The following is a 72,089-nucleotide window of genomic DNA, read 5'->3' as shown; positions in this document are numbered from 1 at the left end:
TCCCAAACAGAATGGTAAAGTTTATACTCCCCCACCACCAACAAACATCAATACATGGCTTGTCCGAAACAACGGGTGCCTCCAACTAACAACAATCCTGGGGGAGTCTTGTTTGCATCCCGGTTACCAGCCATTTTCTCGTGAATGAGGAGCGGAGTCCACTCCTCGTGAGAATAACCCACCTAGCATGGGAGATATAGACATCCCTAGTTGATACATGAGCTATTTGAGCATACAAAACAAAATTTCATTTGAAGGTTTAGAGTTTGGCACATACAAATTTACTTGGAATGGCAGGTAGATACCGCATATAGGAATGTATGGTGGACTCATATGGAATAACTTTTGGGGTTTATGGAAGTGGATGCACAAGTAGTATTCCCGCTTAGTACAAGTGAAGGCTAGAAAGAGACTGGGAAGCGACCAACTAGAGAGCGACAACATTCATGAACATGCATTATAATTAATCAACACTGAGTGCAAGCATGAGTAGGATATAATTCACCATGAACATAAATATCGTGGAGGCTATGTTGATTTTGTTTCAACTATATGCGTGAACATGTGCCAAGTCAAGCCACTCGAATCATTGAAAGGAGGATACCACCCTATCATACCACATCACAACCATTTTAATAGCATGTTGGCACGCAAGGTAAACCATTATGAACTCCTAGCTGATTAAGCATGGCATGAGCAACTATAATCTCTAATTGTCATTGCAAACATGTTTCATTCATAATAGGCTGAATCAGGAATGATGAACTAATCATATTTACAAAAACAAGATAGGTCGAGTTCATACCATCTTCTCTCATCTCAATCAGTCCATCATATATCGTCATTATTGCCTTTCACTTGCACAACCGAATGATGTGGATAATAATAATAGTGCACATGCATTGGACTAAGCTAGAATCTGCAAGCATTCAATACAATGGAGAAGACAAGGTAATATGGGCTCTTTGTTAGATCAACAATAATTTATATGAGAGCCACGCAACATTTTCATCATGGTCTTCTCCTCTCGACCCCCAAAGAAAAGAAACAAAACTATTTACATAGGAAAGCTCCCAACAAGCAAAAGAAGAACGAGAAATCTTTTTGGGTTTTCTTTTAATTATTACTACTACAGGCATGGAAAGTAAACTAGCTAAAAGCTACAACTAATTTTTTTGGTTTTTATTAAGGTTTTTCAAACACACAAGAAGAAGGCTTAAAAAGAAATTAGACTACCATGGATGGTACAATGAAAAATTATGAGCATCGACAACTGGAATGCATGTGTGAACATGAATGTAATGTCGGTGAGAAATACGTACTCCCCCAAGCTTAGGCTTTTGTACTAAGTTGGTCTATGGCCATGGCTCAAAGCTGCCCTCTCCGGTGTACGGAGGAGTGTCCTCTGGGTGCCACTGGCTGGCGATCTCCTCTGGATCCCACTAATAAACAGACTATCAATAAGGGTCAAGGGATGGCTCCGGCTCAGGCTCTAGAGCTAGTGTCAGGCTCCAGTATGCATAAACGGCCTCTGGCAAAACGAGGTACATTCCTGAAAATATGTTAAACAAAGAGGGCGCATGCAAGGTAATAAACTCATAGTAGTTTTTATCAAATATCAATTTATACTTAAGCATCTTCTTCTTATCTTTAATAATAAAATCATGTGCTATCATACTCTTATAATCTAGAAAAATAGGAGGCAGCAACTTTTCCTCTTTCTCATAATGCCTAATAGGTATCCCAAAGTGTGCAGCAAGGCGCGAAGCAAAGATGCCTCCAAAGATGGGGCCCTTTGTACAGTTCAGATTTAATCGTTTAGCAACAGTAGCGCCTAAACTGAAAGTGGTATCACGAAACAAAGCATGGCGCAAAATAACAATATTAGGAGCACTAAGATTTCCACTATTCCAGCGACCAATTAAGCATCTACTAGCAAATATTGCAAAGTAACGTACTCCCTCCTTTCCGGTTTATAGGGCTTATCTCAAAATTTCAGTTTTTCCATTTTATAAGGCTAAATTTGGTTGTTCCCCATCACATGTTCAGACTTCAAGGTGCATTAAATCATTGCATGCAAGTATTAAGAGAAAACTGACTAATGCATGCACTTTATGCATGCATGCATTGCAATTAATGCATTCGTAAATATAATTTTTTGAGAAAAACAAGAGCATTAATTGGGTGCTTTTGCAAACTACAAAAAATATTCCACCACTCATCATCTACCTTGGTTGGTGAGATTTTTGAATTGAGCCTTATAAACCGGAAAGGAGGGAGTAGAACAGGAAAATGTATGCTAGTGATTCTTGCATTGGAAACTTTCCTCGTTTCCCCTACAACAATCTTATCAATAAACCCCTCCACATCATTACGATGTGGTTCCTCTATGCAGCCCGCAAAGGGTATCTTACAGACCCGACAAAAATCATATAGTGACATCTCCTTAACCTCATCATATAAGTGAAATTTCACTGAAGGTGGTGATTTCTTAGCATGAAAGTAAAAAATTTGCACGAAAATATTAGTGAGTAGGAGATACTGTTCGCGCTGGTCATGGAGGAAATCGATGAGGCCTGCATTCTCACCCAAATAATAAAAGTCCTCATAAATCCTGGCTGCTCTCAAGAACTCATCACAAGGCCATTTGCACGGCCGAACCTCCACAATGCGAGGGAGATTGTATTTGGGCTTCTTATTCTCTTCACTTTGCTTATCCTTCGAGCTTCGGCTCGAAGAGCCCCTCAACAATCTTTTCATCATTTTCTTTCTCTAAAATATTTTTGAAATTTTTAGTGATTCAAAATAAAAGTTAACCAAACTTAACAAGATTGATAGCAGCTACTCCCATAAGTGCCTAGAGGCCATATCATGCATTAAAACTACTTTTGACCATATAAATTTGACATGCAAGCTTAAGAACAGGGTCACCTAAGCAGCAAAAATTCGCAACAAATAAAGCACTAGAACAAAAACTAATTGGACCATTGGAGGAGTCACATACTGAAGAACAATCCCCAAAAGCAGTTTTGTGAATGGAGCTTTGAGCAAGGAGATCGAAAATGGCAGCAAGATGAGCTAGAACTCGGGTTTGAGCTGCGGGAGGATTTTTTTCTAGAGGAAGACGAAGTGTGTGAGTGCTGGAATAAGTAGAGGGGGCCCACGAGGCAGGGGGCGCGCCCCAGGGGGGTGGGCGTGCCCTGGACCCTTGTGGCCCCCAGGTGTGTTCTCTGTGCCAATAATTCTTAAATATTCTACAAAAAATCATCTAAAATTTTCAGGGCATTTGGAGAACTTTTATTTTTGGGGTATTTTTTTATTGCAAGGATAATTCAGAAACCAGACAGAAAATACTATTTTTGCTTTATTTAATATAAATAACAGAAAGTAAACGGAGGGTATAGAGAGTTGTGCTTTCTAACTTCATCCATCTCATGCTCATCAAAAGGAATCCACTAACAAGGTTGATCAAGTCTTGTTAACAAACTCTTCTCTAATAACATGAAACCGGAGAATTTTCGAATAACACTAGGTTACCTCAATGGGGATATGCACGTCTCCAACAATAAGAATGTTATATTTCTTCTTGACAGTAGGGAGAGGAAATTCAAAACCTCCAATAGTAATCGTTGAAGTTTTTCCAATAGAATTAATACTGTGGACTTGAGGTTGTTTCCTCGGGAAGTGTACCGTTTGCTCATTACCATTAACATGAAAAGTGACATTGCCTTTGTTGCAATCAATAACAGCCCCTGCAGTATTCAAAAAGGGTCTACCAAGGATAATCGACATACTATCGTCCTCAGGAATATCAAGAATAACAAAGTCCGTGAACATGTGCCAAGTATTAAAAGAGGATATTTCTTCTTGATTTTGTTTCAACTACATGCGTGAACATGTGCCAAGTCAAGCCACTCGAATCGTTCAAAAGAGGATACCACCCTATCATACCACATCACAACCATTTTAATAGCATGTTGGCACGCAAGGTAAACCATTATAAGCTCCTAGCTAATTAAGCATGGCATAAGCAACTATAATCTCTAATTGTCATTGCAAACATGTTTATTCATAATAGGGTGAATCAGGAACGATGAACTAATCATATTTACAAAAACAATAGAGGTCGAGTTCATACCAGCTTTTCTCATCTCAATAAGTTCATCATGTAATCATCATTATTGCCTTTCACTTGCACGACCGAATAGTGTGGATAATAATAATAGTGCACGTGCATTGGACTAAGCTGGAATCTGCAAGCATTCAATTCAAGAGAGAAGACAAGGTAATATGGGCTCTTTGTTAGATCAACAATAATGCATATGAGAGCCACTCAACATTTTCATTATGGTCTTCTCCTCTCGACCCCCAAAGAACAAGAAAAGAAATAAAACTATTTACAAGGGAAAGCTCCCAACAAGCAAGAAGAAGAACAGGAAATATTTTTGGGTTTTCTTTTTAATTACTACTACAAGCATGGAAAGTAAACTAATTAAAAGTTACAAGTAAATTTTTTTGTTCTTCTTAAGGTTTATTAATCACACAAAAAGAAAGCATAAAAAGGAAAGTAAATTAGCATGGATGATACAATGAAAAAGTATGAGCACTGACAACTAGCAATGAGTGTGTGAACATGAATGTAATGTTGGTGAGAAATACGTACTCCCCCAGGCTTAGGCTTTTGGCCTAAGTTGGTCTATGGCCACGGATGGCCTGGCGGATATCCAAAGTTGTAGCTGGGGTCGTACTGAGATGCAGCAACTATTACCTCGTGAGCTGCCGCTTGGAGACAGGCCGTCTCCGTCCTCCTCTTATACTCGCCTGCCTCCTCCCTGGTTATAACATATCTCCCTTTTGCTTGAGAGTCAAAGAAAGCAGGAGCAGGGAGAGCGACGTGATAGGTGCGTCGTCTGTCAAAGATTAGTCGGTACTGGAGGAACTGATCGTTCCTCTCAACAAACTGATGACGAACCATGGCCTCATAATCTAAATAAACAAGAGGCAACTCAATATCATACCCACGTATGGGTATATCAAGAAAATAGCTAGACGGGTTGCATAAATTCCACCAAAGAAATCTCCATGAATACGATTATTATGCAACCTACGTGCAACAATAGCCCCCAAGTTGTATTGTTTATCTCCTTAAACAGCACTTCTGAGAACGCTAAGATCAGGCACACACATGTGACATGCTTCATCTTTACCATTAATGCATCTACCCATGAAGACAGCAAAATAATGTATAGCAGGAAATTGAATGCTCCCTATGATAGATTGTGTTATATCTCTAGATTCCCCCACAGTTATACTAGAAAGAAAATCTCTAAACTCAGATTTGCGAGGCTCACTAGTGCTGCCCCATCGTGGAAGTTTGCAAGGAGTATTAAAATCCTCTAAGTCCATAGTATAAGAATTTTCATAAAGATCAAATAGGAAAGTTTGAGAATTGCGTGATGATGAAAATTCAAACCTCCTCACAAAGGAATCAGTGAGATAGTGATATTGGCGGCACTTGTCTGCCTCGAAGCTCTCAAGATCGGCGTTACGCACATACGCGTTAAATTCTTCCTTGATTCCTGCTCGATCCATAAAGTCCTCTGACGGCCATTCACAACCCCGCACCTGAGCTTCCCTCGGTGGTTCATCATCGGCATCGCGTATTGTGAGCCTGGGTCCTTGCTTCCTTGAAGGACCATCTTGGTACATTTTCCTAAACATATTTCTTCCTCTGAAAAAATTCTGAAATTTTAGTAACTTCAAACAGTTGTAACATCCCAAAATTTTAATTTGGAATGTTATACATTAGATCATCACTGCATATCATATTTTATTTGCTTTTGGGTTTGATCCTAAGAAATTCTATGCAACTCAAGGACCCTCGGAGAGAGTTGGGGATTTCGTTATTTTCATATTTGAGTTTTCTCAAATTTTGAAAATAGTATCATTTGATTTTATTTATTTTATCTTCAATTATTTCTATTATAAAAATATGAGAGAGGGAATAAAATGACTTTCCCAAAATAAAGAAATATTGAGGATTTAATAATAAAATCAAATAAGATTTTATTTTGGAGTTTTGCTATTTTATTTGAATTTAGGAAAAATGCGCGTTTTTCAAAATTGCATTTAGGCCCCAAATAAATGTTCATCTTGTCCTGCTTGATTTTAGAAGTCGGGGATTTTTGGAGTCCGTTTAGTATTTCTTGTATTTGTTTTTCTGCGTGTAATTATTTAAAAAAAAACGCGAACCGACTTTGGGCCGTGTTCGGCCAGGACTCCGTCCGGCCGGGCCTTTATAAGGCGCCACTCCCGAGCCCGTCGGTCTAAGCCGCGCCGCGCAAAAACCCTAACCCTAGCCCCATCCGTCGCCGCCCCCGCCGTCAGACCCCGCCGCCCGCCGTCCCGCCACCCGCCACCGGAGCCGCCGCCGCCCGCCGTCCCGCCACCTGCCACCGGAGCCACCACCACCCCGCCGAGGTTGACCACCGCCCCACCGCCGGCTGTTTTCCTCGAGAAAACCGTTTGGTTTTCCATTTTGTTTTCATCCGGTTTTTTTAGATCCGATTTTTTTATTTAGATCGGTTTATTTCTGATTTAGTTTATTTAGCGAGCGTTCCCTCGTTCATTCATTTTAACGGACGCGTTCACCGTTTAGTTCCAGAAAACGAACTTTCGTTCGTTAGTCTGTTCGTCGTTTTTCTTTTTCTCGGATTTTACGCGATTATTTCTGATCGCGATTTCTGATCCGATTTTTGTTCTAGTATAACTTTTTGCTCGTTTATCGGAATCAGGCGATTCAAGCGCCTGGAGTTTCATCTCGAAACCCTCTTTCCGTTTAACCAACTCAAACAAGATTTTGCTTCTGTAAAATTTGATTTAGGTCCAGATTAGTAAATGGAGTTTGTTTCTTTCACTGTTTGACTTTCGTTGCTTCGTTCGATTTGATTCTTTTTGCAAACCGGAGTTCTTAAGTTGAACTTTCTGGTTAGATCTCTTATTTGAGTTTATCTGTGCATTAGATGAGTACTTATTGTATGATTGTTTGTTTGCGATAGAGTACCCGGAGTGCGCCGCTTGCTACTTTGAATCTCTAGGTTTCGCGGATCATCAGCAAGGCAAGTAACACTTTGATCATATCTCTTTACTACCCAGTTTTTATTGCATTAGATCAATCCTCAAACATTGCATGATTAGGATCTAATTAAATTGTGGGTTTTGGGAAGTAGATGAGGTAATACCTATTTCCTGTTTTATTATCAAACCTTTGGCAGTTACTTCTACTTTTGCTTATTGCCATGCTATGGTAGTAGACATGGATTGGGTGAGTGTATCCATGACAGATGTGAGATTGTTAAATTAATGGTTTATTTAAGGTGGCAACTTAAACACACATATGGGTGGATTGAGGCACCTGTTTTTCTTTATGGACCGCCACCCAGGCTCAAAGGGATCATGAGATTATTCATACTAGAAACTTCCGTGTGCAGCCACAAGCTACTATGGGCTCTAGCATAGTTGACTAAGTCATGCGAACTCTTACAGTGGTATACTAGCAGATGTAGGGGATGTAGGTTGGTACTGTCTACCCGATCGTAAGGTGCTAGCACTTCTGAAAGACTATGTCTCCGTCATCCGTTTCTCAAACATCATGTAGTGCGAGAATCCCAACGGAGGAGATCGAGTCTTATGGGGAAAAGTGCGCAAACCTCTGCGGAGTGTATAAGCTAATCATGGTAGCCGTGTCCCCGGTTATGGACGTCTTGAGTATCTAGTACTTGGATTATCATGTGAATCTCATCATGTTACTTTAATTAATTTGTTGGGTTTTAATGATGATGCTTAATTGGGATTGAGAGGGTGTCTACACTCTCAATGTTTAACAACCACCATGATAGTTAAATAAAATTTATTCCTTTGTAGTAGGGAAAATTTTTCTTTATGCAAAAACTGTAACCACAGAGCTTTCCACCAGCCATATATGCATGTAGTATAGCTTTATTCTTTCATTACTCTCTATGTGTTACATTGCCAGCATATTCCATGTGCTGACCCGTTTTCGGGCTGCAACGTTCATGTTGCAGACTTTTCAGACGACGAGTAAGGTGCCTTTAGGTCGTGGTTCTATACTCAGTGATGCCGTTGGAGTTGATGGACTCGCTTATCTTCCAAGCCTTCCGCTGTCACCGTTGTTAGATGGCCTTAAGCCATATTTACTGTAATAAGTTCCCTTTTGAGACATTTGATGTAATAAGTGTGTGATTGCTACTCTGTTATAAATCCTTCAAGTACTGTGCGTGTCAGCATTACTAATCCAGGGATGACACTGATGCACAGAGATCAGACTGGTTGAGGTCTGGTCGCTACAAAAGTGAACCAAAGTCAACAATATTGATAGCAACTACTCCTACAAGTGCCTAGAGGTAATATCATGCATCAAAACTTCTTTTGACCATATAAATTTGACATGCAAGCTCAAGAACAGGGTCACCTAAGCAGCAAAAATATGCAATGAATAAAGCACTAGAATAAAAACTAATTGGACCATTGGAGGAGTCACATACCAAGGACCAATCCCCCAAAGCAGTTTTTGGATGGAGCTTTGAGCAAGGAGATCAAAAATAGCAGCAAAATGAGCTTGGGCTCGGGTTTGAGCTGGTTAGTGATGTTTGTGGGAGGAAGAAGGGGTGTGTGGTAGCTGGAATAAGTGGAGGGGAGCCACCGTGGGCCCACGAGGCAGGGAGCGCGCCCAGGGGGTAGGGCACACCCTCCACCCTCGTGGCCAGGTGCTTGCTCCCCCTGATGTGTTTTCAGTGCCAGATATTCTCAAATATTCCAGAAAAAAATAATATTTAATTTTCAGGGCATTTGGAGAACTTTTATTTTCGGGGTATTTTTTATTGCATTGATAATCTAGAAAACAGACAGAAAAATACTATTTTTGCTTTATTTAATATAAATAACAGAAAGTAAAAAGAGGGTACAGAGAGTTGTGTTTTCTAAATTCATCCATCTCATGCTGAATCCACTAACAAGGTTGATCAGGTCTTGTTAACAAACTCATTCCGAATAACATGGAACCGGAGAATTTTCGAATAACACTAGGTTACCTCAACGCGGATATGCACATCCCCAACAATAAGAATATCATATTTCTTCTTGAAAGTAGGAAGAGGAAATTCAAAACCTCCTAAAATAATCGATGGAATTTTTCCAATACAGTTGATACTGTGGACTTGAGGTTGTTTCCTCCGAAAGTGTACCGTATGCTCATTGCCATTAACATGAAACGTGACATTGCCTTTGGTGCAATCAATAACAGCCCCTACAATATTCAAAAAGGGCCTTTCAAGAAAAATAGACATACTATCGTCCTCGGGAATATCAAGAATAACAAAGTCCATTAAAATAGTAATGTTTGCAACCACAACAGGCACATCTTCACAAATACCGACAGGTATAGCAGTTGATTTATCTGCCATTTGCAAAGATATTTCAGTAGGTGTCAACTTATTCAAATCAGGTCTACGATATAAAGAGAGAGGCATAATACTAACACCGGCTCCAAGATCACATAAAGTAGTTTTAACATAGTTTCTTTTAATGGAGCATGGTATAGTTGGTACTCCGGGATCTCCTAGTTTCTTAGGTATTCTACCCTTAAAAGTATAATTAGCAAGAATGGTAGAAATTTCTGCTTCTGGTATCTTTCTTTTATTAGTAACAATTTCTTTCATATACTTAGCATAAGGATTCATTTTAAGCATATCAGTCAAACACATATGCAAAAAGATAGACCTAATCATTTCAGCAAAGTGCTCAAAATCCTCATCATCTTTTTTCTTGGATGGTTTAGGAGGAAAAGGCATGGGTTTTTGAACCCATGGTTCTCTTTCTTTACCGTGCTTCCTAGCAACAAAGTCTCTCTTATCATAACGTTGGTTCTTTGATTGTGGGTTATCAAGATCAACAACAGGTTCAATCTATACTTCATTGTCTTTACTAGGTTGAGCATCAACATTAACATCATTATTAACATTATCACCAGGTTCATGCTCATTACTAGATTGTGTTTCAGCATCAGAAATAGAGATATCATTAGGATTCTCAGGTGTGTCAATAACAGGTTCACTAGAAGCATGCAAAGTCCTATCATTTTTCTTTTTCTTCCTCTTAGAAGGACTAGGTGCATCAATATTATTTTTCTGAGAATCTTGCTCAATTCTCTTAGGATGGCCCTCAGGATACAAGGGTTCCTGAGTCATTTTACCACCTCTATTCATAACTCTAACAACATTACCATTTTTCTTACTATTCAATTCATTGAGCAAATCATTCTGAGCTTTAAGTACTTGTTCTACTTGAGTGGTAACCATAAAAGCATGTTTACTAATAAGTTTAAGTTCACCTTTAATATTAGCCATATAATCACCTCCAACATCCCAAAATTTTAATTTGGAATGTTATACATAGATCATACATGCATATCATATTTTACTGCATTTCGTTTCGCGATCCTTGAAATCGTAAGCAACTCAAGGACCCTCGAAGAGAGTTGGAGATTTCCCTATTTTCATATTTGGGTTTTACCAAATATCGAAACGAGGATTTTTGGTTTTAATTATTTTTCTCTCTGAAAATATTTCATGTTAAAATATATGAGAGGAGCTAATATGACTTCTCCAAAATAAATGAGATATTGGAGGGAAAAATATTAAAGTCAAATATTTGGTTTTTATTTGGAATTTATTGATATGTTATTTGAATTAGAAAAATTGCACGTTTTTCAAAGTTGCATTTTAGGGCCAAGAAAATGTTCATCCTGTTCTAAATATTTTATTTAGACGATGAAAATTTGTTTTGGCATTTTTAGATTTTTATTTTTTTCTATGATTTTTTTAGTTCTGCGGAATTATTATAAAAAAAAAGTTCTAGCGCCCGACTGGGCCAAAGCCTAGCCGAGCCAGCCCAAGCCGCCCGCGCCTCGTCTCCGCTCGGGAGACCGAGAGCGCCGCCGCCACCGCGAAGCGGAGTCCGGCCGGGACTCCCGCGCCGCCTTGCCCCCCTCCTTATAAACCGCGCCTCGCCCCCCCCTTGGAGCCAGAGCCGTCCCGCCGCCTGCCCGCGACACCCGCCGTCGCAAGCTGTCGCCCCGCCGCCTCGCGCTGCCGCCGCCGCCGTTTGCCGCTATCGCCGCTTGCCACTGCCGTTGCACCGTGCCGCCCCGCTCACCGGAGCCGCCCGCGCGTCGGAGCTCGCCGGAGGTATAGCGCCATTTGGTTTTTTTATAAAAACTGATTCAGTTTTTGTTAGAAAACCCTAGTTTTTGTTGGATAGATCGGTTCGCCTTTTTTTGGTTTAGTTACTTTGCGGACGTTCGTCCATATGTTCGTTTTAACGAACAGAGTTCACTCGTTAGTCGCAGACAGCGAACGCTCGTTCCTTAGCCTGTTCGTCAGTTTTCTTTTTCTCGGATTTTCTGCAATTATTTTCAATCGCGATTTCTAATCCGATTTTCGTTTTAGTTTATCTTTTCGCTCGTTTGTCGGAATCAGGCGATTCAAGCGCCTAGATCTTCGTCTCGAAGCCCTCTTTCTGTTTAACCAACTTGAACAAGTTTTTGCTACTGTAAAATTTGACCTTAATCCAGATTAGTAAACGGATCTTGTTTCTTTCGCAGTTTGAGTTTCGTTGCTCCGTTTGATTTGATTCTTTTCACAAACCGGAGTTCTTAAGTTGAACTTTCTGGTTAGATCTTCTTATTTGAGATTTACCCATGTTTTCTTTGCTTGATTGCTTAAGTATTCTATTGTTTGTTTGTGATAGAACACCCGGAGGGCGAAGCGTGCTACTACGAGTCCCTAGGTTTTGCGGATCATCAGCAAGGCAAGTAACACTTTGATCATACCCCTTTACCACCCAGTTTTTATGCATTTAGTTCCAATCCTCAATCATTGCATGATTACGATGTGATTAACATATGGGTTGGGAAGTAGTTGATGAGGTAGAACCTATTGCCCTATTATTATCAAACCCTTGGGAGTTACTTCTACGAATTGCTTATATTGCTATGCTATGCTCGCACACGTGGTTTGGGTGAGTGAAATCCATGACAGATGTGAGATTGTTAATTAATGGTTCAACTTAAGGTGGCAACTTGAATACACATCTGGGTGGATTGTTTGTTGGGCACCTGGAGAATCCAGTGTTGTCCTAGGATATCCCGGAGTACCCGTGTGATAATCCTATGGTCCGCCACCCAGGCTCAAAGGGATCTGAGATATTTTCATGCTAGAAACTTCATTGTGCAGCCACAAGCTATTATGGCTCTAGCATAGTTGAGTAAGTTGCGTGAAGCTCCCGAAGAGGTGGATCAGCAGGTAGAGGGATGTAGGTTGGTATGGTCTGCCCGGAGTAAGGGGTTAATGCTTTTGAAAGACTGTGTCTCGGTCATCCGTTTCTCAAACACCATGTAGTGCGAGAAATCCAATGGAGGAGATCGGGTCTTGTGGGGAAAAGTGCGCAAACCTCTGGAGAGTGTTTAAACTAATCATGGTTAGCCGTGTCCCCGGTTATGGACATCTTGAGTATCTAGTACTTGGACTATCATAAGTATCTCATCACTCTAAACTAATATTGTTGGGTTTTTAATTACATTAATTGGGATTGAGTTGGAGGAACCTTCTCAATGATGTTTGAACTACCATGATAGATAAATAAAATCTATTCCTTTGTTGTAGGGAAAAATTGGCTTTTCACAAAACTGTAACCATAGAGCTTTCCACCAGCCAAACATGCATGTAGCGATAGTATTATTCTGTTCTTGCTCTACTGTGTTACTTTGCCAGCATATTCCATGGGCTGACCCGTTTTCGGGCTGCAACGTATTATGTTGCAGACTTTTGAGACGAGGAGTAAGGTTCGTTAGGTCATTGCCGTGCAGTTCAGCTATGCCATTGGAGTTGATGGACTCACTTTATCTTCCAAGCCTTCCGTTGTTATTGTATTAGATGGCCTTAAGCCATATTTATTGTAATAAGTTCTCTTTTGAGACATTCGATGTAATAAGTGTGTGATTGCTTCTTTGTTATAAATCCTCGAGTACTGTGTGTGTCAGCATTACCGATCCAGGGATGACACTGAAGCACAGAGACTTGACCGTTTGAGGTCGAGTCGCTACAAGATGGTATCAAAGCACACGCTGAGTGTAGGGCACGACCACTAAGCTAAAGCCCTAGATCACTATTCTCTTCTCATTTCTGACTCCTCTCCATTTTCTACTCTTTAGGATGGCGGACGCAAGGAACAAGTTTGCATAACCGGATGAAGACGCCCCTTTTGGACGACACTTGAAGGAAGTCACTAGGTACTTGAACATTGGAATACCAAGCTTCACTGGGACTTACAATGCCACTTTACCAGAAGAGGAGCGACAGATGATTCAAGTTCAAATTCCAGGAAGGACATTCATGCCAGTCACTAAACCCATAGAGTTTTCCTTTGATGCACCAACCTGGAGTCTAGGAAAGAGTATGGCAGCTCACATTACCATGGGACACATTGGAGAAGTTTACCATAAGGAGCTTAAGGATACTATCTATCAGATTTGTGGGCGCCGAGATGAGAAATGGGAGATATCAACACCAGGAAGGATAGATCAATTGCAGCTTTCATCCAGGAGTTAAACCAACATATTCGTCGCCAGGAGAACCAGATGTGCGCTGGAATGATAGATCTGAAGAAGGCAATGACTAGGATCATGGAACTGGAGGAAGAACTCAAGGCTACTCATGAAGATTATGAGGAGGAAATCGTTGTACTAGTGGATAAGAATGACGATCTGGAAAGGAAGCTAGGGGTATTCCTGGGAGACCCCGCACTAGGAGGAGAAGACGAAGAACCCAAGGAGATTCGCTCGGAGGAATACATCATCATCGACGACACCGACTCGGACCCCGACAATAGCGATGATGAATATGAAGACGAAGCTGGAGTAGACATCATGGAGTCTTCAAACGAAGAATATTTTTAGTAGACCACCACATCAGTATTAGTATTCCACCATGTAAATAGTATAGTCCGAGCACTTTTGCAACGATAGTTAGATCAATTGTATGCCCTTGCTTGATTGATTGAGTGAAATGTTTGTGTTTGTCTCATGTGCATATGGGTAGTGCTTTCTCATTAGACCTCATTCTATTCTAATCTCTCCCCTCTAAACCCATCAGATGCCTCCAAGACGTGACCCCGGATTTGCTTTCCCACCAGAGCTCACTTAGTTGATCCAACAGCAGAATACCCTGATGCAGTTGTTAGTTCAGAACCAAGGCAACAACAACAACAATAATAATAATCCACCACCACCACGAGTTGATAACTTAGCCCGTTTTCTGTGGTTGCAGCCGCCAGTGTTTTCCAGGAGCACCGAGCCGATAGTGGCAGATGATTGGCTCCGCAGGATTGGAAGGGAGTTAACCACTACAGGATGTACAGATGCTGAGAAGGTGCATTTTGCCGCACATCAGCTGGATGGACTAGCAGCCTCATGGTGGGAGAATTACACTGTCACCTACCCTATAGCCACTGTTACATGGGATCAGTTTCAACAAGCTTTCCGTACATCCCATGTCTCAACTAGAGCTATGAATATGAAGAAGCATGAGTTTCGCAACTTACGCCAGGGGATCCGTACTGTGGCTCAGTACGCGGATGAGTTTAGCAAGTTATCTCGTTATGCCCCTGATGATGTGGCCACAGATGCCGCAAAGCAGGAGAAGTTTATGGAAGGGCTGAATGATGAGATGAGCATGCAGTTGATGGTGGCAACATTCAACAAGTGCCAGGAGTTGGTAGATAAGGCTCTTATGATTGAAGGGAAGCAGCAGCAGATTAAGAGCCGTAAGAGGAAGTATGGACAAGGAAGGTATAATTCAGGAGCTCAGCAGAAGCCTCGCCTAATCCTGAACTCGGGAGGACTTGTTCATAACCATGGAGGCCACACCCATAATAGAGGAAGTAACCATAACCATACTGGCCCAAGGAATGGGAATGGGAATGGAGCAAGCAGCAATCAGAACCGCTCCAATCCAGCCACACCCGCGAAGAGAGACCTAAGCCACGTTACTTGTTTCAAGTGTGGGAAGACTGGACACTATGCCACGGAGTGCCCTGAAGCGAAGAATGGAAATAGAAATGGGAGCGCTGGAAAGAAGCCCAATCCATTCAACAAAGGACAAGTGAACCATGTCAACATGGAGGAGGTTGAAGAGCAGCCAGACGCGGTTATTGGTAAGTTTTTGGTTAAGTCTTTTACTGTCCTTGTTCTTTTTGATACTGGTGCATCGCATTCATACATATCAAGGGAATTTGTGGATAAGTTTAAACTACCAACCCAAACCCTTAGGACCCATCTGTTAGTGAGTTCACATGGAGCAGAGTATATGGCTAGTCGATGGTGCGACCAGATACCCTTAACAATTGGTAGCCATGTTTTTCTGTCCGACCTAATAATCTTGGAGTCACAAGGATTGGACGTGATATTAGGAATGGACTGGATGTCAAAGTATGGAGCAAGCATTGACTGTGTTAGTAAGTCAATTTGTCTCACCACCCCGGATGGAAAAAGGATCAAGTATGTATCTAGGCATGCGCCAAGAAGTAGCCAAGTGAATACCCTCATGGGATTTGTTCAGGAGGAAGTGCCTGTAGTTAAGGATTACCCGGATGTTTTTCCAAAGGAGTTACCAGGCATGCCACCGGATCGAGACATCGAGTTTTTGATAGAGCTATTGCCAGGCACCAGGCCTATATCAAAGAGACCATATCGGATGCCCGCAAATGATCTGGAGGATATTAAGAAACAGATCAAGGAGTTATTGGAGAAAGCTTACATTCGACGGAGCTCATCACCATGGGGAGCCCTAGTGCTTTTTGTCGAGAAGAAGGATAAGTCTCTAAGAAGGGTTGTTGATTATCGAGCATTAAATGAGGTGACGATCAAGAACAAATACCCACTGCCGATGATCAATGATTTATTCGACCAGTTGCAAGGAGCTAAGGTGTTTTCAAAGACCGATTTGCGATCTGGATATCACCAACTGAAGATACGAGAGAAGGACATACCAAAGACAACATTCACCACACGGTACGGGTTGTATGAATATACGGTCATGTCGTTTGGACTGACTAATGCCCCTTTCTACTTCATGAGCATGATGAAAAAAGTGTTCATGGAATATTTGGATAAGTTCGTTGTGGTGTTCATTGATGATATAATGGTATACTCAAAGAACGAGGTGGAGCACGAAGAGCATTTGCACTTAGTTCTCGAGAAACTCAGGGAACATCAGTTGTATGCTAAGTTTAGCAAATGCGAGTTATGGCTGAAGGAAGTTGGATTTCTTGGACATGTTATATCAGGAGAAGGTGTAGCAATAGATCCTACCAAGGTTTAGTCAGTCACTGAATGGTTGGTACCCACTTCAGTTAGCGAGATCCGCAGTTTTCTTGGACTCGCAGGATACTATCGAAGATTCATTGGGAATTTTTCCAAAATTGCGAAGCCAATGACGGAGTTATTGAAGAAGGATAACAAATTTAAATGGACAGAAGAATGTGAAGCAATTTTTCAGGAGTTAAAGAAACGTTTGACTACAGCCCCAGTTCTGATTCTGCCAGATATACGCAAGGAGTTTCAAGTGTATTGCGATGCCTCTCACCTAGGACATGGAAGTGTGCTTATGCAGGACGGAAATGTTGTTTTGTATGCCTCGCGACAACTGAAACCGCATGATTTGAATTATGCCATGCATGATTTGGAGTTGGCTGCCGTAGTGCATGCGTTGAAGACCTGGATGCATTACCTTATTGGAAATCGTTGTGATGTGTACACGGATCATAAGAGTCTGAAGTACATTTTCACGCAGAAGGAGATGAACCTTAGGCAGAGGAGATGGTTGGAGCTTATAAAGGATTATGACATGAAGCTTCACTATCATCCAGGCAAGGCCAATGTCGTAGCAGATGCCTTGAGCCGTAAGAGTTATGTTAATACCCTAGTGAGCACGGGATTGCCGAAGGAGTTAGCAGAGGATCTCAGGGAACTTCGATTGGAGATTGTTCCTAGAGGTTTTGTGGCAACAATGGAGGTACAGTCTACATTGTTAGGAAAGATTCGAGAAGCTCAGAAGGATGACAAATAGATTGCCGAGATAAAAGAAAGAATGAGCAAAGGAAAGGCCAAAGGTTTTCGTGAAGATGAGCACGACACCTTATGGTTTGAGGACCGTGTTTATGTGCCCAATAACACAGAGATCAGGAAGTTAATACTACAAGAGGCTCATGACTCACCATACTCGATACACCCCGGAAACACCAAGATGTATTTGGATTTGAAGGAGCATTTCTGGTGGACTGGTATGAAGAAGGATATTGCCAAGTATGTAGTCATATGTGATGTATGTCAGAGAGTAAAGGCTGAGCATCAAAAGCCAGCAGGATTGTTACAGCCTATGCTGATAGCCGAATGGAAGTGGGATAAACTTGGCATGGATTTTATCACCGGATTACCCAGGACCAAATCAGGATATGATTCTATATGGGTAGTAGTGGATCGCTTGACCAAAGTAGCTCACTTTATCCTAGTGAAAACCACCTATACAAGTGCAAAGTTGGCCAAGATATATATGACAAGGATCGTATGTATGCATGGAGTTCCGAGGACCATCATATCAGATAAAGGGACACAATTTACTTCAAAGTTTTGGCATCAGCTGCACCAAACTTTGGGGACAAGGTTGGAGTTCAATACAACATTTCACCCGCAGACCGATGGACAGATCAAGAGAGTCAACCAGATTCTGGAGGATATGTTGAGAGCCTGTGCTCTAGATTATGGATCTAGTTGGGATGACAATTTGCCCTACGCGGAGTTCTCATACAACAATAGCTACCAAGCCAGTTTGAAAATGCCACCGTTCGAAGCCCTGTATGGACGAAGGTGCAGAACACCGTTGATGTGGGATGAAGTCGGAGACCGACAGTTGTTCGGACCAGATTTGATTAAAGAGTCTGAAGAGAAAGTTAAGTTGATCAGAGATAGACTGAAGATAGCTCAGTCCAGGCAGAAGAGTTATGCAGATTCGAAACACAAGGAAATAACCTACGAAATTGGAGATAGAGCATATCTGCGAGTGTCACCCCTATGAGGAGTGAAACGTTTTGGAGTTAAGGGAAAGTTAGCCCCGAGATTTGTAGGACCGTATTGAATTATGGAACGTATGGGAGAAGTTTCCTACAAGTTGGAGTTACCTGAAGTACTGTCAGGAGTTCATGATGTATTTCATGTTTCACAGCTGAAGAAGTGTCATGCTGAGATGGCCGATATACCGTTAAGAGATACAGTACCCTTGGAGGCGATTCAGTTGGACAGTGATTTGACCTATGAGGAGAAGCCAGTCAGGATTCTCGAATTTGCCAGCCGAGTCACCCGCAGCAAGGTTATTAAGTTTTGCAAAGTTCAGTGGAGCCACCATACCGAGGATGAAGCCACCTGGGAACGAGAGGATGATCTTCGCAAAGACCACCCACACCTATTCTCTAGCCAACCCGAATCTTGAGGGCGAGATTCATCTTAAGGGGGGTAGGTTTGTAACATCCCAAATTTTCAATTTGGAATATTATACATAGAGCATCCATGCATATCATATTTTACTGCATTTCGTTTTGCGATCCTCGAAATCGTAAGCAACTCAAGGACCCTCGAAGAGAGTTGGAGATTTCCCTATTTTCATATTTGGGTTTTACCAAATATCGAAACGAGGATTTTTGGTTTTAATTATTTTTCTCTCTGAAAATATTTCATGTTAAAATATATGAGAGGAGCTAATATGACTTCTCCAAAATAAATGAGATATTGGAGGGAAAAATATTAAAGTCAAATATTTGGTTTTTATTTGGAGTTTATTGATATTTTATTTGAATTAGAAAAATTGCACGTTTTTCAAAGTTGCATTTTAGGGCCAAGAAAATGTTCATCCTGTTCTAAATATTTTATTTAGACGATGAAAATTTGTTTTGGCATTTTTAGATTTTTATTTTTTTCTATGATTTTTTTAGTTCTGCGGAATTATTATAAAAAAAAGTTCTAGCGCCCGACTGGGCCAAAGCCTAGCCGAGCCAGCTTAAGCCGCCCGCGCCTCGTCTCTGCTCGGGAGACCGAGAGCGCCGCCGCCGCCGTGAAGCGGAGTCCGGCCGGGACTCCCGCGCCGCCTTGCCCCTTCCCCAAGTCCCCGCCCCCCTCCGTATAAGCCACGCCTCGCCCCCCCCCCCTTGGAGCCCGAGCCGCCCCGCCGCCTGCCCGCACCACCCGCCGCCACAAGCCGCCACCCCGCCGCCGTTTGCCGCTGCCGCCGCCACTGCCGTGCGCCGCCGTTGCATCGCGCCGCCCCGCCCCGCCCCGTTCAATTTTATAAAATCCGATTCAGTTTTTGTTAGAAAACCCTAGTTTTTTTGGATAGATCGGTTCGCCGGTTTTTTTGGTTTAGTTACTTTGCGGACGTTCGTCCGTACGTTTGTTTTAACGAACAGAGTTCACTCGTTAGCCGCAGACAGCGAACGCTCGTTCGTTAGCCTGTTAGTCACATTTCTTTTTCTCAGATTTCCGCGATTATTTTCAATCATGATTTCTGATCTGATTTTTGTTTTAGTTTATCTTTTTGCTCGTTTGTCGGAATCAAGCGATTCAAGCGCCTAGATCTTCGTCTCAAAGCCCTCTTTCCGTTTAACCAACTTGAACAAGTTTTTGCTACTGTAAAATTTGACCGTAGTCCAGATTAGTAAACGGATCTTGTTTCTTTCGTAGTTTGAGTTTCGTTGCTCTGTTTGATTTGATTCTCTTCGCAAACCGGAGTTCTTAAGTTGAACTTTCTGGTTAGATCTTCTTATTTGAGATTTACCCGTGTTTTCTTTGCTTGATTGCTTATGTATGCTATTGTTTGTTTGCGATAGAACACCCAAAGTGCGAAGCGTGCTACTACGAGTCCCTAGGTTTTGCGGATCATCAGCAAGGCAAGTAACACTTTGATCATACCCCTTTACCACCCAATTTTTATGCATTTAGATCCAATCCTCAAACATTGCATGATTAGGATGTTATTAACATGTGGGTTGGGAAGTAGTTGATGAGGTAGAACCTATTGCCCTGTTATTATCAAACCCTTGGGAGTTACTTCTACGAATTGCTTATATTGCTATGCTATGCTCGTAGACGTGGTTTGGGTGAGTGAAATCCATGACAGATGTGAGATTGTTAATTAATGGTTCAACTTAAGGTGGAAACTTGAATACACATCTAGGTGGATTGTTTGTTGGGCACCTGGAGAATCCAGTGTTGTCCTAGGATATCCTGGAGTACCCGTGTGATAATCCTATGGTCCACCACCCAGGCTCAAAGGGATCTGAGATATTTTCATGCTAGAAACTTCCGTGTGCAGCCACAAGCTATTATGGGCACTAACATAGTTGAGTAAGTTGCGTGAAGCTCCCGAAGAGGTGGATCAGCAGGTAGAGGGATGTAGGTTGGTATGGTCTGCCCGGAGTAAGGGGTTAATGCTTCTGAAAGACTGTGTCTCGGTCGTCCGTTTCTCAAACACCATGTAGTGCGAGAAATCCAACGGAGGAGATCGGTTCTTGTGGGGAAAAGTGCGCAAACCTCTGCAGAGTGTTTAAACTAATCATGGTTAGCCGTGTCCCCGGTTATGGACATCTTGAGTATCTAGTACTTGGACTATCATAAGTATCTCATCACTCTAAACTAATATTGTTGGGTTGTTAATTACATTAATTGGGATTGAGTTGGAGGAACCTTCTCAATGATGTTTCAACTACCATGATAGATAAATAAAATCTATTCCTTTGTTGTAGGGAAAAATTGGCTTTTCGCAAAACTGTAACCATAGAGCTTTCCACCAGCCAAACATGCATGTAGCGATAGTATTATTCTGTTCTTGCTCCACTGTGTTACTTTGCCAGCATATTCCATGTGCTGACCCGTTTTCGGGCTGCAACGTATTATGTTGCAGACTTTTCAAACGAGGAGTAAGGTTCGTTAGGTCGTTGCCGTGCAGCTCAGCTATGCCGTTGGAGTTGATGGAATCACTTTATCTTCCAAGCCTTCCGCTGTTATCGTACTAGATGTCCTTAAACCATATTTATTGTAATAAGTTCTATTTTGAGACATTCGATGTAATAAGTGTGTGATTGCTACTCTGTTATAAATCCTCGAGTACGGTGTGTGTCAGCATTACCAATCTAGGGATGACACTGAAGCACAGAGACTTGACCATTTGAGGTCGGGTTGCTACATCACCCAAGTGTTCAAGCATATTTGCATTGCGTTTTAATTCCCTACCAAAATAAGCATTTAAGTTTTCTTGTTTGACCATAAAGTCATCAAACTCATCCAAGCATGGGCTAGCAAACTTAGTAAATGGGATTTCAGCTTTATCATATCTATGGAGATAATTTACCTTTACTATCGGTGTCGGGTTATCAAGACCATGCACTTCTTCAATAGGCGGTAAATTAAGACCATGTATTTCTTCAATAGGAGGTAAATTCTTAACATCTTTAGCTTTAATACATTTTTATTTCATAGATTTCTTTGCCTCTTGCATATCTTCAGGACTGATAAATAGAATACCCCTCTTCTTCGGAGTTGGCCTAGGAGTGGGTTCAAGAATTGGATCAGGGAGTGTCCAATTATTTTCATTGGTCAACATATTATTCAATAGAATTTCAGCTTCATCTGGTGTTCTTTCCCTGAAAACAGAACCAGCACAACTATCCAGGTGGTCTCTGGAAGCATCGGTTAGTCCATTATAAAAGATATCAAGTATTTCATTTTTCTTAATAGGATGATCAGGCAAAGCATTAAGTAATTGGAGAAGCCTGCTCCAAGCTTGTGGGAGACTCTCTTCTTCAATTTGCACAAAATTATATATTTCCCTTAAAGCAGCTTGTTTCTTATGAGCGGGGAAATATTTAGCAGAGAAGTAATAAATCTTATCCCGGGGACTGCGCACACAACCAGGATCAAGAGAATTAAACCATATCTTAGCATGACCCTTTAATGAGAACAGAAATATCTTAAGGATATAATAGTAGTGAGTTTTCTCATTTAGTGAACAGGGTGGCTATATCATTTAATTTAGTAAGATGTGCCACAACAGTTTCAGATTCATAGCCATAGAAAGGATCAGATTCAACTAAAGTAATTATATCAGGGTCGACAGAGAATTCATAATCCTTATCAGTAACAAAGATAGGTGAAGTATCATAAGCAGGATCATATTTCATTCTAGCATTCAAGGTTTTTTGTTTCAGCTTAGCTAATAATTTCTTAAGATCACTCCAATCATTGCAAGCAAGAAAATCCCTAGCAGTTTCTTCATCCATAACATAGGCCTCAGGCACAATAGGTAATTCATATCTAGGGGGAGAGTCTTCATCATCACTTTCATCAATATTATCAGTTTCAATAATTTCATTCTCTCTAGCCCTAGCAAGTTGTTCATCAAGAAATTTACCAAGTGGCACAATAGTATCAAGCATAGAAGTAGTTTCATCATAAGTATCATGCATAGCAGAAGTGGCATCATCAATGACACGTGACATATCAGAATTAATAGTAGAAGCAGGTTTAGGTGTCACAAGCTTACTCAAAACAGAAGGTGAATCAAGTGCAGAGCTAGATGGCAGTTCCTTACCTCCCCTCGTAGTTGAGGGATAAATCTTTGTTCTTGGATCTTTCAAGTTCTTCATAATGATAAGAAGATATAAATCCCAAGTGACTCAAAGAATAGAGCTATGCTCCCCGGCAACGGCGCTAGAAAATAGTCTTGATAACCCACAAGTATAGGGGATCGCAATAGTTTTCGAGGGTAGAGTATTCAAACCAAATTTATTGATTCGACACAAGGGGAGCCAAAGAATATTCTCATGTATTAGCAGCTGAGTTGTCAATTCAACCACACCTGGAAACTTAATATCTGCAGCAAGGTATTTAGTAGCAAAGTAATATGATAGTAGTGGTAACAGTAGCAAAAGTAATATTTTTGGTGTTCTGTAGTGATGATAATAATAGCAACGGAAAAGTAAATAAGCGAAGAACAATATATGGAAAGCTCGTAGGCGTTAGATCGGTGATGGAGAATTATGTTGGATGCGGTTCATCATGTAACAGTCATAACCTAGGGTGACACAGAACTAGCTCCAGTTCATTAATGTAATGTAGGCATGTATTCCGAATATAGTCATACGTGCTTATGGAAAAGAACTTGCATGACATCTTTTGTCCTACCCTCCCGTGGCAGCGGGGTCTTATTGGAAACTAAGGGATATTAAGGCCTCCTTTTAATAGAGTACTGGACCAAAGCATTAACACATAGTGAATACATGAACTCCTCAAACTACGGTCAACACCGGGAGTGGTCCCGATTATTGTCACTTCGGGGTTGCCGGATCATAACACATAGTAGGTGACTATAGACTTGCAAGATAGGAACAAGAACTCTCATATATTGATGAAAACATAATAGGTTCAGATCTGAAATCTTGGCACTGGGCCCTAGTGACAAGCATTAAGCATAGCAAAGTCATAGCAACATCAATGTCAGAACATAGTGGATACTAGGGATCAAACCCTAACAAAACTAACTCGATCACATGATAAATCTCATCCGGCCCATCACCGTCCAGCAAGTCTACGATGGAATTACTCACGCACGGCGTGAGCATCATGAAATTGGTGATGGAGGATGGTTGATGATGACGGTGGCGACGGATTCGCTTCTCCGGAGCCCCGAACGGACTCTAGATAAGCCCTCCCGAGAGAGTTTAGGGCTTGGCGGCAGCTTTGTATCGTAAAACGCGATGAATCTTTCTCCCTGTTTTTTTTCTCCCTGAAAGTGAATATATGGAGTCAGGGTTGAGGTCGGTGGAGTGTCAGGGAGCCCATGAGGCAGGGGGCGCACCCAGGGGGGTAGGGCGCGCCCCCACCCTCGTGGATAGGTGGAGGCCCCCTTGACGTGGATCTTCCTTCCATTATTTTTTATATTTTCCAAAATAATCCTCTGTTGATTTTAAGGTCATTCCGAGAACTTTTATTTCTGCACAAAAGTAACAGCATGGCAATTATGCTGAAAACAACGTCAGTCCAGGTTAGTCCCATTCAAATCATGCAAGTTAGAGTCCAAAACAAGGGAAAAAGTGTTTGGAAAAGTAGATACGATGGAGACATATCATTCCACCTTTAAAAGTATAATTAGCAAGCATGGTGGAAATTTCAGCTTCCGGTATCTTTCTTTTATTTGTAACAATATCTTTCATATACTTAGCAGAAGAATTCATTTTAAGCATATCAGTCAAACGCATACGCAAAAAGATAGGTTTAATCATTTCAGCAAAGCGTTCAAAATCCTCATCATCCTTTTTCTTGGGTGGTTTAGGAGGAAAAGGCATGGGTTTCTGAACCCATGGTTCTCATTCTTTACTGTACTTCCTAGCAATGAAGTCTCTCTTATCATAACGTTGATTCTTTGATTGTGGGTTATCAAGATCAACAACAGGTTCAACCTCTACGTCATTGTTATTGCTAGGTTGAGCATCAACATGAACATCATCATTAATATTATCACTAGGTTCATGTTCATTACCACATTGTGTTTCAGCATCAGAAATAGAAATATCATTGGGATTCTCAGGTGTGTCAACAACAGGTTCACTAGAAGCATGCAAAGTCCTATCATTTTTCTTTTTCTTCTTAGAAGAACTAGGTGCATCAACATTAGTTCTCTGAGAATCTTGCTCAACTCTCTTAGGGTGGCCCTCAGGATACAAAGGTTCCTGAGTCATTCTACCCCCTCTAGTCACAACTCTAACAACATTATCATTTTTCTTATTATTTAATTCATTGAGCAAATCATCTTGTGCTTTAAGCACTTGTTCAACTTGAGTGGTAACCATGGAAGCATATTTACTAATAAGTTTAAGCTCACCTTTAACTCTAGACATATAATCACTCAAGTGTTCAATCATATAAGCATTACGTTTCAATTGTCTACCAACCTAAGCATTGAAGTTTTCTTGTTTAACAATAAAATTATCAAACTCATCCAAGCATTGGCTAGCAAACTTAGTAGATGGGATTTCACCCTTATCAAATCTATAGAGAGAATTTACCTTTACTACCTGTGTCGGGTTATCAAGACCATGTATTTCTTCAATAGGTGGTAAATTCTTAACATCTTTAGCTTTAATACCCTTTTCTTTCATAGATTTCTTTGCCTCTTGCATATTTTCAGGACTGAGAAATAGAATACCCCTATTCTTCAGAGTTGGCTTAGGAGTCAGTTCAGGAAGTGTCCAATCATTATCATTACTCAACATATTATTCAATAGCAATTCAGCTTGATCAACAGTTCTTTCCCTGAAAACACAACTAGCACAACTATCAAGGTGGTTTCTACAAGCATCAGTTAGTCCATAATAAAAGATATCAAGTATTTTATTTTTCTTGAGAGGATGATCAGGCAAAGCATTAAGTAATCGGAGAAGCCTCCCCCAAGCTTGTGGGGGACTCTCTTCTTCAATTTGCACAAAATTATATATTTCCTTTAAGGCAGCTTGTTTCTTATGAGCAGGGAAATATTTAGTAGAGAAGTAATAAATCATATCCTAGGGACTACGCACACAACCAGGAGCAAGAGAATTAAACCATGTTTTAGCATCACCCTTTAATGAGAACGGAAATAGCTTAAGGACATAGTAGTAACGAATTTTTTCCTCATTAGTGAACAGGGTGGCTATATCATTTAATTTAGTAAGATGTGCCACAACAGTTTCAAATTCATAGCCATAAAAAGGATCAGATTCAACCAAAGTAATTAACTCAGGATCGACAGAGAAATCATAATCCTTATCAGAGATACAGATAGGTGAAGTAGCAAAAGCAGGGTCATATTTCATTCTAGCATCCAAAGATTTTTCTTTCAGCGTAGCTAACAGTTTCTTAAGAGCATATCTTTCTTTGCAAGCTAAGAAGTCTCTAGTAGTTTCTTCATCCATAACATAACCCTCAGGTACATCAGGCAATTCATATCTAGGGGGAGAATCTTCATCATCACTTTCATCAATATTATCAGTTTCAATAATTTCATTCTCTCTAACCCTAGCAAGTTGTTCATCAATAAATTCAATTAATGGCACAATATTATCAAGCATAGAAGTAGTTTCATCATAAGTATCATGCATAGCAGAAGTGGCATAATCAATAACATGCGACATATCAGAATAAATAGCAGGAGTAGGTGTCGCAAATTTACTCATAACAGAAGGTGAATCAAGTGCAGAGCTAGATGGAAGATTTTTACCTCCCCTCGTAGTTGAGGGATAAATCTTAGTTTTTTCCTATTTCAAGTTCCTCATAGTGATCAACAGATATAAATCCGAAGTGACTCAAAGAATAGAGCTATGCTTCCTGGAAACGGCGCCAGAAAATAGTCTTGATAACCCACAAGTATAGGGGATCACAACCATTTTCAAGGGTAGAGTATTCAACCCAAATTTATTGATTCGACACAAGGGGAGCCAAAGAATTTTCTCAAGTATTAAAAGTTGAGTTATCAATTCAACTGCACCTGAAAGACTTAATATCTGCAGCAAAGTATTTAGTAGCAAGGTAATATGGAAGTAACCGTAACGGTGGCAAAAGTAACAGTATTGGTTTTTGTAGTAATTGTAATAGTAGCAACGGAAAAGTAACTAAGCAAAGATCAATATGTGAAAAGCTCGTAGGCAATGGATCAGTGATGGATAATTATGTCGGATGCGATTCCTCATGCAACAGTTATAACATAGGGTGACACAGAACTAGCTCCAGTTCATCAATGTAATGTAGGCATGTATTCTGAATATAGTCATACATGCTTATGGAAAAGAACTTGCATGACATCTTTTGTCCTACCCTCCCATGGCAGCGGGGTCCTATTGGAAACTAAGGGATATTAAGGCCTCCTTTTAATAGAGTACCGGACCAAAGCATTAACACTTAGTGAATACATGAACTCGTCATACTACGGTCATCACCAAGAGTGGTCCCCATTATTGTCACTTCGGGGTTACCGGATCATAACACGTAGTAGGTGACTATTGAATTGCAAAATAGGATCAAGAACTCACATATATTCATGAAAACATAATAGGTTCAGATCTGAAATCATGGCACTCGAGACCTAGTGACAAGCATTAAGCATAGCAAAGTCATAGCAACATCAATATTAGAACATAATGGATACTAGGATCAAACCCTAACAAAACTAACTCAATTACATGATAAATCTCATCCAACCCATCACTGTCCAACAAGCCTACGATGGAATTACTCACGCACAGCGGTGAGCATCATGAAATTGGTGATGGAGGAAGGTTGATGATGACGACGACGACGGATTCCCCTCTTCGGAGCCCTGAACGGACTCCAGATCAGCCCTCTCGAGAGAGATTAGGGCTTGGCGGCGGCTCCGTATCGTAAAACGCGATGAATCCTTCTCTCTGATTTATTTTCTCCCCGAACGTGAATATATAGAGTTGGAGTTGAGGTCAGTAGAACCTTAGGGGCGCCACGAGATAGGGGTGCCCCTAGGGGGGTGGGCGCGCCCTCCACCCTCGTGGACAGGGTGTGGGCCCCCTGGTGTTGATTCTTTTGCAAATATTTTTTATAAATTCCAAAAATATTCTTTGTGAAGTTTCAGGTCATTCTGAGAACTTTTATTTCTGCACAAAAATAACACCATGGCAATTCTGCTAAAAACAACATCAGTCCAGGTTAGTTCCATCCAAATAATGCAGGTTAGAGTCCAAAACAAGGGCAAAAGTGTTTGGAAAAGTAGATATGTTGGAGACGTATCACCCACCAACCACTCAAGCGCGACCCACATCGTCAATCAGTGCGGTGTCAAGCTGCAAGATGATTAACTGGCATCCGTTCGCCACATGGCAACCATTTCCTACAGAAGAAGCCTATAGATGACACCCGTCCTGCGACGTGTCAAGGGACATGCGTGGAGCTGGCAAGATAGCCTGGGAAGCCTTGTCGGGTGACCAGTGATGTGACACCAAGCGGTGCATTTAATGCACCCTGTCAGCCCGTAGAGTTAGGTATGATATCAGTGGATAATGATTACTTTGCCATCGTGGTGACCCCTTAATCTATAAAAGGAGGCCCATGGCACTCGTAGGAGGGGTTGGAAAGTTGATGAACCCAAGCCACCATCACGCGTAGTCGTTGCGGCCCCGAGGCAAACCCCGCCGGGCAAGTGTACTATGCACCACCACGCTCATTCCACCATCAATCCACCAAAGCAGGAGTAGGGTCTTATGCCTCGTGGCGTCCTGAACCTGGGTACTTGCTTGTGTGCTCTCTATCATGCTGTCGTACGCTGATCTGCTCTTTGTGCAATGCGACGTCCCCCTACCGAACCAGCAAGGGGCCACCCCGTCCCATAGGTGGCCACGGACATCCCGCGACAATCTGGAGGGCGCTTTTGTAGACCCGAAACCCCAAACGCCTGGGAGGGACTCCATCTGGGCACATGGAGGCTATGGGCTGCCCTATGTCGACCTGACCGCCCCTAGAGCCTCATGGATTCGCAACCCTCCATTGCTGAAGAACGACGAATAACGAGAAGAAAGATACAAGGGTAGGGGATATATGAACACGAAAAAGTAGTAGATGTGTTTGTTTGATTGTGTGTTCACCTTTTGTCAATATAAGAGAGGGATGGACTTCCCGTACAAGAAAAGGACTCCAAATCACGTCCAAATCTTTCCAAAATTAAACAAACTCGATTTAGGTAAGTCTGGGACATTAGTTAGATTTCTGACTCTAACAAGCCGCAAACGACCTCGGATGAAGATGTGCCCAAAAGCAAATTTAACAGTTTCGACAAGGCAAACAACTTTCATCTTGAACATTTTTCGGTTTGAGGCCATCTTCAGGGCGAATTGCTCGCGCAAGACAGCCAAGTGGTGGCGCTACCCATCAGACATCATGTCTGGTGGGGCGCGCCATATGTAGCCTCCTGGTAGGGCTGCATTTGAATGGCTCTAACTTTTGCATAAGATCTCGGATTGAGATGATGTTTATATCGAAATCGACCTTTTCAATGAGACGAAGACAATTTGTGTAGAAAGTTTTTCCATTTGACGTCGTCTTGGGGGCTTAATCGGCCAAACTGTACTCTGAATATAAGATCCTAGTACATTGAGCATAGTTTCGGCCTTCGAGATGAAATCGGACGGCGATGGCCCAAACTTCAAAGATGTTCATATCAACAATATGGAACTCTTTCATATAGACCACTTCTCCATTTGAGGCCATGTTAAATATGTTCTTGATCGTGCCAAAATCTAGTGTCAACACATGCCCACCTGTTTTTCGGCAAAACTTGTGTGCTGAAAAATAACTTGCACTTAGCTTGCTCTAAGGACGGTGTCAACACTCCATCGGCCATTTTGCATGTTCTTAGGACGATAAGTTTATATCGGCCATTGCTTGTGTGAATATTTTGATGCAAGCTTGGGTGAAACGTTCTCAACTTCATTAATCCGACTATAAAGTTCCATAGATATGCATGTCAAAACCATCCATCAACCATATTGTCCACCCTTCTGCTAGGATCTTGTAGATAATCAACAATGAACTTCCTCAAATCCTTAATTTCGCCAGCATAAAATTTTCATTAGTAGTCGAAGCAGTGGGTTTTGGTTTGGCCTTACCTACATTGGCAAGAATAAGGATCGGCTATTGATAGATATATGCAATACACCATGATCAACATAGTAACCAGATGCTTGTTGTGCCAACTCATTTGCTCTTCAGTTGTCATGTCTAGATATATGAGCAGTATTAAAGCAAACCAAGGTAAAATTTACATATAGACATACCTCAAGATAAACTATAAGTGATTCGTCAAAACATGGATAACCCTTGGATATTTGTTGCACTACTCATAACGTATCACTAAAAGCCTCAATATGTATAGCACCTATAGCAAATAAAATATTCAGACCGAATAACAATGCATATTTGGGTTTGATTAATCGTGCATAAAAATATTCTAAGTGGCATGAGGCTTCAAAAATAGTACCATCAAGAAATATATAAACAACACCAACACTTTGGCCATTGCTACGAATTGAACCATCAAAACATAATCTCCATAGTACTAGAAAGACAAGGCTAATATCAACATTATGCATGTTATTAATCCGATGTTCAGTAATAAAATCAGCTATGATTTGGCCTCTTATAGATATCAAAGATGCATAAGCCAAATCATATCCAAACAAAGTATAAGCCCACTAGCCAATTCTGCAACAATGAATTGGTCTATGCATCATATATTCAATGACATTGGTCATGATGTCTCAACTTCATTCAATCATAATATAGGCATACATATAAATTTCCATGAGCACGTACCTTGTCTCGCTCTCCAATCGAACTAAGGACGATGTTAGAATACTACACCGGCCATGCATTGACAAACTCTTAGGACGATAGATAAATATCGTCCATTACCATATAAACTTCTTTCAAAGAACATATAGCCGAAAAAACAAATGCAATGACAATTGAAGTATTTCGGCCCTTTGGATCAGTAACAAACTTGTAGCTAATCAAATGTATAGTGATTTGGTAATACCCTTTCATGATATAAGAAATTATATTGCAACCATGGATCATTATAAGCCCATTGAGGGTAACCAATCATACCTGATGACAAATTCCATGGAATAGGCATTAATGGCATAGTTGAAGAATATGGATAATGTGTGGACTGAAGATGTTGAAACCTTTGGCTTGGTCCTTCATACTTTTCACTCTTTTCCTTCTTCACCTTTCCTGCACTTCTTGTGGTGGAAGCTTGCACATAATTCTTATTTTGAGTTGTAACATCCCAAAATTCTAAATGTTGGAATGTAATATTAAATAAATAGTTTTGATTTGTTTGCTTGATTGTGGTGTGGTTGCTTGTGTGAAATTGAGTGAAATTTGAAACCTTTTTGGAAGTTAAATGAGAGGGAACAAAATGACTTTCCCAAACTTTCATTTTCCATTCTGATATCCATGAATTCAAGAGCATTTCATCACAAAACCCAAGAAAGAAGATGATATGACTTATTCCATTTAAATAAATGAATAGGGTTTTGAAAATATTTGAATCTCATTTGAAAATATTTCAAATTCAGAAACTTTATCCAACTCAATGATTTTCAGTAGAGATGATAAAATGAATTCTTCAAATCATATGAAATAGGAGTTGGGAGTTTAAAAGAATCAAATTCAAAGTCCCTTTGAAATTATTTTTCAATTTGGAGTTATTTGGTTTTTATTCAAATTATTTTTCTCCAAAAATAAAATATATGGAAATTAGGGTAAGATTATTCCCTATAGTAGAAAATTGAAGAGAAATAAATTTGAAATCATTTTGGTATTTTTAAAATATTTTTTATGGGGTTTTATTGAACCAGTAGCACTCTTTGCTTTATTTATTTTTTTGTGGATTTTATTTGACGCTAGAAAAATTTTCATGTTGTAGAAAATCTTTTTCTGAAAATTTTGATATATTATATGCCTATAGTATATTTTTTATTGTATTTGGTTTTATTTTATTTTTCTGTAAAATTGTTCAAAAAAAATTGGACCGACCGGATCGGCCCGACCCAGCTCGCCAGGCCATAGCCCAGCCGGCCCATGCCGCTCGCCCGCTCGTCTCCGAGCTCCGCTCGGAGTCAGCCGTCGCTACAGTTGCGCCACCGCCAACCTCGGCGTTCATGTCCGCCCCGGACTCCTTTGGCCCCTTGCGTAAGCCACCGGCCCACCAGGCCTTTAAATAGTGGAGCCGCCGCCTTCCTCCTCACATCGCGCCGCCGCTGCCACATCTCGCTGTCGCCGCCGCCGCTCCCGCATGGGTGTTGCCGAAACTTTGCGATTGTGTGGGGTGTGTAATATGATGTAGTACTAGGTGAAGGCATATGCATTGTTGTAAAACCATATTTTTTCTTGCTAATTTCACTAATTGGTAAAGATTCATCTTCTGGAAAAACTCTAGCTTTTATTGCATTATAATCAGGAACTAGCCCCTTATCATGTTCTTCAAGGCAAATAACACGAATCCTCTTATTTTTGTCTAAACTCTTCAATGCAGCCACCACTACATCATCTTCTACAATATTGGGCACAACCGCTCCTATAAAATTTACATTTACTTGGCTATGACCAGGACGGTGTGAAGCCGAATTATGAACATCTACAGTTGTGTATGGTGCTGAAAAATTACTGCCATGAGGTGTAGTATATGACGGTTGAGAGCAACTGGCCGAATAGCTAGTAGTATCATGGCCAATTCTCCCATCCGTCGACATGGTTGAACTAGTATATTGCCAATTAGTTGCCGATGAATAAAAAGGTGAAACACTTTGTTGCATGCTATTGGAAGTTCCTACATGAGGTGTTTCAACTTGATTGACAAAACTCATCATGTGGTTCATTGGCATATGAATTTGTTGGGCTGCCGATGCATATGAGTTGGAATACATATATTGCATGTTACAAATATCATAAGAAGTTGAAGCATGTAAATTACTTTGAATCGGCCCTTGCACGTAGTTAGATGCATGATTGAAAGAACTAGGGATGGCCGATTGATTATACTCATTGAACAATCGAGTAACACCATATGAATTATTTGCATCTACGGTAGGGAATTGGGTATTCATATTACCTTTGTAGATTGCAAACCCTAGATGACGATTTCTTCGTTGCAAGAACAGGCTAGAGACCGTTCGAAACTTCGTCCCAGCGGAGTCGCCAAAAAGTGTGTTCGCACACGAACAGGTCACCGTGTACCTCCAATGAAGAGGGCAATGCACCGCGGGTCACGTCAAAGGAGACCCGTCTAGAAGCGTGGTACGCAAGCAATCCGGCGGGCGCTTTTGTAGACCCGAAACCCCACACGCCCGGGAGGGACCCCGTCTGGGCACGCGAAGGCTATGGGCTGCCCTATGTCGACCTAACCGCCCCTAGAGCATCATGGATTCGTAGCCCTCCATTGCTGAAGAACGACAAAGAACGAGAAGAAAGATTCAAGGGTAGGGGATAGATGAACACGAGAAAGTAGTAGATGTGTTTGTTCGATTGTGTGTTCACCTCTTGTCAATATAAGAGGAGGACGGACTTCCGGTACAAGAAAAGGACTCCAAATCACGTCCAAATCATGTCCAAATCATGTCCAAATCTTTCTAAAATTAACTGAACTCGGATTTAGGTAAGTTTGGGACATTAGTTCAGTTTTTGACTCTCACAATCCGAACTTGGATGAAGATGTACTCAAAAGCAAATTTAACGGCTTCGATGAGACGAACAACTTTCATGTTGAACGTTTTCGATCGATCCATCTTCAGGGCCGCATCGCTCGTGCAAGACAGACGAGTGGTGGCGCTACCCATCAGACATCATCTCTGCTGGGGCGCGCCATATGTAGCCTCCTGGCAGGGCTGCATTCGAATGGCTCTAACTTTTGCATACGATCTCGGATTGAGATGATTTTATATCATAATCGACCGTTTCGACGAGACTAAGACAATTCGTTTAGAAATTTTTTCTATTTGAGGCCGTCTTGAGAGCATAATCAGCCGAATAGTATTCTGGATACAAAATCTCAGTACTTCGAACACAACTTCAGCCTTAGAGATGAGATCGGATGGCTATGGCCCAAATAGGAAAGTTTCTCCTCTTGATGATACAAAACTTTCTCACTTTGATCACTTTTTCATTTGAAATCTCATCAACCAATGCAGATGATGATGGAGAAATGTAGTACTCCATCTCGTAATTCACAAAATTACTCAAAGTTTAATCTGCATTAATTATAATATATTCATGGATGACCACTAAATGAGTAGGAATGGTTACATGCACTGGTTGGTTTCTTTTAATCCTTGCATGCATCAATTTAATGCACCATGGAATGTGAACGTGTGACGGAAAGAAGTGAAAATAAGACTGTTACGAAGAAAATGAGATGAGCCTAATCAACGATTTTTTTTCAGAATCAACGTAATTAATATGGCCACCGGCCGTGTGCACACATTTATTTTCGAGCACATTTCTTTATTTCATCAACGACATTTTCATACAGGGAAGTACATTCACCGATTCTTTGCTAGGAGAGCAAGACCAAATAAAACAAGAACCACAATTAGACATTTTAAAAGATATCCAATTTCCATAACTACTCCCACTAATTGTATTAATATCTTCTCTATGTCTTTACTGTTGATCTGTGGCTTCTCGAGCTTGCACACTTCTTTCTTCTTCGATTCTAAAGAACTAGACGTTGCTTCACATCTAATATCATGTCTAGTCTCATCTCTAGCCTCTATTCTAGCAAGGAGTGCACGAGCATCTACCAAATTTCATGCTATCAATAAATCGATGTATTCTTCTTCCCAAAACCAAAACTTGCATCCATCCTACACACAAGTTTGAGTATGAGCTATCGAACATGCGCCAAATAAGGGAGCACAGCAGAATCAAAAGAAGTACTACGCACCTTATCTTTTTCGCACTTGATGAACACCCATCCGGGATGTTGTGGTGTGGTCAAAACGCGGCGCAGGACCTGCCGCGGGCAGCCATCGTACTTTATGAGCGACAACGGTGAACCGACTAGCCGTTGGGTTAGGGCCAAGCCCGATCGGTGGTCGGCCGTGTCTTTGCGGCGATCCGCCGACGAGATAGATCCGAGTGGCTAGAGGCGGATTCAGTACCTGCACGCGACATGTAGGCATTTCCATTGTTGTGCGACCAGGTACCTGGACACTCCATGGCAAGGAGTAGTCGCAGGAGGCCAGAATGCTCCAAATCCAACACCCGCGTGCGCCAAATCCTGCAGCCGCAGATATAGCGGTTCACCGCCAGCGCCGGGATGAGAGGCACAGATCCGGCCGTCGTGCTATGATCGGCTGGGCTATAGTGCGAGGCTCCGACGGACGTGCCTGTACCTCTTCTCTTCTTGTACGTACTCCATTTATCTCACTTCTTGTGGCTTCCCACTCCCATGATATTCCTATTCTATGAACCTGTGTGTGTGTGTGTGTGTGTGTTTGTGTGTTTTAACAGTGTGTGTGTGTGTTAGAGAGAGCGACACATCGACCTAATCCTACAAGGAGATGGTGTGTAGTACTACGATTTAGCCGCGACAGTCGGTGCATCCTCTCGTTTTCGGGCGTCCCGTCAGGACAGCTACCACACCCACTCCTGACCAGCCTGGCCCACCCAAAGCCCCTCCTTCGCCCGTGAGCGCATCCTGCCTGGAACTGTCAGCGCCGCTCCAGAGAATCGGTGCCGCATTCATGCCCAGGCAGAGCGGATGCGACCTCTCACTAGCACCTGCGTTGAAGGGAGAAGCGGATTCAAGAGTGATGGTTGCTTCGTCCGTCCAACTTATTGCCGGGTCTCTGTGATTTGATGGCTCATTGGTCATTATTACTGAGGTGGTACGACCGTGCTGAGTCTTATTTGCTCTGTACACTTTACTTTGGTGCATGACACGTGCACCGGATACTGGATGTCCCACATTTCGGCGAAAGGAGGTAGAGCGTCTCCACTCTTTACAATTTTCTCCATTCTTACAGCGGAGGAGTGCAAAAGCAGTGAAAATACACAAGATCAGTGATTACATGGCCCACTTCACACTATCACAATATTTTTTGGACACTGTGCGACACCTAACTCTTTAGTACATAGTACGTACTATAATTTCTCGTCGAGATAAATTTGTACAATGCTATGAAGCTTCCAGCTTCTTTTTCATGTATCTTGCATCCAAGGTTGCCCCGTTGCAACATTCCATCAAATACAAAGGAGACTAACATGCATGCTATTGCATCTCAATGATTCATAGATCATAGCTAATATGTACTCCCTCCGCTCCAAAATAAGTGTCTCATCTTTATGCCAACTTTAGTACAAAGTTGTACTACTACTAAAGTTGACACTTATTTTGGAACAGAGACAACTAAAGAAAAAAACATCCATGTAGTACCTAGGCCTTGAACCCTAAACCCTAACCAGCTTTAATTTGCTAGAGACGTTGAACCTTCCGAAGAAATGAGTTTGCAACCCTTTGACCATCGAATCATTTTGTGCAGTTTCACTAAAATCGAGCTGAGCACCCTGTGGCAAAGAAATTGAAGAAACGTGATTAGAATAAGACTACTGGGACTAGTTGATGAGACATAAGTTCATCACAAATACACCACATGGAGCGATGTGGGCAGCTGAGGCAGTGGTGCAAGCCGGCTGTAAAGGAAGTTGTACCTGAGGGATCCCGGGATGTAGCTAGCTTAGAGGAGGGCGGCGGGAGGCGACAACTACCCACGTCGCGACAGTGAGCAAGGGACAAAGGCAACCGCACCGGCTTTGTGAGAGAGAACGACGGGGACCCCTGACCGGGTGTGCCAACACTGGGTTTTCGCCATCGGCAACGGCGACTGTGACGCCCTCGATTGAATCGTACACTAATCATACACGCAAATGTGTACAATCAAGATCAAGGACTCACGGGAAGATATCACAACACAACTCTAGACACAAATTAAAATAATACAAGCTTTATATTACAAGCCAGGGACCTCAAGGGCTCGAATACATAAGCTCGAATAAACAAGAGTCAGCGGAAGCAACAATATCTGAGTACAGACATAAGTTAGACAAGTTTGCCTTAAGAAGGCTAGAACAAAAGCAACATCGATCGAAAAGGCAAGGCCTCCTGCCTGGGAGCCTCCTAACTACTCCAAGTCGTTAGCGGCCGTCACGTAGTAGTAGGCACCCTTGGGGTAGCAGTAGTCATCAGTGGTGTCGTCTGGCTCCTGGGATCCGTCATCTGGTCACAACAATCGGGTATGGGGGAAAAGAGGTAGCAAAGCAGCCGTGAGTACTCATCCAAAGTACTCGAAAGACTTACATCAAATCTAAACCAAAATGCATCTGAATCAAAGGAATGGACTGTATCTGTGGACTAAATTGCAGAATGCAAGAAGAGAAGGGGAAAACCTAGCCTATCGAAGACTAGCATCTTCAAGCAGCTCCAAGCATCTTGCAGCATTCAGTAGAGTATAGAAAGGCATATTATAATATTAGCAAGTATGTTGTAACCTGCCCAGAGAACACTTCCTCGACTCCCTGCGAGGAAACAATCCCGGAGCTATCATTTCCAATACATGCCTCAGCATCAAGTTCTAGTTGTATCGACCGGGATACAATCCGAGCGTCCGTTACCGTAGGACAGGCTATCGATAGATGTTTTCTTCCCTGTAGGGGTGCACCAACTTACCCACCATGCTCGATTAACTCCGGCCGGACATACTTTCCTGGGTCATGCCTGGCCTCGGCCAAACAATATGTCGCAACCCGACCTAGGCTTAATAGAGAGGTCAGCACATTGGACTAAGCCTATGCCCCAGGGGTCATGGGCCATCTCCCCGGGAACTCCTGCACGTTGCGTTCGCGGCCGGTGAGAAGACCTAGCTACCTCCTTAAACAAGGCAGGAGCTTACGTAGTACAACCCGGCGCGCGCCGCTCAGTCGCTGACGTCGATTAAGCTTCGGCTGATGTATACGACGCAGAACGCCCATTCTATGCCCACGTGATGGTTAGTGCTATCAGGCCAGAGGCCCCTCGGATCAAATATCCAGACCGTGAGTGTGTTGGTAGTGCGGTCACGAGTAGAGACTCACGAAAGATGTGACCCCGTCGCCCCGTCTCGAGTACTTGCGGCAAGGGCTAAGAATGCCTGACCATGCCTCGTGTTCAACTCTCGGGTACCCTCCAAGTCAACCCGTCTCCACATCACTCGCGGGTACCCCTCAAGGTCGACCCGCCTTTCCAAGTAATAGTTGTAAAGTCCAAGTATCTGTGTGTCCAAACATCAAGGGGAAAAAGCCGAGGAATTACCCCCGGTGAATTCCACTCGATGTAATCATCAAGGTGAAGGTAAGAGGATCCACCCTCAAGGTTCACACTTGAGGGGTTGCACGACAGAGCCATATCGGTAGTGGTTAAGGAGGAAATCACCCTCGATGACCACGACCGAATAGCTACACTACAGAGATCTCATCAGGGGTGATGTATAAGGTTCCACCCTCGGCACTCGATGGTAACTCTGCAGAGTCGTACAACTAGTGGGGGTGATGTGCGGTGTCGGGGCCTGGACGTCGATCACGCTGATCGAGTCATCGAACATAAAGCATGGCAACTGGGACAAGGTGGGGGTAACTGATGGATCACTAACCAACCTATACTAAGCAGTTTAGGATAAGCAAGTAAGGTAACAATAAGAAGGTTACAAAAGCAGGCTATGCATCAGAATAGGATCATACAGAAAGCAGTAGCAGTTCTAATGCAAGCATGAGAGGGAAAGAAATGGGCGATATCGGAATGCTCAAGGGGGGTTTGCTTGCCAGGAAGCTCTGTTGAAAAGGAACAAGTGTCGTCGTTGACGTAGTCAATCACAAGGGCATCATCATCATTCTCGGGGTCTACCGGAGAGAAGAGGGGGGAAAACAATAAATAGCAAGCACACAAATGCAACAGAAAGCAAGACATGGCAGTAAGCTACGCTAGGAGTGCTCTAACGCAGTACTACATGTTGCAGACGGAGAGGGAAAACATCCAGAGGGGTTTTCCCGACGTCTGGCTTTTTCCGGACAAACAAAAAAAGAGGGTACGGTTCCATGTTCAGCATTCTAGGAGCACGTGACAAATGAAAGGACCGCGTATTCGGATTCGTTGGATTTTTCTGAGCAACTTCCTTGTAGAAAACATTTTCATCCGAGTTACAGTTTAATTTCTATGAATTTCTAAAGGTTTAAACATTTTTTAGAATTAAATAAATTAACAGAAAGGTTATTGCGTCAGCATGACGTCACAGTGACATCAGCAGTCAGCAGGCCCGCTGACCAGGTCAAACCTAACCAGTGGGTCCCACATGTCATACACAGAGGGGCTAATAGTGGGTTATTTTAATTAAACATGGTTAATTAGCTACTGGACCCCACCTATTAGTGACTCATTAACTAACTAATTAATTTTAATTATGAAAAACATTTTAGTTAGAGGATTAAGCGGTGGGGCCTGCGTGTCAGTGGCACTGAGTGCCCAACCAGCATAGTTGACCGCGATCAATGTGGTCAACTGGGTCCAGGGGGCCCATGGGCAGCGACCCAGAGGCAGGCCCCACCGGTGCCAGGTCAGCGCCGGCGCTGGAGCAACGCCGGGGAGGCCATCCGCGGTGGCCGAACACCGGAGACAGTCGGAATCGCGCTATGGCGCATCATTTGAGCCATGGTCGGGCGCGTTCGGAAGCTGACGATCTCACGCGTCGAATGCTACCAACGTTTGGGTCTGGGAATGGCCGGAACATCGCCGACATCGACGTTTGGTGGCGGTGGTTTTCGGGCAACGACGGAATTGATGAAGCCGTGTGTGTTAGCTCGAACTAAAAGCGTGTGGGGGGTGATCTACACGAGTGCCGAGCGGGCAAGCTCGATGGACACGCGCAGGTGGTCAAAAGGTCACCGGAGTAGCTCTGGCAAACAGCGAGGCGGCGGTGTGTTCAGTCAAAGTGGCAGCATGTGCTAGCGAGCTCGGGGAAAGGCATACGCGTGGGTGTTGGGCTCCTGGTAACCTGACGAGCTCGGCAACGAGCTCAGACGCGAGCTGCGGCAACGGTGGCCGCTGCGATAAGAGTCACCATGGCGGTGGGGCAGCACCAATGGCGATGGCATCGAGGGGGCGAGATCGACGGCGATAGCATAGGGGAAAGGTCAGGGAGCTTACGTAGGAGCGCATGGTGGCTCATTGGAAGGTTAGGAGCAGCAGGGCGCCAGAATCGCAGAGGAATGCCGATGGCTCCTGAGGAAGAAGAAGCTGGCATCGGTGTCGATGCAGGGGCGCCGAGCTCGAGGGTCTGGTCGTGGGTGAAGGAGAGGTCGACGGCGGAGTCATTGGCGCGGTCCTAGGTGAAGGGGACGGCGGAGAGCGCGTAGACGGTGCCGGCCATGGCGACTGCGGTGGTGGCCATGGCGGATCTGGGCGAGGAGGATCTGGTGGGGAGAGGGAGAGGCGGACTGGACGAGGGAAGTGAGCGGGCGAGTAGGGTGGCAGAGCAAGTGGAAGGGGAGCCCGAGGCGTCGAGGGTATCCTCATCCCCCTCGTCGACGACGAGGTGGTTCGGCGGTGACGCGCGGGCGCGCGCCCTCAGTCGTTCGAACAGGGGGAGGGGGAACAGGACCGGGGAGGACGAGTGGGCCGTCCTGGGTGAGGGGCATTGGGCCAGCCCAGGTGGGCTTGGCCCCAGGGGCAGGGGAGACTTTTCCCTTTTTCTTTTTCTTTTTGATTTTCCCTTTTTTATTCTAGCAGCTTTTGCATTTTCTTTTAGCCACAATTGACTTTGCAAAAATATGCCAAAGGCCAAAACAATTCCAAAGAATTAAAGTGCACTGCCACAAAATATTGTGAGACATTTTTGAAAAAGTTTACCAATTTTATAAATTAAAAAGGCATTTAATTTGTTGATTAGGTCACTATTTTAAGCAGCTTAGGACACTTAAACACTTTGCAAAAATGTTGGTTCACCACCAATATTAACAAATGATTATTTGCCACAAGATGAACATTTTAGTTTTTACGTTTGAGCAATTTCGAATTTCACTCAGCATTTGAAATTATTCAACTGGAAATTGAAATGGAATATTGATCAAAGTGACTAAGCACTGTTATAGCAAAATGATTAGCTTGATCTCATGGATTACTGTAGCATCATTACACCGGGGTGTTACAACTCTCCTCCTCTAAAAGAAATTCTTGTCCTGAGAATTAAGAGGTAGAAGGGAACAGGTTGGGGTATTCAGCACGGAGGTTATCCTCGCGTTCCCAAGTGGCTTCATCTTTAGTATGATTCGACCATTGCACCTTGAGGAACTTGGTAACCTTTTGGCGGGTTTGACGTTCAGCTTCTTCAAGAATACGGATCAGATGCTCTTTGTATGTAAGATCATCTTGAATTTCAACTAGTTCTGGATCCACTTCACATTCTGGATCCTTGAAGCATCGATGAAGTTGCGACACGTGGAAGACTTGCAGAGTTACTAGGGCTGGCTGTTGATTCATATTCGGACGAGGAAACAGAGCCATCATTCCTTTCATGAACTGGCAATTCAGCTCAAATTGTTGCATCATTCCGGCAAAGAATTCGGGCGGTGGTAGATCGTTGGCACCACGGCCACGACCAGTGGGTCTAACCATCCTGCTAACATGTAACAGGGGTTAGTTCAGCATTGAGCATTTGCAAAGACAAGGATCATTCATGATGAAACATGCATAATGAAAGAGGTACGATGGATACCACTTCATAGTCAACAAGACAGTGTGTGTACTATTTAGAATACTATTCTAAGAACTATGGCTTATCCAACTTTGGGGTGAATGTGGTCACTGGATCCTAATGTTAGAGGTAGTAAATTCGTTTAACCCGAATGGAAGAGAGATCAGAGTCTCAGAGTATAGACGAGGAATAAAAGATCCTAATACCACCCAATGGCGACATGGGCCCGTAAGCCACACAACCAATGTTAGTAAAAGTTTTTCAGTTACAAGACTCAACTTCGGCAAAGGAGTTGAAAAGGGGAATCCTACAGGCAGTCGGCACTGATACCAACTTGTGACGCCCTCGATTCAATCGTACACTAATCATACACGCAAATGTGTACGATCAAGATCAAGGACTCACGAGAAGATATCACAACACAACTCTAGACACAAATTAAAATAATACAAGCTTTATATTACAAGCCGGGGGCCTCAAGGGCTTGAATACATAAGCTCGAATAAACAAGAGTCAATGGAAGCAACAATATCTGAGTACAGACATAAGTTAGACAAGTTTGGCTTAAGAAGGCTAGCACAAAAGCAACATCGATCGAAAAGGCAAGGCCTCCTACCTGGCAGCCTCCTAACTACTCCAAGAAGTCAGCTACCGTCACGTAGTAGTAGGCACCCTCAGGGTAGAGGTAGTCATCAGTGGTGTCGTCTTGCTCCTCGGATCCGTCATCTGGTCGCAACAATCGGGTATGGGGGAAAAGAGGTAGCAAAGCAGCCGTGAGTATTCATCCAAAGTACTCATAAAACTTACATCAGATCTAAACTAAAATGCATATGTATCAAAGTAATGGACTGTATCTGTGGACTAAATTGCAGAATGCCAGAAGAGAAGGAGAAAACCTAGCCTATCGAAGACTAGCATCTTCAAGCAGCTCCAAGCATTTTGCAGCATTCATAAGAGTATAGAAAGGCATATTATAATATTAGCAAGTATGTTGTAACCTGCCCAGGGAACACTTCCTCGACTCCCTGCGAGGAAACAATCCTGGAGCCATCATTTCCAATACATGCCTCAGCATCAAGTTCTAGTTGTATCGACCGGGGTACAATTCCGAGCGTCCGTTACCGTAGAAAAGGCTATCGATAGATGTTTTCTTCCCTGCAGGGTGCACCAACTTACCCACCACACTTGATTAACTCCGGCCAGACACAATTTCCTGGGTCATGCCCGGCCTCAGCCAAACAATATGCCGCAACCCAACCTAAGCTTAATAGAGAGGTCAGCACACCGGACTAAGCCTATGCCCCAGGGGTCATGGGCCATCTCCCCGGGAACTCCTGCACGTTGCGTACGCGGCCGATGAGCAGACCTAGCTACCTCCTTAAACAAGGCAGGAGCTTACGTAGTACAACCCGGCGCGCGCCGCTCAGTCGCTGACGTCGATTAAGCTTCGGCTGATGTATACGACGCAGAACGCCCATTCTATGCCCACGTGATGGTTAGTGCTATCAGGCCAGAGGCCCCTCGGATCAAATATCCAAACCGTGAGTGTGTTGGTAGTGCGGTCACGAGCAGAGACTCACGAAAGATGTGACCCCGTCGCCCCGTCTCGAGTACTTGCGGCAAGGGCTAAGAATGCCCGGCCACGCCTCATGTTCAACTCTCGAGTACCCTCCAGGTAAACCCGTCTCCATATCACTCACGGGTACCCCTAAAGTCGACCCGCCTTTCCAAGTAATAGTTGTAAAGTCCAAGTATCTTTGTGTCCAAACATCAAGGGGAAAACCCCGAGGAATCACCCTCGGTGAATTCCACTCAATGTAATCATCAAGGTGAACGTAAGAGGATCCACCCTCGAGGTTCACACTTGAGGGGTTGCACGACAGAGCCATATCGGAAGTGGTTAAGGAGGAAATCACCCTCGATGACCACGACCGAATAGCTTCACTACAGAGATCTCATCAGGGGTGATGTAAGAGGTTCCACCCTCGGCACTCGATGGTAACTCTTAAGAGTCGTACAACTAGTGGGGGTGATGTGCAGTGTCGGGGCCTGGATGTCGATCACGTTGATCGAGTCATCAAACATAATAGCGGGGCAACTGGGACAAGGTGGGGGTCACTGATGGATCACTAACCAACCTATAATAAGCAGTTTAGGATAAGCAGGTAAGGTAACAATAAGCAAGTTACAAAAGTAGGCTATGCATCAGAATAGCATCATAAAGAAAGCAGTAGCAGTTCTAATGCAAGCATGAGAGGGAAAGAAATGGGCGATATCGGAATGCTCAAGGGGGGTTTGCTTGCCTGGAAGCTCTGTTGAAAAGGAAGAAGTGTCGTCGTCGACGTAGTCGATCACAAGGGCATCATCATCGTTCTCGGGGTATACTGGAGAGAAGAGGGGGAAGAAACAATAAATAGCAAGCATACAAATGAAACAGAAAGCACGACATGGTAGTAAGCTACACTAGGAGTGCTCTAACACAGTACTACACGTTGCAGACGGAGAGGGAAATCATCCGGAGGGGTTTTCTCGGCGTCTGGCTTTTTCCAGATAGACGAAAGAGAGGGGACGGTTCCATGTTCAACATGCTAGGAGCACGTGACAGATGAAAGGACCGCGTATTTGGATTCTTTGGATTTTGTTTGAGCAACTTTCATGTAGAAAACATTTTCATCTGAGTTACGGTTTAATTTCTATGAATTTCTAAAGGTTTAAACATTTTCTGGAATTAAATAAATTAACAGAAAGGTTATTGCGTCAGCATGACGTCACATTGACATCAGCAGTCAACAGGGCAACTAATCAGGTCAAACCTAACCAGTGGGTCCCACATGTCATACACAGAGGGCTAATAGTGAGTTATTTTAATTAAACATGGTTAATTAGCTACTAGACCCCACCTGTCAGTGACTCATTAACTAACTAATTAATTTTAATTATAAAAACGTTTTAGTTAGAGGATTAAGCGGCGGGGCCCGCGTGTCAGTGGCACTGAGTGCCCAGTCAGCATAGTTGACCGCGGCCAACATGGTCAACTGGGTTCTGGGGGCCCATGGGCAGCGACCCAGAGGCGGGCCCCGCGGGTGCCAAGTCAGCGCCGGCGCCGGAGCAACCCCGGCGAGGCCATCCGCGGCGGCCGAATTGCGCTACGGCGCATCATTTGAGCCGTGGTCAGGCGCGTTCGGAAGCTGACGATCTCGCGCGTCGAATGCTACCAACATTTGGGTCTGGGAATGGCCGGAACATCACCGGCGTCGACGTTTGGCGATGGTGGAATCGACGAAGCCGTGTGTGTTAGCTCGAACTAAAAGCGTGGGGGGGTGATCTACGCGAGCGCCGAGCGGGCGAGCTGGATGGACACGTGCATGTGGTCAAAAGGCCACTGGAGTAGCTCCAGCGAAGAGCAAGGCGGCGACATGTTCGGTCAAAGTGGCAGGTGTGCTAGCGGGCTCGGGGAAAAGCATACGCGTGGGAGTTGGGCTCCTGGTAACCTCACGAGCTCGGCAACAAGCTCAGACGCGAGCTGTGGCAATGGTGGCCGCTGCGACGAGCTTCACCATGGTGGCGGGGCAACACCAATGGCGACGACAACTAGGGGGCGAGATCGACGGCGATAGCATAGGGGAAAGGTCGGGGAGCTTACATAGGAGCGCACGGTGGCTCGTTGGAAGGTTAGGAGCAGCAGGGCGCCAGAATCGCAGAGGAACGCTGATGGCTGCCGAGGAAGAAGAACCTAGCGTCGGAGTCAATGTAGGGGCGCCGAGCTCGAGGGACTGGTCGTGGGTGAAGGAGAGGTCGAGGGGGAGCCCTTGGCACGGTCCTAGGTGAAGGGGACGGTGGAGAGCACGTAGACGGTGCTGGCCATGGCGACTGCGGTGGTGGCCGTGGTGGATCTGGGCGAGGAGGATCTGGTGGGGAGAGGGAGAGGCAGAGTGGACGAGGGAATTGAGCGAGCGAGTGGGGTGGCAGAGAAAGTGGAAGGGGAGCCTGAGGCATCGAGGGGATCCTCATCCCCCTCGTCGACGGCGAGGTGGTTCGGCGGTGACACGCGGGCGCGCGCCCTCGGTCGTTCGAACAAGGGGAGGGGAACAGGACCAGGGAGGACGAGTGGGCCAGCCTTGGTGATGGGGCATTGGGCCGGCCCAGGTGGGCTTGGCCCCAGGGGGCAAGGGAGACTTTCCCCTTTTTCTTTTTCTTTTTGATTTTCCCTTTTTTATTCTAGCATGTCGGTGGGAAACGACACCTATGGGATCACAAGAATCCCTACTACGGTTGCCGGGGCGTGGGGTCATGAGAAGAGCAGGATTAACAGTCAGCACAAAGATCATTTACCCAGGTTCGGGCCGCGAGGATGCGTAAAATCCTAGTCCTGCTTTGGTGGATGTATTGAGTGTTCGTGGGCTCTCGAACTAGCTACGGTGGTTGTGTAGTTCAACAGAGCCGAATCCCCCTCCAGTACGCCATGGGCCTCCTTTTATAGTCGAAAGGGGCTGCCACAGTGGCACACATGAGGTGGAAAGGCCTACCGTACTGCGAGCTTATCACCAGTATTACAGGACAAGACGCATTTAATGCATCGCTTAGGTGTCCCTTAGCTTTATCGGGGACGGGAACAAGGCTCGTCCCGTCCGTCGCCGCTCCTCCTCGCTTCGACACGTGCCCAGGCTAGTGATGCATGAAGTGCCATGTAGACAGGCAGGCAGCTGAGGTGGTGCGGTGGCAGAAGGTGGAGGTGGGAAACCGGGTCATCGCTGATTGGGGCAGCGGGCCGGTCCTGATTCCCTGCGCCCCTGATAATCCCCAAGTGCAAGGAATCATCGTAGCAATTTCCAAAGGTGGAAGTGATAAGTATGGAGTGTCGAACCCACAAGGAGCTAAAGGTAAGATCAATATTCTCTCAAGCCCTATCTACCACTGATACGACTCTACGTACATCGAACGTTTGCTTCCAACTAGCAACAAGAAATAAAACTATGTTGTGGGTATGAAGGGGATAACTTTGTATGATATCAGAGAGCTAAAATATAAAAGTAGGTGCTGTTATCATAAAGTTAGAATATATTACTAAATATTATAAATAGTGAGTGTGGAATAATGGTGGATTGGTGTGTGGAATTGTCCTAGGCAATTATTAACAAGACCAGTAATCACTATTGCAGTTTCATATGAGGGAGAGGCATAAGCGAACATACTTTATCTACTTGGATCATATGCACTTATGATTGGAACTCTAGCAAGCATCCGCAACTACTAAAGATCATTATGGTAAAACCCAACCATAGCATTAAAGCATCAAGTCCTCTTTATCCCATACGCAACAACCCCCTTACTTGGGTTTGTGTTTCAGTCACTCAAGCAACCCACTATAAGCGAATCATAAACGTATTGCAAGACCCTACATCAGGAATCCCTCACGCTTGCGCGACACGGAGGGCACCAGAGGACACCACCAAAGTAAAACATACAACTCATACCAATCTAGATCATCAATCAACCCGAAGACAAAGGATATCTACTCAAAACATCATAGGATGGCAACACATCATTGGATCATAATATGTGGCATAAAGCATCATGTTCAAGTAGGGATTACAGCGGGGTGCGGGAGAGTGGACCGCATAAAAGAGATGAGGATGGTGATGTTGATGAAGACGATCACCGCGTCAATGATTCCCCTCCTGATGGCACTCTGGTGCCACCAAGAGAGAGGAGGAGAGGTTCTCCCCCTTATGCTTCCTCCTCCATGGCCTCCCCCCTAGATGGGGAGAGGTTCTCCCTCTGGTCCTTGGCCTTCATGGTGATGATGGCCCCTCCGGGATCCTCCTCCATGCCCTCCGGTGATGATGGCCCCCTCCGGCAGGGTGCTAGAGAGGGCCTAGATTGGTTTTCGGTGGCTACGGAGGCTTCTGCTGGCGAAACTCCCGATCTAGGTTACTTTTCCGGGGTTTCTGTATTTATAGGAATTTTTGGCGTTGGTCTCACGTCAAGGAGGTGCCCGAGGCGTCCACGAGGCAGGCCCACGCGCCTGGGGGGTGGGGGGGTCGGCGCGCCCCCCACCCTCGTGGACGCCCCGGGACTCTCCTGGCCCAACTCTTTTACTCCGGGGTCTTCTTTTGGTCCATAAAAAATCGTCAAAAATTGGCACGTCAATTGGACTCCGTTTGATATTCCTTTTCTGTAAAACTCAAAAACAAGGGGAAAACAGAAACTGGCACTGGGCACAAGGTTAATAGGTTAGTCCCAAAAATCATATAAAATAGCATATAAATTGTAACATCCCAAAATTCTAAATTTTGGAATGTTATAATAAATAGATAGATTTGATTGATTGTTTGATTGATTGTCTGAAAGTGAGTGAAATTCGAAACTTTTTGAAAGTTAAATGAGAGGGAATAAAAGGACTTTCCCAAACTTTCATATTTGCTTTCTGATCTCCATGAATTCAAATTTTTTCAAACACAAAACCCCGGAGAGAAGATGACATGACTTCTTCCATTTATTTAAATGACAAGGGGTGTTGAAAATATTTGAATTTCATTTGAAAATATTTCCAATTCTGAAACTTTATGCAACTCAATGATTTTCATGAGAGAAGATAAAATGACTTCTTCAAATTATATGAAATATGAGTTGGGAGTTTCAAAGAATTAAATTCAAAGATTTTTTGAATTTATTTTAAATTTGGATTTATTTGAGTTTTATTCAAATTATTTTTCTCCAAAAATAAAATATATGGAAATTAGGGTAACATGATTCCCTACATTAGAAAATTGGAGAAAAATTAATTTGAAATCATTTTGGTATTTTTAAAATGATTCTAGTTGGATTTTAATAGACCTGTAGCACTCTTTGTTTTATCTGAATTTGTGCGAATTTTATTTAATGCTACAAAAATGTTCATGTTGTAGGAAATCTTTTTCTGAAAATTTTCATATATTATATGCCTATATAATATTTTTATTTATTTTGGTTTTATTGTTTTAGTTTCAAAAAAAATGTTTATAAAAAAAGAGGGAACTCCCGCCGACTGGGCCGGCCCAGCTCCTAGCCGACCCAGCCCAGTTCCCCTCGCCGTCTCCCTCCCGAGCGGGAGACCTGCCGCCGCACGTCAGCGTCGCCTCAGCGTCCGTGCCACCTCCGGACTCCGCGCCCGCCGCCTCTGCCCTACCCCTTCTCCACGCAACACCTCCCCTCCCCTCCTATAAAACCGCGCCGCCCCTCTCCCCTCGCGCCACCGCCGCATGTCGCGGACCGCGCCGCTGCCGCACTTCCTGCAAGCCGCCGTCTGTGCCGCGCCCCTTCGCCGCCTCGCCGCTGCTTCGCCGCACCACCCCGCCGACCGCGCCAACCGCGCCACCGCTCGCCGCTGCCCGCGTCGCCGCTGTCCGCCACGCCGGAGCACGCCGCCCTCGCCGGAGCCGCCGCTCCACCGATCCAAAACCGCCGCCGCCGGTTTTTCTTTACAGTTTAGTCCCTGAACTTCAAACGATCATAACTTTTTGCTCATTAGTCCAAATTCAATGAAACCAACGCCCACGTCTTCGTTATGATCCCCTCTATCCATTAATCCAACTCAAACATGTTTTTGAAAAGTTTAAAATTTGAATTAGATCAGATTTGAATTCAAACTTCTGTTAATCATATCTTTTTATCCGTAACTCCGTTTGAGTTGATTCTTTTTGCAAATCGAAGCTCTTGACCTACACATTCTAATAAGGCCAAATTCACATAATTTTGGTAGTGTTAGAAATTGTTTTATGTTGCAAGAGTTATTTGCTTGGTTTTGATGTTTCCGAATCGTCTTCTTCGTTCTTTCTGATCTTTTGAGTGATTGCTTATGTGTGGTTACTATTGTTTGCTTACGATAGATTGACCGGAGTGTGACGAGTAGAACTATCAAGATTTTTGAGTGCGAATCATCTTCATCAACATTGCAGGCAAGTTCACACTTTGATCATACCTTTTCTGCAACCCAGTTTTATTGCATTAGATCAATATTCACACATTGCATGAATAGGATCTAATTAAATTGTGGGATGGGAAGTAGATGAGGTAGTACCTATTACCTGTTTATTATCAAACCTTTGGGAGTTACTTCTACGTTTGCTTATTATGCCATGCTATGCTAGTAGACGTGGATTGGGTGAGTGATATCCATGACAGATGTGAGTTGATAATTTTTAATGGTTTATCTAAGGTGGCAACTTAAACACACATCTGGGTGGATTGAGGCACCTGATGTCTATCAGGACTTGCCTGTTTTATTTTGGACCGCCACCCAGGCTCAAAGGGATCATAAGATAATTCATGCTAGAAACTTCTGTGTGCAGCCACATGCTACTATGGGCTCTAGCATAGTTGACTAAGTTGTGCGAACTCTTACGGGGTGGACTAGCAGATGTAGGGGTTGTAGGTGGTACGGTCTACCCCACATGTAAGGTGCTAGCGCTTCTGAAAGACTATGTCTCGGTCATCCGTTTCTCAAACACCATGTAGTGCGAGAAAACAAACGGAGGTGATCGAGTCATGTGGGGAAAAGTGCGCAAACCTCTGCAGAGTGTATAAACTAATCATGATTAGCCGTGTCCCCGGTTATGGACAACTTGAGTATCTAGTACTTGAATATCATGTGAATCTCATCATGTTACTTCTAATTAATGTTGTTGGGTTTTAATTGTTCACTTAATTGGGATCGGAATGCTGTCAACCATTCTCGATGTTTCACAACCGCCATGATAGTTAAATAAATTTATTCCTTTGCAGTAGGGAAAAATTGGCTTTACGCAAAAACCTTATAACCATAGAGCTTTTCCACCAGCCAAATATGCATGTAGTGATAGTCTTTATTCATTATTCTCTATGGTGTGAATTTGCCAGTACATTCAATGTACTGACCCGTTTTGGGCTGCAACGTCTCATGTTGCAGGATTATCTTACGACGAGTAAGTGATACGTTAGGGTTATGATTTCTACACTCAACTTTGCCGTTGGTGTTGATGGGAATCCACAACCTTGTTGCTTCCGCTATATGGATTGAGGTAATAGTATTTACGTTACTTTATACATGTGATTTACCTCTGTTATAAATCCTTCGTGTACTGTGTGTGTCAGCATACCGATCCAGGGATGACACTTAAGCACAGAGACTTGATCCATTCGGGTCAGGTCGCTACATAAATGCATATAAAACATCCAAGGTTGATAATATAATAGCATGAATACTTCATAAATTATAGATACGTTGGAGACATATCAGCCCCCGATGATCGGACTGGTCGAGTGGGGCGGCCGAGCCCCGACTCCGCCCCTTTATAAGGAGGGGAGGGGGGCGGCGTTCCATACTCTTCCATCATCCGTCTCCTTCCACCTCCGCTTCTTCCTTCCATCCGTCGTTCCATACTCTTCCATCATCCGTCTCCTTCCACCTCCGCTTCTTCCTTCCATCCGCCATGACGAGAGGGAGCGCTGGCCCTTCGACGGTGGCGGCGAGGGTCGCTGCTCACCAGCGCGTTCCTCCTTCCCAAGAGCTCGTGGCGACGGAACCTGCCACGAGAGTAAAGGGGAGGGGCGCGAGGTCGAGGCCGTCGTGGCTCCCAGGGGAGAGGAGGACGGGGCGGCGCATCAGCCTCGCCTCCGCCAGCGATGCCTCCCCCGACGGAGCACCACATCGGGGACCAGCCCCACGAGTTCTTTATCAGGCTGCGCCGGCCACCGTGTTGCCGCCTTCGTCTCCCTACTACCTTCACTCGGGAGATGGAGCTCGATCCTCCCCAGACCCTTTGGTTGCACATGAAGGGCTGCGGGAATGGCGGCACGCGGGTCGATGTCGACTTCCCTGCCCCTCACGTCATGTACCTCCGTCGCGGATGGAAGACGTTCACACGCAACCACAGCTTGACGGCGGGGCTTGTCCTCTACTTGAAGTTAACGGAGGGCAGCCTGCTCTCCCTCAAGGTCTTCGGAGATCTCGGAACTCGCTTGAAGTGCTGCGTGAAGATCTCCTCCGATGATGAAGATTCCTCCTCAAGCGGGAGTGAGGAGGAGGATAGCGACAGCGACAGCGAGGGAGTCGGGCGGCAGGATGCCGACTCCGACTTCGACTGATCGCGCCGCCCCTCCCTCAGCCACGTGCCTTGCCAAATGCCATCCTCGCCAAGCTCTCCATCGGGGTTCTCCCCGTAGCCTCCTTGGACGGCTGGTGTCGATGTCAAAACCGACGGATCCCGGGTAGGGGGTCCCGAACTATGCGTCTAAGGCGGATGGTAACAGGAGGCGGGGACACGATGTTTACCCAGGTTCGGGCACTCTCGATGGAGGTAATACCCTACGTCCTGCTTGATTGATCTTGATGATACGAGTATTACAAGAGTTGATCTACCACGAGATCGTAGAGGCTAAACCCTAGAAGCTAGCCTATGGTATGATTGTATCTCCGGTTTATATAGACACCGGAGGGGGCTAGGGTTACACAGAGTCGGTTACAAGGGGGCTAGGGTTACACAGAAGCTAGCCTATGGCTTGATTGATCTTGATTGATCTGCAGATCCGTATTGTCAAGCTTGCCTTCCACGCCAAGGAGAGTCCCATCCAGACACGGGACAAAGTCTTCAACCTTATATCTTCATAGTCCAACAGTCCGGCCAAAGGATATAGTCCGGCTGTCCGGAGACCCCCTAATCCAGGACTCCCTCAGTAGCCCCCGAACCAGGCTTCAATGACGATGAGTCCGGCGCGCAGATTTTCCTCAGCATTGCAAGGCGGGTTCTTCTCCAAATTCTGAATATCTGCTGAGTAGTGTCCGGCTCCCCATAAACGTTGCACTTCTTGGCTTCCGCGCCCAATAAGAGCTATCTTCCACGTGTCGAGTGAATGCGAGGAGACAGGGCATTTTTACATTTGCCACCCTAGCCATGTAAGTAAATTGTCTATTAAAGAGACGGGGATTCTTAGATCCAGACCACACCATCCTCCCATGGCGAGTATCCATCGAAGTGCGCTCGAAAAAATCCATTCCAACATGGCCGGCCATCGCAGCTCCTCCTCCCGCTGTCGTAGCCCTAAGCCCGGTGATTAGGAGAAGTGCTCCGTCCCGCACAGACAATTAGCAGAGTTACAGACCCAGGGATTTCTCCCTCCAGCGTATATGGTCCCCGTTCGAGCAGGGCTTGCCACCTATAATGGCAGGGAGCAAGCGGAGAGCCTCCCCAATCCCTCCACGGGGCAGCGGGTATGCCTTGTCCCTTATTTACGAAGGGGACTTGGATTTCCAATCCATCCGTTCCTCCGCGGGCTCCTGGAATTTTATGGCCTCAGTTGCATAATTTCACCCCCGCTTCCATATTACACATCGCTGGTTATGTTGCCCTTTGTGAGCTGTTTCTGGGCTGCGAAGCTCATTTCGAGCTGTGGAAGAGGCTATTCTGCCTTGTGCCCCGTACACAGAAGGGGTCAATATATCAAGTGGGCGGAGCCGAAATATGGCGCATCGCCGGGACCAGATACCTGTCCGGGACCCCGAAGAAGACGTCCGAAGACTGTCCTTCGGAGTGGTTTTCCATGGAGGACGCCCCCCTTCCAGATCCTATTCGGATGGGTCTTCCCAAGTTCGACAATGTGCCCCTTTGAAGATACGCCGAAGCTGGCGCCCACGGAGCCCTCAGGAGGAAGATAACGGAGAAGTCCTTTACCTGATGGACCGGATAAAAGTGTTGGCTCAATCAGGACTGACAATAATCGAGGTTATGTCAATACGTATAATGCGGGGGTGCAGCCACTTCAATATCGAGGGCACCCCATGTGGCGCTTTAACGGGGAAGATGATGCCACCCGCTGCGGGCATAAGGGACCAGACTCCGTTGCTGCTCTAGCAAAAATTATCTCCGAGTTGTTCAAGGGAGAGGAAGAGGAGTTCACCCATATTAAGCCATGGGATGGATTCTCCATGTACAACCCTCCAAGCTGGGTGAGCTGTCACTTTTTACTCCCAACCTTCCCGCATTCTTTGTCATAAATACTTACCTTGCCGTTTCATGGCAGGAACTGCGAAAAGCTGCAAGGGAGGTCAACAACCCACCTCCACAACCGGAGGACACTGACCGGGCCCTCGATCCCGGACTCGAAGAGGATCCGGACATATTTGTGGAGCTGATCGACATGACATTCTATCAATTGAGCTGCGATGATGCCATGGTGGCCATCATAGCCGACTATCCTGGGCTACTCCCTGCATCACATGTAAGAAAAACTAGAGTCCCAACTTCCGAGAAGGATCCCCTTTTATGCACTTCACCTACCATACACATATGGTGTCTTATAGGGAAGGCCCTTGGGATGCCATGCCGAACCCGCAGTGACTCGCCAACAAGGGACACCGAAGCCGGGTAGGCCAAAAAGGAAGGCGGTCAGGACTGAGACGCCAGCGCAGAGGTATGATACAGAACCTCGCTCCGTGGTTGTCGTCTTTCTTAAAATATAATGACATCCATGTTTCCTAGTAGGAAAAACGCTCGCAGGACTATATCCGGAGAGGTTGCCGATCATGCCTCCACCGGTCAGGCTCTAGGGCCGGACATAGAGGCGGAAGCTAACACGGGGCGAACGTCGGATGCTCCTCCTACAGAGGATGCAGACAGACTATCCGCTAGAAATTCCGAACTGGAGAGCACCATGAATCACACGCGTCGCCGGGCCATACTCCGTGATGCTTGTTTCTCCCAAGAGGCGTTCGATGCCTTCAACTCAGGAGACACATACATTCGTGCTGCTCAGAATGGTCATGCCAGAGCCACATACCAGTATGTAAAGGATTTGTGGGTAAGAAATTCTAACGATTATATATATCAGTAGCCCCTGAGACTTGAAACAGTTGACACAACTGATTTAAGGATCATTATTTGTGCAGGTTCTTACAGAGAAGAAAACCCAATTGCCTCAGCAGCTGGAAGAGTGCAAAGCCCGGCTACGTGCCACGGTTGCCGCGTTGAAGGAGTCTGAGAAGGCCCCCTCTGGTAACACTTGTTTCCATTGCAAAGAATGACAGGTACCAGATAGTATGTGGCATGCATGCAAATCTAACAATAGATGTTGTAGATGACTCCGGAGTGAATCCGGAGGCCATGCCGGAGAATGCGCAACGTGCTAATCAACAGCTAAATGATGGCGAGCGCGTGCTTACGCGGGTCAGGCAGGAGAAAATTAATCTCCAGGACGCCAATATCCAGCTGGGCATGGAACTGAAAGATGTCCGAGCCCAGCTTGCGCACTCCGTGAAGGAGAATAAGCGGCTTCAACGCGGCATTTTCAGTAAGTGCTTGAACGAACTTTTGAAAGAGTTCAGCGAAGAAGCCGACTAACAAAGTTATGTCTGCATGTATGCTAATGGGTCGTCCCATGGAGGAGATGCCCGGGTCTGCGGGTGATCTTCTACCAGAGCTCTCACAACTGCACGAACAAGTTTGACAGGTGATGCAGGGTATTGCCCAAGCCTTGTGGCCATCCGCATCCTCGCCAGGAGGCATGGGGGAGCTTATAGAGAAGCTCAAGGGAGTGCGGCGGCGCTTCCGATTATGGAAGATATCAGCCTGCCGACAAGGTGCAAGGGAAGCCTGGGCATGGTGAAGACGTGATATACCAAAGCTGACCCAAACCACATGGCCGAGGTCGGACCTGTGGGGCCCGATGGGTAAGAGATCCCCGTCAGTTTGGTGTATGACCAAGTAGAATTAGCCGCAAAGTATTCCCAATAGGATTGTAGGCTAGACAGCCTGTTGGATGGTATAGAAGAAGATTTAGTCAGTCTTAGTGACTGTGTACTTCAAGCGACATATATAATGTCCCTAGCGGATTGTAAATCATTTGTCATGGCGGAGCTTTTCACTTCGACCTCTGGACCCGATAGTCCGGAGTGTATCCGAATACCCGCTCGGTTATGTAAAAACCGGTGTATGCATGGAAACCAGGCGTAGGGGTCATAAGTGCTTGAACAGACAAGTACCCAACTAGCTATGTTATATTACATGGATAGTAAGAAACATCTTCCAGGGAGAATAGTTCCGTTAAGGGTTCCTTTCCCTGGGTACGCATGCCCTAATGTGCATGTCTGAACTGCGAAAAGAGACGTAGGCTATAAACATATGGGGGCATTTATCAAAATAAATAAAAGTCATCTTTTGTTCACCGACCGAATATTCCCTTAAGAACGCTAGCTTTCGGCTTCACCCAGTCTGAGGTACACATCCGGCTGACCCGGCAGTAACAATCGCAGAGGTGCTCCCCTTATGCCCTAGCCGAATTAACGGGAACGTAGGGCATAAATACAAGAGCCAGGCAACCCAGCTTGGCCAAAACTTAATTCATATCGATGCATATAATGGCGAAAAAAGGTACATGTGGAAGAATAACACATGTGTGGGGCATAAAGCCCAGAAAAATAGTTATATTAAGCTTCTGTATAAGAAGCCCCCAGGTATAATGAGCGTAGTTAGCGCATCAAGATTGTGTAGTCAAGACACAAGTTAGCCTTTTAAGGCCTTGAGGAGAAGAAAAGAGAAGAAAGAGAGAAAAGACAGATAACGGATATGCAAAAAATTGACAGGGGTAAGGAGACGAACATAGAGTCTGGCACTAGGCGTAGAAACTTCGGAGTCTAGCTGCGTTCCATGGGTTTGGCTCGAGTCGATTGTCCGATGCATCCCGCAGACGGTATGCTCCACTGGTCAGAACCTGGTCAATAATGAAGGGACCTTCCCATTTGGGCTTGAGCTTGTTCTTTTTCTTCTCCGACAGGCGTAGAACTAGTTCGCCAACGTTATAGGTTTTGGCCCGTACTTCTCTGCTTTGATACTTTCGAGCCTGTTGCTGATAGAATGCGGAACAGGCTTTTGCCACGTCGCGCTCCTCCTCCAGGGCGTCCAAACTGTCCTGACGATCGAGCTCGGCCTCTTTTTCTTCGTACATGTGCACTCGAGGTGAGTCATGAATTATGTCGCAAGGCAGAACCGCCTCTGCGCCGTACACCATAAAAACGGTTTGTATCCGGTAGTGCGATTCGGCGTGGTCCGCAGCCCCCATAGTACGGAGTCAAGCTCCCCTACCCAGTGCGTGTTTGATTCCTCTAAGGACCGCACTAATCTGGGTTTGATGCCGCTCATGATAAGACCATTTGCTCGCTCGACTTGACCATTAGTTTGCGGGTGATAGACAGAAGCATAATCGAGCTTGATGCCCATGTTGCTGCACCAAAGTTTTACCTCGTCGGCTGTAAAGTTCGTGCCGTTGTCAGTGATGATGCTGTGGGGGATGCCATAATGGTGTACAACCCCAGATATGAAGTCTATCACCGGTCCGGATTCAGCCGTTTTAACTGGTTTGGCTTCTATCCATTTGGTGAATTTATCCACCATGACCAGTAAGTATTTTTTCTTATGGGTTCCCCCTTTGAGGGGTATGACCATATCAAGCCCCCAGACCACGAAGGGCCAAGTAATGGGGATTGTTTGGAGAGCGGTACGCAGCATATGGCTTTGGTTTGCAAAAAGCTGGCAACCGATGCAATGTTGGACCAGATCCTGTGTGTCTGCTCGGGCCTTCGGCCAATAGAAACATGTACGGAAGGCCTTGCTTACAAGGGCCCAGGCTGCAGTGTGGTGGCCGCTGATGCCAGCATGGATTTCTGCCAAAAGCTTCCACCCTTCCTCTTCGGAGATGCACCTTTGAAGGACTCCAATAGTTCTTTTCTTATAAAGCTCTCCCTCATGGACCTTGTAGGCTTTAGATCGCCGCACTATGCAGCGTGCCTCATTTTGGTCCTCGGGTAGTTCCTGCCTGGTTAGGTAGGCCAGGAATGGTTCTGTCCATGGGGCGATGACGGCCATTATCACGTGGGCTGAAGGTGTTATTTCGATGGCAGATCCTCCGTTTGTGTCAGAGTGTTCGGTATCTGGTGTTGTGGCCGAGTCCGGACTATTGTTACCGGTGTCCCCTTCCCATACCACGGATGGCTTAAACATCCTTTCCAAGGACAGGATCGCCCTTAGCGCCGATACAGGGGAGGATATCCGCCGCCTGATTGTTTTCCCGAGCCACATGGTGGAATTCAAGCCCCTCGAACCAAGCTGACATTTTGAGGACGGCGTTGCGATATGCCGCCATTTTCGGATCCTTGGGATCGAAGTCTCCATTTATTTGAGATATTGTGAGGTTTGAGTCCCCACGCACCTCCAGGCATTGAATGCCCATGGAAACTGCCATCCGGAGGCCATGTAATAGGGCCTCATATTCGGCTGCGTTGTTGGAGTCTGTGTATAGTATTTGGAGTACGTATTGGACTGTATCTCCAGTGGAGGACGTCAGGACGACGCCAACCCCCAGACCAGCTAGCTTTTTAGAGCCATCAAAGTGCATGATCCAATTGGAGTACGTGCCGTACTCTTTAGGGAGTTCGGCTTCTGTCCACTCGGCGACGAAATCGGCCAGTACTTGCGACTTAATGGCTCGCCGTGGTCTATATGTTATGTCGAACGGGAGGAGCTCGACAGCCCATTTGGCAATCCGGCCCGTGACATCGCGGTTGTTTATTATGTCGTTGAGTGGTACTTCTGAGGCCACCGTAATTGAACACTCTTGAAAGGAGTGTCGTAATTTCCGGGATGCCATGAATACCGCGTATGCTATCTTTTGATAATGTGGATACTGTGATTTGCATGGAGTGAGGACAGTGGATACATAATATACCGGCTTTTGAAGTGGGAATTTATGTCCGTCCGTCTCTCGTTTGACAACGAGCACTGCGCTTACAACTTGGTGAGTTGACACTATATATAACAGCATTGGTTCGCCGACATTTGGCGCGACCAAGATTGGGTTGGTGGCCAGGATGGCTTTTATTTCTTCCAATCCGACCGTGGCTGCCTCCGTCCACTCGAAGTGTTCGGTGTGCTGAAGAAGGCGATAAAGGGGGAGTGCCTTTTCTCCTAATCGGAAAATAAAGCGGCTTAAGGCCGCCACACATCCAGTTAACTTCTGGATTTGCTTGAGGTTAGTTGAGATAGCCAACTATGACAAAGCTTGGATTTTAGCCGGATTTGTTTTAATTCCTCTACTGGAGACGATGAAGCCCAGGAGCTTTCCGGCGGGTACGCCAAATACACATTTTTTCGGATTGAGCTTAATGTTGTATGTTCGGAGATTCTCGAACATGAGCCTCAAGTCATCTATTAAGGAGTCAACGTGTCTGGTTTTAACGACCACACCGTCTACATATGCCTCCACTGTTTTGCCGATATGCTTTTCAAGACATGTCTGAATCATGCGTTGATACGTTGCGCTGGCGTTTTTGAGCCCGAAGGGCATTGTGTTAAAATAGAAGGGGCCATATGGAGTGATAAATGCCGTTGTGGCTTGATCGGACTCCACCATCTTAATTTGGTGGTAACCGGAGTATGCATCGAGGAAGCACAATGAGTCGTGTCCTGCGGTGGTGTCAATAATTTGATCGATGCGAGGGAGGGGGAAGGGATCCTTGGGGCAAGCCTTATTAAGGTCTTTGAAGTCGATGCATATGCGCCATGATTTGACCTTCTTTGGTACCATTACCAGGTTTGCTAGTCAGTACGGATGTTTTATTTCTCTAATGAATCCGGTCTCCAGTAACTTGGCTAGCTCCTCTCCCATGGCTTGTCGCTTAGGTTCGGAGAAACGCCGAAGAGTCTGCTTGACCGGCTTGAATCCCTTTAGAATGTTAAGGCTATGCTCGGCCAGCCTGCCTGGGATTTCTGGCATGTCTAAAGGATGCCAGGAGAATATGTCCCAATTCTCGCGCAGGAACTCCCGTAGTGCGGCGTCTACAGCGGGGTTTAACTATGCCCCGATGGATGCTGTTTTTGTGGGGTCCGTTGGATGGAGTTGGAATTTGAATATTTCATCCGTTGGTTTAAAAGAGGTGGACTTGGATCTTTGGTCAAGTATCATGTCGTCCCTGTCCACTGTAGAGCGCAGCGCAGTTAATTCCTCCGCCGCAAGAGCTTTGGATAATGCCTCGAGGGCCAGTGCGGCTGTTTTATTCTTGGCGCGGAGTGCTATGTCCGGATCACTAGCTAGAGTGATGATTCCATTGGGCCCAGGCATTTTGAGCTTCATGTACCCGTAATGGGGTATGGCTTGGAAGATCGTGAATGCCTCCCGCCCTAGGAGGGCGTGGTATCCGCTACTGAACGGGGACACTTGGAATATAATTTCTTCAGACCTGTAATTCTCCGGAGTGCCGAATACCACATCTAGTGTGATTTTCCCAGCGCAACGTGCCTCCCGACTAGGGATGATTCCTCAGAAGGTCGTGCTGCTTTGCTCAATACGGTTTCTTTCTATTTCCATTTTTTGAAGAGTCTCCTCATAAATGGGGTTTAATCCGCTGCCGCAGTAAATGAGCACTTTACTAAGCCAAAAGCCGTCCACAATTGGACAGAGGACCAAGGCGGCTGGTGCTCGGGCTTTTCGGAATTTAGGTTCGTCACTGGCATTGAAGGTGATAGCCGTGTCGCTCCATGGATTTATTGCTGCCACGTGGCAGACTTTGGCAAGGCTGCGGAGTGCTTGCTTACGCCTATTATTTGAGGCGAAGGTATCAAAGACTGTAAATACTGTATTGTTATCCACGGGATGGTGCTCTGCGGTGTTTTGAATGAGGAGATCCTCACCGCTCTTGGCCACCTGCCGGAGTACCCAACATGCTCTAAGGCTGTGTGTTGGTATGGTATCCGCCGTACTATGAATTTTGCAGGGCCCCTTAAGCCATCCCTCCAATACGGTTCCACGCCCTGTAGTGGGCTTTTGCTTCTTTGTAATTGAGTCGAGCGACTTATGAGAGTGCACCCTTTTAGTTTGGACTGGGGGTTTTGTCAAAGCCGGATTATCCCAAAATTTTGTTTGGGTTTTCTAGGCGCTTTCCATCACACAGTACTTCCATACTATGGCCGCCAAGTCAGCGAAGTGTGCTATGTCACGGCGACTTATGGCGTTGAGGATTCCCTTGTCCGTGCAATTGTTGTAAAAGAACGAAATTGCGTCTTCCTCGCGACAGTCCTTGACCTTGTTCATTAAAAGGAGGAATCTGGCCCAATAGTGGTCTCTTGGGGCTCTTGCCTAATGCGGGAAATATTATTTATATCTGGGTGGGTGGGTGGATTTAAGTCTAGACCTTGACCCAATCTGAGACCCCGGGGCAGGGGAGTTTCCGATCTTGGAAGTTCGGGCTCCGGGATGTTGCCCCGCAGGTTCGGCATGCAGCCTGATTCTAGGTTCAGGGTTAGGGCGATGTCCCCCCGTGGATGGGTACCTGGCTTGGAGATCTTGGGAATCCGGACATAGTTCATCCTCAAGATAGAGGGAGAATCATCGCATTGCTCCTCCACCACCGCTATCTGATGGGTGACCGATGGAGAGTTAACTCCCTTTGGTTGGGTTTAAGCCCAATCCGATCGTAGTCCGTAGCGACTACCAGAGCGGCGATGCGATCCAAGAGCTCGTTCAAAGAGGAGAGCTCCATCGGATCCATCTGCTCGGTGAATTTCGAGCCAATGTGGAGGCTATTTTCGATGACCTGAGAAGTCATCATCGGCGCAGCGGCCGAGCGGGCGGTCATGACGAGGCCGCCTAGTCGGAGAGTTTGGCCTATAGCCAGGGCTCCCCTAGAGGTGATGTTGTTCTTGACAATGATACGAGCCATCCCTCCTTATGACGATGGCACAGTGGAACTCTCAATGAAAGCAACAATGTCGGTGTCAAAACCGGCAGATCTTGGGTAGGGGGTCCCGAACTGTGCGTCTAAGGCAGATGATCACAGGAGGCGGGGGACACAATGTTTACCCAGGTTCGGGCCCTCTCGATGGAGGTAATACCCTACGTCCTGCTTGATTGATCTTGATGATACGAGTATTACAAGAGTTGATCTACCACGAGATCGTAGAGGCTAAACCCTAGAAGCTAGCCTATGGTATGATTGTATCTTGTCCTACGGACTAAACCCTCTGGTTTATATAGACACCGGAGGGGGCTAGGGTTACACAGAGTCGGTTACAAGGGAGGAGATCTACATATCTGTATTGCTAAGCTTGCCTTCCACTCCAAGGAGAGTCCCATACGGACACGGGACGAAGTCTTCAATCTTATATCTTCATAGTCCAACAATCCGGCCAAAGGATATAGTCCAGCTGTCCGGAGACCCCCTAATCCAGTACTCCCTCAGCTGGCGTAAGAGGGCCAGAGAAGGCGAAGAAGGCAGGTGGTGGCCGGCAAGTCAGAGTACGCGGGCACCGATGCCTTCGTCGCGTATTGCCGGCCCGCTGTCTCATCTTCCAGCTTCCCTCCTGGCACCTGGATGTTCTCTTGGCACCTTTTGCTTCTCGCACCTCACCTAGGTGCTCTTTTCGCCCTCCGGCTCTCTTGCTCCACCTTCTGAGGAAAGTGACAAGGAAGGGATTACGGGCATCTTATCTTTTTTTGTAAGCATGTGGGCACTCGTTCATTTTAAGACTTGTTATCCCCCTTGCTCATGTTTTTAATTCCGTATGAACTGTACCTATATGGGATGTTTTTAATGAAAAAGGGTGCTTGCTGGGTTCTTTGTGCGTGAGCGAGGCCCATGCAAAGGATGAATCCTTGTTATTTTTAATATAAACATGCCGCCCGGCAACAGGCCTTACCGTCTCCCCACCTCGGTCGACCATTCTCGCGCTATTGGCGGAGGCAGGGGCGAAGTAGAGTTAGGCCCCTCGTTCATCTCCTTGCCACCGCGTCTTCTACCAAATTCCGACCCAGGAGGTAAATCTTGGGTACAAGAAAGGGGGAGCACGGTGGTTTCAAGGGCATAAACAAGGTTTCACATGTCCCAGTTCTTTACGTAAACACATAACAAGGGGATGGAAGACTTATCTGGATCCGCAGCCCCCGGCAACCTTGGTCCGCCATGGTTGGATCCTTGTATCTTCAGCCCCCGGTACTCTTGGCTTGCCGGGGCCGGAGCGTCGGTTCGTTCTCTTTTTCCCAAGCGGCTCAGCAGAAGTATCCGCGTGCCCTACGAACCAAAGAGAACAGAAAGACGGAAACTCGACCTCTAGGCTAGGGGTTAGTCGCCACTAAGCACTATCAACCCTAACTAAGGGAAAGACTTGACCTAGCATGCATGCTATAACTTAGGGCGCCAACACTTCGTTTATTTATGCTCAGCGTCTGGGCCTGGCTTCATACAGAGGGTTACATGCCTTGCCGGCAAGGCTCGCACAAAAGGTGGTTCACCGGGAGGCCCGGCAACCGCGCCTTATGGGTAAAACTTGCGAAGATGTTCGATGTTCCAGGAATTGCTTACTGGGACAACATCTTCGGTCTCCAGGAGAACTGCGCCGGGCCTAGTAACTCGTATTACCCGATAAGGGCCTTCCCACTTTGGCGTCAACTTGTTGGAATTCTTGGCCGACTGAACGCGCCGAAGAACAAGGTCGCCTTCCTCAAAGCTTCGGGCACGGACCTTGCAGCTATGGTAGCGGCGCAGGGCTTGCTGGTAGCGTGCTGCTCTCACAGCTGCCCGAAGACGATCTTCCTCAAGGAGCGTTGCGTCATCTTGCCGCAATCACTTTTGCTCAAGCTCGTCATAAGCGAGAACTCGAGGTGAACCGTATATGAGTTCTGTGGGGAGAACTGCTTCAGCCCCGTACACCAGGGCAAACGGTGTCTGGCCGGTGGCTCGATTTGGCGTCGTCCTGATCGACCAAAGAACCGTCGGCAACTCATCAATCCAGCGCCTTCCGCTATTGTGCAGCTTGTCAAAAGTCTTTGTTCTCAGGCCTCGCAGTACTTCAGCATTTTCCCTCTCCGCCTGGCCGTTGCTCCGTGGGTGTGCCACAGAAGCAAAACAGACCTTGCTGTCGAGGTCTTGGGTGTACTGCATGAAGGCGTGGCTTGTGAACTGCGTGCCATTGTCGGTGATGACTCTGTTTGGCACACCAAAATGGCAGACTAGTCCCTTTAAGAACTTGACGGCTGACTGTGCTGTCACCTTCCTTACTGCTTCCACTTCCGGCCACTTTGTGAACTTGTCGATAACAACGTACAAGTACTCAAAGCCCCCGACAGCACGGGGGAAGGGGCCCAGACCGAAAACTGCCAAGAGAGAGGAATTGTTTGAAGGGCTTGAGCTAGTTGATGAACCTTCTTTGAATGGAACTGACACGCTTCACACCTGGTTACTAGTGCCATTGCATCCTGGACGGCGGTGGGCCAGAAGAAGCTTTGCCGGAATACTTTGCTGGCTAGGGCCCTCGACCCTATGTGGGAGCCACATATGCCTCCATGTATCTCTGCCAATAGCGCCAGTCCTTCCTCCCGGGGGATGCACTTCATTTTCACACCATTCAGTCTTTTTCTGTACAGGACGTCATCAACGAACTGGTATAAGGCAGACCGACGGGCTACTTTTTCTGCTTCTTCCTGCTCTTCAGGAAGTTCCCCAGTCTGGAGGAAATGTACGGTATGCTGTGCCCATGCCGGAGCCTAGGGCTCGACAACAAGGACCAAAGGCATTTCTTCCGCCATGGGGGTGGCCCTCTCTACGTCCAAGGCTTGGCGCCCTGCCAGAGCCAGCTGCCCCTTGGCAGGCTCGGAATCCGCGGCAACACTCTTGCCGGCGGCCCCTGGGGGCTCGGCGGGAAGGTACTTGCCGGGGCCCGATTTCCTCTGCTTGTTCTGTTCCGTTGATGGTTCGACGGATGGTTGAGTTAGCCGAAGCAAAAAGGTACCTGGTTCCACAGGTAACTTGAATGCAGCACGCTTCGACATGTAGTCAGTGATGTCGTTCTCCTCTTGAATAACGTCGAAGCGCTCCTCCAGCTTCCTCACCTCATCTACGTAGGCCTCCATCAATGGACTCTGGTAATCTTTATTGACCTGTCTGACAACAAGCTGCGAATCACCCCTAATGATGAGCATCTTCACCATGAGGTCCGCCGCGATCCTGAGACCGGCGAGTAGCCCCTCATACTCAACAGTGTTGTTTGTGGACATCTCCCTGGGAAAGTGCATCTGGATCACATACTTGAGGTGCTCTCCGGTGGGTGCGACAAGCAGCACACCGGCACCGCCGCCTTGCAGCGAGAAAGCCCCGTAAAAGTGCATGATCCAGTCACGACTTGCCTCCTTGCCAGGGAGAGCAGTCTCCTGGATTTCCTCGTCAGGCGTTGAGGTCCATTCTACAATGAACTCCGCCAAGACCTTGCTCTGGATTGTTGAAGTACTTTCAAACTTCAACCCAAAGCTTGACAACTCCAAGGCCCACTTCATAATCCTTCCGGTCACATCTGGGTTGTGCAGTATCCGTTGCAATGGGAGGCGGGTGATGACAGTAATCTCGTGGGCTTGGAAGTAATGACGCAGCTTCCTCGAGGCCATAAGGAGGCCGAAGAGCAATTTCTGCACACCGGAGTACCTTGACCTGCCCCCTGCAAGAGGGGGCTGACAAAGTAAACTGGGTGCTGCATCATCTTCTTCTTCTGCACCACTTTACTTGGCTGCGCGGGCCCTGCCCTGACGGCGTCGGATTCTGCCGGGGGCCTTGCCTTGCCGGCACCAGGCCCTGCCAGAGGAATCTCTGACTTGCCATCCACCGGTCCTACCGCTGCCACTGCCTCTTCGTCGACCTCTCTCCGCGCCACTAGTGCAGCGCTGACCACTTGATTCGTTGCCGCTAGATACAACAGCAACAACTCTTGTGGTTTAGGCACAACCAGTATCGGCATAGAGGAAAGGCATTTCTTCAGATCCTGCAATGCCGCCTTGGCCTCTGGGGTCCACTCCATTGGGCCTGCCTTCTTCAAGATTTTGAAAACGGGAAGGGCACGTTCAGCGGACTTGGAGATGAACCTGCTCATGGCGGCAACGCAGCCAGTGAGCCGGCGCACATCCTTGATCCGCTTGGGCACCTCAATTTGCTCAATAGCCTTGATCTTTTCCGGGTTTGCCTCGATCCCATGCTGTGACCCAAATAACCCGAGAAGTTTTCCTGATGGGACGCCAAAGACACACTTCTCAGGGTTCAGCTTGAGGTTGATCTTGCGTAGGTTGGCAAACGTCTCTCCTAGGTCCTGTACAAGGGTCGCCTTGTCCTTGGTTTTGACCACTATGTCATCCATATATGCTTCCATATTTCTATGTAGCTAGGGCTCAAAACCAATCTGGACTGCCCTTGCGAATGTCGAGCCAGCACTTTTCAACCCGAAAGGCATATGTAAAAGGCAATACATACCACATGGGGTGATAAAGGTTGTCTTCTCTTCATCTTCTCTTGCCATGAAGATTTGGTGGTAGCCCTAGTAGGCGTCGAGGAATGATAACAGATCACACCCGGTTGTGGAGTCAACAATCTGGTCGATGCACGGCAACGGGAAGGGATCCTTGGGACAAGCCATATTGACATCCGTGTAGTCAATGCACAGCCTCCACTTCCCATTTTCCTTGCACACCACCACCGGATTGGCCAACCACGTCGGGTGGAGCACTCCTCTCACCAAACCTGTCACTTCCAATTTCCTGATCTCCTCTGTGATGAACTCCTATTGTTCCAAAGCTTGCTTCCTGACCTTCTGCTTGACGGGTCACGCATGGGGACAGACAGCAAGGTGGTGCTCAATCACTTCCCTGGGAACGCCGGGGATGTCGGATGCTTTCCACGCAAACACATCGACATTCGCCCGCACGAAAGTGATGAGCGCGCTTTCCTATTTGCTGTCGAGGGTGGAGCTTATGGTGAAAGCCCCTCCTGTGCCATCCTCCTTGATGGATACCCTCTTGGTCTCTGGTGGTGCAGCTCTGGATTTCTTGCTCTTGCCGGTAGAGCTATCGGGCACGTCCTTGACGGTAGCATAGCACTCCGAAGAGGCGCGCTTGCCGGAGTGGGTGCGAGAGGTCCTGCTGGTCTTCTTCTTCCCTCCCGGGCCTCAACGGCAGGAGCAAGTGCCTTGGCGGCAGCTGTTGCAACGGCTTCTCGATAGAGTTGGTCAGCGCAGATCAGCGCATCCTTCTTGTCGGAAGGGACGATGATGATGGTCATCAGCCCAGGCATCTTCAGCGTATTGTAGCTGTAGTGCGACACCACCATGCACTTGGCTAGTGTCGGGCGGCCGAGGATCCCGTTGTAGGGCAAGGGGATCTCGGCCACATCAAAGACGATCCTCTACGTCCTATAGTTCAACTCACCTCAAAAATTCACGGGCAATGTGACCTTCCCCTTCGGCTGGCTCCTCCCCGGGATGACCCCTTGAAACGTACCCGTTTCCTCAAGGTCTCCATCAGGAATTTGCAGCCTTTTGATCATGACTTGCGAGATCAAGTTCAGGCCGGCCCCGTCGTCAACCAGCATCTTATTCACCTTGAGGTTGCGTATCGTTGGTGAGACCAACAGCAGTGAACACCCGATCGCAGTCGTGCGGTCAGGGTGGTCCTCGGTGTCAAAGATGAGGGGCGTGCTAGAACACTTCAGTGGCTTCTAAGCGTCGAATAATGGCTCTGCGGGTGTAATCTCACGCGCCGACTGCTTGAGCTGGCGGTGAGAAGTGTGCAGCGAGGTGCCACCATCGACGCACATGGCCTCCGTAGCCTTTTGGAACTCATGCTCACCAGACTCGTCGTCCTCGTCACGATCATCGTCGTCTAGCTTCTTGTTGCGTCCCCGGGCGGGCCTCTCTTGCTGGTTATCCTTGCCGCGACAACCTCCTTGGCCGCCACGCTAATCGCCCGTTCCTTCGGCACAATCCCGACCCTTCTCCTTATCCCGCCTCTCATATTTGGCTTTTTGCTTTTCAGCAAGCATCTCAACTTGTCGGCAGTTCTGGAGGTCGTGGCCCTTGGTGCGGTGGATCTTGCAGTACTGCTTGTCGGAGCCTCCTGGCTAGTCGGCAGACGCCAAGGCGCGACAAGCGGCGCACCCGGCAATCTCCTTGTTGGGGTCGTCTGCCTTGGCCTTCTTGGCGGCACTGGTGTCGCCGGATGCCTCGACGGCAAGCACGGTCTTGTCCTTGCATTTCCTGTTGCGACGATGGGCCTTCTTTGTCGGGGCGGCGTGTCTTCGTCGGTAGAGTCGGTTTCCGCATCGGCATCTTCGCCGGGGTACTTCCTTCCCTCTTCAGCCCGGGCGCATCTATCGGCCAGAATGTAAAGTTCAGCCATGTCTTTGACCTTGTTCATCGCCAGCTCTTCACGCATCTTGCGGTTACGCACATTCGGATGGAATGCACTGATCACGGCGACAGGATGAACATCCGGGATGTTGTATTGCACTCGGCTGAACCTCTGTATGTACTTGCGCAGGTTTTCACCTTCCTTCTGGGGAATGATATGCAAATCACTCGCCTGGCCATGGGCTTGGTGGCCTCCAGTGAAGGTACCAACGAACTCATGGCACAGATCTGACCAAGAAGAAATGGAAGCCGCCAGCAAGTGCATCAACCCAGACATGACATTGGGTTTCAGGGCCAACGGGAAGTAATTGGAAAGCACCTTGTCGTCACGAGCTCCAGCGGCTTGCATCACGATGGTGTAGATGCTGAGGAACTCTGACGGGTGGGTCTTGCCATCGTACTTCTCGCCGACGTCGGGCTTGCACATGTGGTGGGACGGCCACTGGAACTGCCGCAGCTCACGGGTAAAGGCTGGGAAACCCACCTCGTAAGGTAGGCCGCCGGAACCTCCCGGTGTTTGGTGGTGCATAGCGGGCCCTGCCCGCCTGTTTGACTGGTGGCGCGTATCGCGCCGGCGCTCGATAGTGGTTCGAGCGTCTTCATGGGCTCGTTCCTGAAGAACCTGGCATTGATCGCGGCGGGTCCGTGGGTCAAACGACGCTATGGAAATATCATCACAAGCGTCATCACGACAGACCGACATCCATAGTGGCTGGCATGGAGGAGGAGAGTGCACCGTGGCCGCGGAGCCTCCGGCCCCTCCACCGCCAGCATGTAGTGGCTCGATGGAGCGCCAGCCCGAGGGCCCTGCCGGCCGTGGCTCGTCTTTGTTGGCGACGCCGACGAGGCTCCGGATAGTGGCTCTCCACTCATCAAGCTTCTTGCTACCTCTTGAGCACTACGTTGGTTTTCCCCGAAGAGGAAGGAATGATGCAGCAAAGTAGCGTAAGTATTTCCCTCAGTTTTTGAGAACCAAGGTATCAATCCAGTAGGAGGTTATGCGCGAGTCCCTCGTACCTGCACAAAACAAATAAATCCTCGCAACCAACGCAAATAGGGGTTGTCAATCCCTATAAGGCCACTTACGAGAGTGAGATCTGATAGATATGATAAAGATAATATTTTTGATATTTTTTGTGATAAAGATGCAAAGTAAAATAAAGGCAAAGTAAATAGCAAAGGAAATAGCTAAGTAGTAGGAGATTAATATGATAAAGATAGACCCGGGGGCCATAGGTTTCACAAGTGGCTTCTCTCGAGAGCATAAGTATTCTACGGTGGGTGAACAAATTACTGTTGAGCAATTGACAAAATTGAGCATAGTTATGAGAATATCTAGGTATCATCATGTATATAGGCATCATGTCCGAGACAAGTAGACCGACTCCTGCCTGCATCTATTACTATTACTCCACTCATCGACCGCTATCCAGCATGCATCTAGAGTATTAAGTTAAAAACAGAGTAACGCCTTAAGCAAGATGACATGATGTAGAGGGATAGACTCATGCAATATGAAGAAAACCCCATCTTGTTATCCTCGATGGCAACAATACAATACGTGCCTTGCTGCCCCTACTGTCACTAGGAAAGGACACCACAAGATTGAACCCAAAGCTAAGCACTTCTCTCATTGCAAGAAAGATCAATCTAGTAGGCCAAACCGAACTGATAATTCGAAGAGACTTGCAAAGATAACCAATCATACATAAAAGGATTCAGAGAAGATTCAAATATTGTTCATAGATAGACTTGATCATAAACCCACAATTCATCGTTCTCAACAAACACACCGCAAAAAGAAGATTACATCGAATAGATCTCCACAAGAGAGGGGGAGAACATTTTATTAAGGTACAAAAGGAGAGAAGAAGCCATCTAGCTACTAACTATGGACCCGTAGGTCTGAGGTAAACTACTCACACTTCATCGGAGGGACTATGATGTTGATGTAGAAGCCCTCCGTGATCGATGCCCCCTCCGGCGGAGCTCCGGAACAGGCCCCAAGATGGGATCTCATGGATACAGAAAGTTATGGCGGTGGAATTAAGGTTTTGGCTCCGTATCTGATCGTTTGGGGGTACGTAGGTATATATAGGAGGAAGGAGTACGTCGGTGGAGCAACAGGGGGCCCACGAGGGTGGAGGGCGCGCCTGGGGGGGGGGGGTAGGCGCGCCCCCTACCTCGTGGCCTCCTCTTTTCTTTCTTGACGTAGGGTCCAAGTCTCCCGGGTCTTGTTCGTTGAGAAAATTACGTTCCCGAAGGTTTCATTCCGTTTGGAGTCCGTTTGATATTCCTTTTCTTTGAAATCCTAAAACAGGCAAAAACAGCAATTCTGGGCTGGGCCTCCGGTTAATAGGTTAGTCCCAAAAATAATATAAAAGTGGATAATAAAGCCCAATAATGTCCAAAACAGTTAGATAATATAGCATGGAGCAATCAAAAATTATAGATACGTTGGAGAGGTATCACTTCTCCGTGGCGGGGGGGGGGAGTCGAGGAGCAGCTGCGCGCGCGCCAAGGCTTCTGCTGGCGTGGGTTGCGAAAGCTACGTAGACGGTGGCGCGCTTCGACTTCTAACTATGTTAGAAGGATCTCTATCATGGCCCAGCGGCTGTGCGCCGTCCTTGCCAGCACTTCGGCGGGCGTGCTGGCCTCCTTCGTCCCGCGGATGACGCACATGACTCTTCCCATGGCGGTGTCCAGGGTCACCAGCGTGGTGACGCTGCTCGTCGCGCACAACCTGGGAAGAGCGCGTCGTGGGCACCGGAGTGGGCGTCTTGGAGGTCGCCGCACCGCCCGCGGGTGGTATGACGACGCCCCCAGAGGATCTCGCGCCGTCTGCGGGGGGGGGGGGGGGGGGCAGCTCCGTCTTTGGGTTTCGCGGCGTGTGGCCTGTCGCCTTGCGCACGAATGACGCCGCTCGCCAGGCTCTGACTACCAGAGCGATGTTGGTGCTCGCGGGTCGAGCCTCGGGTTCTGTCCGCGATCGGTCGGCTGCTCGCCTGCACCGGTATGGGCCGTCCGGCTCCCGATGAACCGACCACCGTGGCCGCCTTCTTCTTGGGAGCCATGGCGACGAAAAACTGCTAGCCTAACTGCTAGACCAGATTCTCACAAGTGCGACCCCCTGCCTGGTGCGCCAAAGATGTCGGTGGGAAACGACACCTATGGGATCACAAGAATCCCTACTATGGTTGCCGGGGCGCGGGGTCGTGAGAAGAGCAGTATTAACAGTCAGCACAAAGATCGTTTACCCAGGTTCGGGCCGCGAGGATGCGTAAAACCCTAGTCCTGCTTTGGTGGATGTATTGAGTGTTCTTGGGCTCTCGAACTAGCTATGGTGGCTGTGTAGTTCAAAAGAGCCAAATCCCCCTCCAGTACACCATGGGCCTCCTTTTATAGTCGAAAGGGGCTGCTACAGTGGCACACAGGAGGTGGACAGGCCTACAGTACTGCGAGCTTATCACCAGTATTACAGGACAAGACGCATTTAATGCATCGCTTAGGTGTCCCTTAGCTTTATCGGGGACGGGAACAAGGCCCGTCCCGTCCGTAGCCGCTCCTCCTCGCTTTGACACGTGCCCAGGCTAGTGATGCATGCAGTGCCATGTAGACAGGCATGCTGCTGAGGTGGTGTGGTGGTAGGGCCTTCATGAAGGTCTGCACGCCACCACGCAAGTGCCTACTGATTTGTCCTGGAAGTCGCATGTTGCCATGCAGGTGCCTGCCCAGCTGGTTGGGTTGGCAGCTGCATGCGAACGGCGGCGGTAGTCTTGGCTGGTGCGGGTTTGGCAGTGGCCCTACTGATGCCCTCGGCAAGGGCCTTGCCGGCGGCCCGACAAGGGTGTTGTCGTGGCATTGCCGTCATCCCCGGCAAGGGTCTTGCTGGAGGGCCTTGCTATCATCCCTAGCAAGGGTCTTGCCGGGGGCCTTGTGGACTTCCTCGGCTAGGGTCCCGCCGAGGGTCGCCGTCTTCTGGTCTTCATCTGATCCTGAGTGTTTCTCTGTCTTCACAAAGATCTGCATGCCACCATGGAGGTGCCTCCCGAGCCCTGGCCCAACGTGGTTGATGGTGTTGGAAACCGTGGGCTCAAGGGTGGTGCGTTCCGCTGGCGTTGGGCGAGCTGCCCCGGCAAGGGTCTTGTTGGGGCCGCTGAGGCTACCCCGGCAAGAGTTTTGCTGGGGGAACCTGCTTCGTCCCTCTTCTCTTTGTGCTCTCAGCCTTGGCGTTGTCTGGTTTGCCTTGGTGCTTCGGTTTCTCTCCGGCTTCCCTCCTCTGCCTTTTTAAGTGTGGTCGTGGTGCGTGGCTCTGACTGCCTGTGCACAAGTAAAGGGGTCAAAAGGAGAGCCCCTACTTTT

This window comes from Triticum urartu, chromosome 6A (genome assembly GCF_056163025.1).
Source record: "Triticum urartu cultivar PI428250 chromosome 6A, HENAU_Tu73, whole genome shotgun sequence".
Lineage (NCBI taxonomy): Eukaryota > Viridiplantae > Streptophyta > Magnoliopsida > Poales > Poaceae > Triticum > Triticum urartu.
This window is presented reverse-complemented; position numbering follows the sequence as displayed.